Here is a 72,089-nt window from a genome sequence, read left to right as displayed (position 1 = left end):
TATATATATATACTTTTATATTATTAAAATGAATATACTTTTTCATTTGAAAAAAATATTTACAACTTTTAAATTTTTGCCAAGCAACTTTAAACTTAAAAGTAATTTTTATGTTAAAAAAACTTAAAACTTATAAATAACTTTTACTTTTTTTTTTTTAACTTTATATTTTCAACTTTAACACGAAAGTAACTTATAAATTAACAAATAGAGAGGAGAAGACACAATGTTAAATGTATTAGTTTATGGATATATATATATAATACATGTCAACATATATATCTTAATTAGAGGGTTAAAAATCTAATTTGGTCCCTTATAATATTTTTTTTGTTTTAATTTAGGGCATCTCTAATGGAAGCAACTCATTTGAGTTGCTTTATGCATTGAAAAATGAAAAAAGTGGTCCCGAGTGTGCCATGTCAGTATTAAGCAACTCAAACACAAATTTACACCAATGGTAAGAAAATTTAAGAAATTCAACTTTTAGAATTTTTTTTTCTAATCATTTATGAACCAATTTTAAATTTTTATTAAAAAGGGTAATTGCACTACAATGAAAGAAAATAAATTACGAGAAAAAATACACAATAAGTAGATATTAAAAATAAAATAAAATAATAATAAATACATAGACATTATACGAAATTAATTTTCATCATTATTATTTTCGAAACGGTCCCAAATATGTTCAATAAGATTTGCTTGAAATCTGGTAAGGAACGGTTGCTTGAGGAAACAACTCTCTCTTTTCTTCAAGCAACTCATGTTGTCACGTCAGAGTCCTCCAATGGTAAGAAACCGGGGCTTGAGTTGCTTCATGGGACAAGCAACTCCCATTGGAGTTGCTCTTAGTCCCACTTCAATTTTTAGTTTTAATTTGGTCTCTAATAATTTAAATTACTGCAATGTCAGACTTCCATCCAAATTATTTAAACGGAGTTAATTGTTGGCCACGTTGATACCACGTAGATGCATAGGTAGGTGCCAAATTTCTTTAATGCATCTGGAACTAGAACGACCCATTCTGCTTGCACTCTTGCTGTGTTAATTTTGCACCTAGAACGAGTCATTCCAGATGCAAAATTAACATACCAATAGTGCAAGCAGAACGGGCCATTCTGGTTCCAGAATGTCAAACACAAACGGTCGATGATTATAGTTCACGCCTGTGATTCTAAATCACGGTTGTGAATCGTGCAAGGAAAAAAGACCCAAGGTACAAAACATTTCAAACACTAGATTTGGTAATATTGTCAATGGGGATTGATAACTTCAATTGCGAAACATTTGAGCTATATAGTGTATCGCTAAGGACAATGCAGTGTATCACTAAGGACAATGCAGTGTATCACTAAGGACAATGGTGGCAGGTTTTATTTCATTGTCAATCAAATTGGAGTGAACCACTTATTACCAAATCAACACTATACAGTCAAGGATGAAACGACATGGTATTTTCCCTTGAAGTCATTGACCGATGTACCCCAACAACAACAACCTATTCTTGAGGAGGTACAACCTGAAGTAGGGGAAGAGGACACACAGGACCAATATTTCACCACACAACCACATGTAGTGGTAGATAATACTGATATCCTGTCAGCCATTCAATGTATGGATCGTCGATTGCAAGAGCTGGATGAACGCCAATAACACTATAATTCACTAGTGGAAAAAATACTTTTAAAATCGGTCATTTTTTACTTTTAAAATTGGTTCTCTGACCGATTTTAAAAAGTGGGACTTTTAACATCGGTCGGGACCGATGTTAAAAGTCTAACTTTTAAAATCGGCTCATGCGTGACCGATGTTAAAAGTGATTAATTTTTTTAAAATATTTGACTTGTTTTAGGAGGATCCCTGAACAAAACCTGCAAATTAATAAAATACCAGACAATTCATATGTTTTTAATAGACCAAATTATATACAAATAACAAGAGTTGGTAAATGTCAACCATATATATAATCAAAGTATATAACTTACAAATTATTATGCATCCTAAACTACAAAATTACTAGAATCCTATCAAACTGATAATTTTAAATCTTTAAATAAAAGGAAAGATAAAGAACCCTAACAAACTCATAAATAAATGGATTAATAACACAGGAAATAAATAAATATCAAAGATAAAAACTAATACTTGTTACTGCAACTTCCTACCTTTGCAACATAATCTGAATCCTCATTTCAAAGAGAAAGTAAATGTTTAAAACAGAAATTATGCATAAAAACAAATGGTCCGACAAGCTATAAAAAAATTTTAAAAAAAATCTCCAACAATACCCATTAATTGTGAAGTCTCTGCGCAAGGAGTTTTTGCAGCGAAACAAGTCTTTTTTATTACTGCACTTGGGCAACAGAGAGTATAACGATTGTTCCTTCCCTTTGGAAGTTCGTGCCACTGTCTCAAAACTGGTCACCTGATACAACATAAATAAATTAATAGATTGATTTATGTTAATCAAAGAAGAATTTCCAAATGAAGTGCACATTAAATCATACATGAAATTTATAGATTAAAAAAAGACAAAGATAATCTTGTATAATTACTCAATGGACAAACCTCAACAACATAACCTTTTATATGAACCAAGCATACTGGAAAACAATGTCCAACAACTTCGGCACGAGCTGAACGATGAAACTGCTTTCTCGCCAGTTAGATAAATTGGACAGAATAAGTGTCCTAAAACTCACTCCAAAATGTATGTTGTATTTCTAATAGTTGATAAATTGAGTAATTGTCATAAAACCTCCTTAAGCTCTGTTGTGGTGATAACATCAAAATCTTTTGGAGTTCTATTCAGCAGTAGATCTCTCACACACCCACCTACTAAGTAGGACTCAAACCCTGCGATTCATAAGAGATAAAAAGAATATAGTTATTGAAAAAGAAAACAGGGGTATATGGGTATAACAAAATACAGAAAAGTTTAAGTTAAATGAATGGGAAAGGCATTCAAACTTTTCGTGTAGAAGCATTAACAGAAGAAGAAGCAGAGGTGATGTTTAAGACCATGGCTGAAGTAGGCCCCAGAACGGCCCGTTCTGCAAGCAGAACGGGCTATTTTGTTTTCAGTGCAGCCCGTTCTGCAAGCAAAATGATCCGTTCTGTTTGCAGTACAGGCCGTTCTGCTTGCAAAACGGGTCGTACTGCAAGCAGAACTGACCGTTCTAGGGCCGATCCAGACTCAAAATTCGTCCAGTAACAACGAAATAAGAGACATGAGAAGAGAATGTTACCTTGATGTTGTATTCTTCCAAGAAAATGAGAAGTTGCATACTTCGGATGAGAGCTCGAGAGAGTAAAGAGAAGAATATATGAACTATTGAAGTCAAAGAGTAGAGAATGGAGCTAGGGGGAGAATGGGAGCGGAGATAGTAAATTAAGTCTTTGATACTACTTTTAAAATTGACTGTTCAATAACCGATTTTAAAAGTGATACTTTTAAAATCAGCTATTTGATAACCAATTTTAAAAGTCTACTTTTAAAATCGGCTCTTCAAGAGCTGATTTTAAAAGTAGCGTCACAGACTTTTAAAATCGGTCATAACGTAGCTGATTTTAAAAGTAATGCCATTATTTACAAAATTGCCACCGCGTCACTTTTAAAATCGGATACCTTATGACTGATTTTAAAACCTTGATTTTAAAAGTCATGTTTGTACTAGTGATTATATGGTGGATAAGATGTATTATTGGAACCTTCAGCGTTATCCAGATGATTTCCCTTCTCAGTAATTTATTTAAACTTTCTTAGTATATGTTATGTTATGAATTTTTGTTTTTAATTTTTGAACCACATTGCTGCATTTTGTTGAACGTATGTATGTGTTTGGTGTTCTGGAATGGCCCGTTTTGAATCTAGAACGACTCGTTCTAAAACCAGAACGACCCATTCTGGTTTCAGAACGGCCCGTTCTGCTTGCACTCGCTATCTGTTAAATAATGCATCTGGAACGGCTTGTTCCAGGTGCAAAATTAACACACCAACAGTGCAAGCAGAACGGGCCATTCTGGTTCTAGATACATTAAAGAAATTTTGCATCCACCTATGCATCTACATGACATCCACATGAGCAACAATTAACTCTGTTTAAATAATTTGGACGAAAGTACGACATTACAATAATTTAAATTATTAGGGACCAAATTGAAACCAAAAATTAAAGTGAGACTAAATTGAAACAAAAAAAATATTATAAGGGACCAAATTAGTATTTTAACCTAATTAGAAAGAGTAATATTATGTGGAAGAAAAAAAAGATAGTCATTAGAAGGGGGATTGAATAGTGAATATCAAAAACTTGTATTTTTTTGCAAGAGAGTGAAGTATTATCTACAACAAACGAAATACTAGAAGAGTAATCAAAAGAACAAATAAGATATCGAGTATTTTTTATGCCGATTTGTCTCAAACATAGAGGCTACATCTAATTCTCAATCCAACTAGATTAAGTTCCATTAACTTTCTCAAAGTTACAAATATTCTTTCCCAAGTCATTTTTGGCTCTAGAACAAATGTTATTTGACTAAGTATTCTTTTATAGTCAAACCTCTCCAGGCTCTACAACAAGTGTTCTTTGATTGACCTCTTCAAGTCACTATCAAAGCATTCTTTTACAATCAAGCCTCTTCAGCCTCTGCCCTATAACAATAATTATCCAGGTATTACAAGGTTATTATAATTATCTCTCCAAGACGTGAATACAATATTTTGGTGCAAAGATTTTTCTACAAGACAAAAGTTATATAGAAGAAATATGTCTATGAATGTTCTTGTATTTCGATCAAAAACCTCTCTTTGTCTTGATCTTCAAAAATTCTTATACAGTAGCTTTAGAGAAGATGCTTGTTGCAATACTTTGAGTCTAGCTCACAAGTTTGCTTTGTTTGTCTTCATCTTCTTCATTATGGTGACAGGTAATTGTTTGGTGCATTTAATGCAAGTATAAAATGCATTTTACCAAATAGTACCTCTTATATAATCAAGAAGGCTACTTATTAACTTTCCATAGTAAATGGAGCTTGTAGAAGCAATATTAGTGCAAAGTAGCTATTGTAGTGACTTCATCTATTTTTCTTTGTGAGTTTAGGGATTTGGTTTTGATGGAAATCATGATTTGTCTTTAACGATTTGTAAGTTATGAGACAATCTTTTAATTCGATTTATTAAGATATTTAAAGAATATGAGAAATACTGTATGCTTTAGCTGATTATCAATCGTCTTATAGTTGATCTACATCTTACACTTTATCTAATAAACCTTTCAAAGATACTTTTCAAAGATGTTTTCGTAGACATTTCTTCTATATAAAAGTATTTTATTTGTTAATATTAAAACTTTGAATTTAAGGGATCATCTTTTGATTTAACACTATTTTTAATCTCTTTTTTTCTTACGATATTTTTTACAACAAAAAGTTGGAAAAAGAAATGGAGAGATAAAAAAAAATCTCAAGTAAAAGATGGAGTTAAAAAGGTAGGAATATAACAAATAAGCTTGCAATGAAGATGGTGGCCAACTATGACCGTGATTCTAGAGAAAAGAGTATATAAGGGTTTCTCTGAGAAGGGAACTTCATAAGTTCATTCTCAAAGAAACTTAGAGAGGAGTTATAGATAGAAGGACTTTGGGTCCGTGAGCTCCTTTCTCTCCCAAATTTCTCTGTTTAATTCTTCTTCTTCTCAGTTCTTGGCTATCTTGAGCCAATTTTCAGGTGAGGGAAGCTAGAATGTAGAAATTTAGTTGCATGTGAGTTTAGAAACTCAATTGATGCATGAATTTTGAGAATCAATGGTTGGATTGAAGGAATTGCTCATTTTTCGGGGTTTTGGGAAAAATGGGGTTTTGGTCGATCTTGATGAATCAGATGAGTACATGTTGTTTCTAGGACTTGGATTGAATTGTTGTTGGTGCATGGATGCTATTTCTTCCATTGCATGTGGGTTTTCTCTGAGTTTCAAGTGTGGAAGTCCAAAAATGGCGAAGAACATGGTGCCTCTGTCATGAAACAACTGAGCCATTTTAAAGGGCTGAGGCCTTTAGGGACTGCATGACAGAGAAGGGTTTCTGGAACCAAAGGGATGAGCCATTTTAAAGGGCTGAGCGCTTTCAAAAAGGTTGAGCCATTTTGAAAGGCTGAGCCCTTTAGGGGCAGTGTGCCAGGGTCGAGTTCCTGAAGGTAAAGGGCTGAGGGATTGGGAAGCACTACGCGCGTTGGAGGCACTGATCGTTTTTGTGCTTTCAGAATTTGACTTTATGGTCTTCATGAAAGTTGTAGCCTAGGATCTTAGCTTTCCAATGGCGTTACAATCACCTAGAAATAAGGTCTAGAACTTAAGATATGGTTGTTTTAGTGAACAGTGGTCAAGTTGTCAGCATTAGTTAAGTTGTTATCATGTGGATTAAAAATTTGCTTGATACTATGTTGTATATTGGTTCATCTATGTATTATATATGATGTAAATTGGCGCTTGATTCATATGTATGCTTTGTAATGATATATATGAATGTTTAAGCATGATAGGACATATGTGTATGATCATATGAGAATTATATTGATCATGATGGTGGATTGACCATGTATGATGTATGATGCATTATTGCATGTGATGCCTTATGGCATGTGTCTAGCCTAGAACTTGAGGAGAGGGAAAATGTTTTCGAACTAGAAGAGCTCACATAGAGTCTCTTGAGAGTGGTGCTTGGATAGGCCACTGATATAAATGAGAGTGGTGCTTAGATAGACTGGTGCTTGGACAGGCCACTACTTTGGGTGAGTCTCATCTCAGTTCTTAGCTAGTGTTGGAGCAGGGTATGAGGTCGAAGGTTATTCCCTTAATCAAGTACTGGGGAAGGTTCGTGGTTCCTTGTGGATAGTTAGTGGGAGAACTCCACAAGTTACTTGGTAAGGCATGCCAAGGTCGTGGTACGCCTGTACCCAGCTGTGCTATACCTGACGGTGGAACCAGACTTCCAAGTGTGTAAATGACATCATCCAAGTAAACTTGAGTGAGGATTTATATCCTGTTAGCTTTGACTGAGCAGGCGCATGGGGAGTGAAAATGGTTGGGGTGGTTTCAGTAGGATTGAGATGTCACTTATACTACTTTGTTGTTAGGGAGATCTCCTAGGTGTATGCATGACAACACATTAGATGATTGATATGCATTGATATCTATCATGAGTTGCATTTTATTGCATGATTGCTATTATGATGAAGTATATGGTGTTTGACTTCATGATTGGATGATTGTATAGTATAGATTATTGTTTTATACTTGTATGGTTGTTTATTGAACTCTAGCTTACCCTTCTATTTCCATGTGGATGGATTGCGATGATCATACTGTGTATGGGAGCATATCAGGGCTAGCTTGGAGTTGAGGTGACCGCTACGGGACATGGAGTTTTATCCTCGTATTAGAGTTACCATTTTAGGTAACTGTTTTGTCTGTGCTTGATCGACACTAGAGTGATATTATTTTTGGGATGATTGTACATATATGGGGTTATGCTTTGTTCATAGAAACTTAGTTATTATTATTATTATTATTATATATATATATATATATATATATATATATATATATACTTGTATGTATGAATTATTCAATTTTAATATTTTTTCTTAGTTCAATAGTTTATTAGTGCGACTCTACTAAGTGTAGGGACCACGACGAGTCGTTACAGTTATGGTAGTTTAGTGGTTAATCTTTCTTTGTTCAACACCTACACAAAGCAAAATTTGTAAATATTTTAAAATATTATATATTTCTTCATCTAGTAATGTTTTGAAGTTCAAATACATATCGATCCAATATATTGAACAAGTTTTATAACATAAATTATGGTTATTTTTTATTTATTTAATAATATATTTCAAATCTACACATTAAAATTAGAATGGTAGTATGGTACATAAGATATTGTATATGAAATTATAATGTATAATATATATATATATATATATATATATATATGTATCCTACTATATTAATTAATATTTATCAATATATATTTCTATACATTTTATTAATTAAAATGCTACATTAATTATAATTTTTTTTATTATGTATAACATCTCGAAATTCTAGAATAAATAAATAAATCTTTCTAATAACTTAAGTTAACTCTATAAAAAAAAGATGGGAATTTTAAAATAATATAATGTGTTTATAATAATTGAATAAGAAATGTGTTAAGTAATTTGCTGGTAAACTGCTACCTAGGAATAAATTTAGGCTTAAAAAACATGACATATCATTTATTTTAGGTAAAAAAAAATCATGTCCCACATCTCTTGACGTTGGGTGTGAAGTACTACTGATAAATTTATTTTACAATTAATATGGAACCTTTTAATTTGAAAAGGTTGGAAAGTTTAAATATGTATATATAAATATATAGATATGTATGTATATTTATACATATAGAAACTAATAATTGTAGCAACAATATAGTTTTGACCTCGAAGAATTTTTTTTTCCTTATATTTAATAATAATTAATTATTCAATTTTGACCAAAAAATTACTATACAATTAACTATTGCATCCTTCTTATTTTGTTTATAAATTGGTGTTTATTTATTTTTCTTTAGAAATCATTGACCTACAAAGACATTAGAAAAAGTCATAGCAAAAAATGAGATAAGGATTATTGTTGTTGTCATTGTAAGCATAATTATGTTTAACCTTACACATGCTGAGAGTTCTCCATTCGTGCAAATTAAGTCAATCAACGCGCTTGATCCGAATTGTTTTCGGAATTGTATCAAAGTTAATTGCGACAAATTTATCGGTCTTCCGGAATATTCGTTATGTTTCGATGCATGTACATTTTCATGTGGTGGAAAACATACCAATGATCTCCACAATTTACTGAAAGGATATGTAAATTAGTTATCGAGTTTTATCTTCAAATAGAAAAATAAAACAAAATGTTGGAACCATATTTGTTTGTCTATATCCTTTTTAATGTGTCTTTTGATATTTCATGACAACTTACAAATGATAATTTTAATTTTATCATTTGATCAACAAAAGTAATAAAAAAATGAATTTATGAGTGTATTAAAATAATAAGGTTAAAATTTAAAGTCGTATATTGTCTTGTGTATTATTTTCATGAGATGGTGTCTTTTGTATGTGGCATACACGTGTTTTTCAATTTAATTAATAATTTTAATTATCACAACGCCTCACATAAAATTTTATATTAGTTTTTTTAATTTGTTTGTGTAATACTCCAAGTATTATTGTAATTACGTTTACATTACTTAGAATGTGAAAATCCCATCATTTTAAATATTTATACGAAAGCTATTTATTAATATAATCATAATTTTATACAATTACAAAATAGAAATTACCATACACTTAAGACCTATTTGGTGGTTAGGATAAGATATGATATGATTTGAGAGTAGATCAAGAAAAGAGTAGGATATGCTAAGATCATTTAAAAATTTAATCATGTATATTAATTGGGGCACACCATGACAACAAATCAAATATCTTTTTCTTAATAATACACCAAGGTACAATTAGGCATCTCTATAACGCAAAGACATACCAACTTGGGCGGAACCCAAAACCTGCATATTATCTACCAAGCACAAAAAAGAAAATTAAAATAGATAATATAATGTTCATAAATAAAAATCAAGAATAAATAAATAAATTAAAATACTATATTTATCAGATAATTTGTTATCATGCATAACATCTTGAAATTCCAGAATAAATAAATCTTTCTCATAGCTTAAGTTAATTCTATAAAAAAAAAATTGGAAATTTTAAAATAATATAATGTGCATTTTTAATAATTTATAAGAAATGGGTTAAGTGGTTTGCTAGTAAGGTGCTACCTAGGAATAAGTCTAGGCTCTAAAAACCTAACATATCACTTATTTTAAGAAAAGAAAAACATTATGTCCCACACCTCTTGACGTTGGGCGTGAAGTACTACTAATAATTTTTTTTACAATTAATATGGAATCTTTAATATTTAAAAGGTCGGAAAGTTCAAATATGTATATATAAATATATAGGTATGTATGTATATATGTACATATAACAACTAATAATTGTAGCAACATTATAGCTTTTGAAGTTAGAGGAAAAATATATAGAAGGGGAGTTGAATATGTGTGTGCGAAGGTTTAAGGAAATCTTTTTGCATAAAAGGATTTTTCATGTTTCATATTGACGTTTTCAAATTCAAGATGCATCTCTTGTTTACTTTTAAGATAACATTTAAAAGTGTTTTGCGTCTGCAAGTTTTATCGTCTGCACGAGAGTGTTTCTTGCAGTAATAAGTTAAACAAGAGATGTTTTCCGTCCAAAAGCTGTTGTAGTTTGAAATAAGCAGTGAGTAAGATTTTCAGGATAAAATATCAAGTAAATAAATTTGCGTCTGAGAAGAGCAATATAGTGCAAAGATTGTTATATTGGTTCGCTCAGACTGAGCTACATTCAGACTCCTTCAATTGAAGGGTTCCACTAGATTTTCAATCAAGTACAAGTATTATCACCAGTTCTGGTTTGTCGAGTATTGTCGACTACTTTTGGCCCGCCAACTTCACTCGTCGGCGCTAGTATTCTTTGTTCAGCCTCTTCAGGCTCTCAGTGAGTATTCTCAACCACTCTTAGTTCCCGAGTATTATCAACCACTCCTGGTTCGCTAATTTCACTTATTAGCGCTAATATTCTTTGTTTAGCCTCTTCAGGCTCTCAGTGAGGATTATCGACCACTCTTGGCCTGCTAACTTCACTCATTAGTGCTAGTATTCTTTGTTCAGCCTCTTCAGGCTCTCAGTGAAGATTATCGACAAGCCTCTCCAGTCTTATACAAGTATTCTTTCCCTATCCTCTTCAGGCTTTACAAATGATAGATAACTTATTTTGAGTGTGTGGTTTGCTCTCACAGAGAGGATACAAAGGTTTACTACACTCACTAAGGTTTAAGTTCCTAAGTTACACTTAGAACTCCTTAGTCTATAGAGATAAATAAAATATTATAGATTTGACTATGTATGCTCTGTCTCTGGTTTCTTTGCTTCTTGGGCTTGGAATCACTCTTCGCCAACCTTTCCAGGTTTAGAGTCATGACATATTTATAGTCTCTGTAAATTCTGCCCGTTGCAAGTGCCCGTTGAAGTAGAATGTACTCGTTCATGACTAGTTCAATTTCTCATTTAATGCACTAGATCTTGCATTAAATGTTGCTTCCTGTTTATAGACATTGCGTGAAGTCTTCTACGTTTTTGGTAGCTGCAGTGTTTGACTTTAACTGCGACCTAGGAATTTTTTGTCCTTTACCGGTCATTGTAACTGTAGAGACGTCATCTTTATCTGAAAAAGTAATATACTTTTTCTGAAATACGCATGCTTTAAATTTTTGACCTAGTAATTAAAGATCTGACTCAATACTTGATGAACCAGGCATGGATCTTTCTACTTCTGCTATCTACTAGGTGTAAACAAATGATTTAATAGTTTCTCTAAGGAATCAGCAATGTGTTTTATAGGTTGTAGGATGAGACTGCCCTGCCTGGTGGGATAAGACTTAGTCTACCATGCATTCTTTACCATAATTGCTTCATTTTTTACTATGCATATTTACATATATTTTCTTTTACTGTACAATTTTTATAGTTTGTTTAGATATCTTTGATTTATATATTCACCATCTTAATTCTGGATTTTTAATTTTTTCTTATGCATAGGCAGTTCAACGACCCTGGGAAGAAGATCCATTTACCATGAGTGAGGAAGTTATGAAGATGATAGCATTAAAAGTTGTGCGTGAAAGGTTATTGGACTATGTACATCAGGTAGTTGTTGAATCCATTCATTCTTCTAATACCTAGCTAGAATTTGTAAGAAATATGTTGTAGGATTTGGCTAATATTGTTTAAATATTATATATTGACTAGCAAGTTTATCAATTCATGAAATTCCATATGATGTTGAATAGCGATTGATTGACTGGAAAGAGTTACGAGATGGTTCTCTTAGGATTGAGCAACATTTCATCACTAACAAATTAAGCCAACGCAAGATTCTTGTGGGGAAGAATGGCTCAAAAATTGGGTAACTAGTATTTTCAGCCTATCCATTATGTGGCTTAACAGATTTTGCTATTATTATTTTAGCAGTTTCTCCTATTTTGAATATGATATGACAAGATTGGAATGTTGTAAGTTCAATCAAAGCATATGGGAAGAACTGGGGATACCTTCATCTTTTGTGCTATATATTTGAGATTTTCAAGTATAGTTGTGCCCACCTTCCATATGAAATTATGAGTATTTAGATAGGCTCGTGACGATGGTTCTCTGAACTCGAGAATATAATCATTAAGATTCTTGTGCATCAAAATTTCCATTTTCTGTAGAATATTGTCTTTTGATCTTAAGAGTTGGGACAACAGGTCTCCAATTTTATTTCTGTTTGTTGTTTGAATCTACCTTCCACCTGCATGCCTTTATCCATCTCCTGTGAGGTAGTGTGCATGCTTTGAATTCATTTTTTCTTGCTGGCTTCCTTCAGATGAACACTAATTTGGGTTTAATTATGTTAAGGTTGCGATCTTATGATTTTTGACATTTTCTTTAATACAGGAGAATAGGAATTGAAGAAAATGAAGATCTAAGGTCCATTTTCAAAAAACAAGTGCATCTAATTCTCCAAGTTAGGCATAAACAATGAATCAGGAAAATAGAATTGATGAAGTGTACCTTCTTTGCCGCACCATGTCAGTATGTGAAATGCCAAAGTTGTGGTGTGTCTTACCCTTGCATTTGAAGTTCGCAAAGGAACAAAACCGTGCTAGATGTCATGGTGATCATGGTGAGAATCATCGGTATGGTGACACAGGTTGAGTTCATTGGTGATCTTGCAAGCAAACTTTTGTGCCATTTACCGTTTAGTTGCCTGTGATTTAAGTTTATTGTGTAAGAAATATGAATTTCAAAATGAAATTTCCATATTTTATTGTTTACTCAAATATAGTTTGATTTATGCATGTTTTTTATTATTATATCAAAATAGACGAATACTGCATTTGGTCTATAACTACATAAAGGTAAAGAGATCACATTCATAAAACATAAATCATAGTCTAATGTGGAAATTACAAAAAGATAAAATTAAGGTCTTCTAGACTCTAACAATAGTAGCATTCTAAGTTAATCCTAACTACGTCTCGATGTCACATATCTTATTAGAGCACGACCAACTGAAGCCTAAGCTTCGTCACCAACATCCTCATGTTGATGGTCATCTGCAACACAGTAGAAGACACACATAGAACAAATAGGGCAGTGAGAAACATCTCGTTTAGGTTAAGGTGTAAAAATAACGGTCAGGCAACACACACACAAATCATACAAAGCACAGCACAAAATACACGTTAATCAAGCACAACTCAAGTCATACATACATTAGTAGCACATACACAATCAGTATCACATGCACACTCATTTATCATGCAATGATGTCATGAACTCGACTCATAAATGCATGCATGTGGCGCTAGTAACATATCACATATCACTGGTGTGCTGCCTAAACGAAACACCTAAGATAGTCTAGGAGTACATGTAGGGAGCTACCCATACACTCTCAGCTAGAAAGATGTACTATTAGGGTCTGGTCGAGATAGCGAAACTGCGCAAGTTACGTCTCGTGCTCACAAACGGGTGGAATTGAGACATTCAAACCGCACTATCCCCTAGGACTCCCCTAAGCTGTTACACAAGGAGGGCCTTCCCTAACGGTGTACTCCACATCGTACCCTTCACATAGATGCACATGATGCATGTCACACACATTCACACTTCATGGACTCATCACTTTACTTGTCTAGGACTTTCATGTCTTATATCATTTCATCATATTTCACATTCTCATAGTCATAGTGCTCACAATAGCACGTCATTCACATCATGTCTCATGTCATTTTTTCAAATTTCATATAGTCATACTCATAATATCATCATTTGATTCTTATCCTCATCATGCTCATATTCACTTTTCACATTGTCTCATCATATTCACATAATCTCCATAGAGCACTCTAATTCATAGAAAAACTTATCTATTTTTGAAATTAAACACATCTTTGCACTTAACATCATACAAGAAACATAACAGAACATTCAGAAAGTAAAACAGAAAGCATTAGAAATTTGCTTGTTTCTCATAGGGTTCCCACAGGAACCCATAGAACACTCTAATTCATATCAAAACTTATTTATTTTCAAAATTAAACACATATTCATGTATCACATCCAACCAGAAACCCAATAGAAAACTCAGATATTAAAACAGAAAACTTTCATAATCTGCCTGTTCCTAGAGCATGCATCAAGCAAGGGATTGGGGTCAATCCTGCTACCCAACAATTATTCCCACACTCTCGAGTGAGGTTTCTCACTCCCCCCTTACCTGAATAAGCAGAAGATGAAGCTAGAGAAGAATATGGTTGATCTCCTTCTCTTGGTTCTCCTTGGTCTTCAGAGAGTGTGTCCAAGAGCAGTGCTAGAGTATGCTATTTATAGATCAAAAGTGGCTAGAACGACCCGTTTAGGATCCAAAATGACCCATTCTGGATCCTTTCATCATGTGTTTAATTCACATTTGAAATAGTTCGTTCTTAAACCAGAACAACCCGTTCTGGAGTTGAGTTTAATTCATAACGGTCATGTTTGGAACGACCCGTTCTTAAACTAGAACAACTTGTTCCCAACTAGGGTTACATGCCTTTTTAGTAGTATGGAACGACTCATTCCAGTTTGGAAACGACTCGTTCTAGGCTACTAAAATTCAAAATATTGGGCTTTGAGCCGTCATATAATTTGTGAAAATCGGGGTGTTACATCATTGAAAGAACACATGGAGTTTGGAAGAAAAGGTGGCATATCTTGTGTGATATGAGACTACATCCATTGATTAAACAACAAAAGATTATAATTGCAACAATGACGTTACTTCATTCAGATGTTCGGCGTTGAAGATGAAGAATTTAACAAATGTGATAATATTCCAAAATATGACTAGGGGTAGAGAAGAAATGAATGAAGATGAAGAAATGATTTCATATGATCCTAGAAGAGTAGTAAATGTTGCTTGTATGGATAGATTTTGAAATCAAATGGCAATTGCATCGATGAGAAGTAGATATAATTGACTTGTTGAATCATGAATTAAGCATTTTATTAAATATCTTCTTGGTTACACATCTATTTTTTTTGTTCATCCCTGGAGTATCCACCACCAATAGCAGTGACTAATCTCCTCGCTACGTTGGAGGCACCTTAAAGGGTGGGATAGTTGGCCCCAAGATTTACACATCTATTTAAGTTGTGAATTACTTGTCAAGTATATATATATATATATATATATATATATATATATATATATATATATATATATATATAAAAGTTGGTATTAAATCATTTCTAAATAAATTGTTTTGTTTCCTTAAAAATATTATCGAACAAGAATATGTTATAACTTAAATATTTTATCATTTGTAATTATTATTAAATGTCTTCAATTAATATTATATGTGTCATATACAAATAATCATTAAATTAATTTTTTATATTAAATTTTTGTTTTTAAAAAATAATTTTTTTGAATATCTTTATTTTAAAAATTATTATTATTAAAATATTTTACATAGACTAAATTATTTGTATACAATAAGCTGTGAATATACTTTTTCATTGAAAAAAATATTTACAACTTTTAAATTTTTGCCAAACAACTTTAAACTTAAAATAACTTTTAAGTTAAAAAAGATTGAAAACTTACAAATAACTTTTACTTTTTTTTAAGTTCACATTTTCAACTTTAACATGAAAGTAACTTATAAATTAATAAATAGAGAGGAGAAGACACAATGTTAAATGTATTAATTTACCAATATTGAAATATATAATACATGTCAACAAGCATATTTTAATTAGAAAGAGTAATACTATTTGTGGAAGAAGAAAAAAAAGATAATCATTATAAGGGAGATTGAATAGTAAATATCAAAAAATTGTATTTTTTGCAAGAGTAGTATCTACAACAAACGAAGTATTAGAAGAGTTCTTAATCTAACCAGATTGAGTTCCATTAACTTTATCAAAATTACAAATATTCTTTCCTAAATCACTTCTGGCTCTACGACAAATGTTATTTGAATATCCCCCTTAAGTCACTATCCAAGTATTCTTTTATAGTCAAACCACTCTCGGTAAGGGATGATAAATATACCCGTACCCGCGGGTAATACTCGAATTCGTCTCGACTTTGACGGTGAATACCTGGTTTGACCGAGTACGGGTACGGGTACGGGTAAAATCCGATATATTAAATTGGGTACAGGTATGTACTTACCCGCCTCGTACCTGTACCCGTCCTCGTTCCCATTTTTAATTTAATACCCACTTTCAATTTAATTATATTAAATACTTTTAATATTTTTTTTATGTGTGATTATTTATTATAATATGAGATAGAGAAATAACCTAATTATAATTATAATATAATAAAAAATAATAATTTAAAAATATCATATATTTTTTTTCAAAAAATAAAAAATAAAAGAATTGACGGGTACGGGTATACCCGATACCCGACGGGGACATAGATGGGGATGAAAATCATATACCTGACAAGTACGGGTACGTGGATGGGTATCATGAAACCTGTACCAGACCCACCCTGTTTCCATCCCTGCTCTAGGCTCTACAACAAGTGTTCTTTAACTAACTTCTTCAAGCCATTATCAAAGCATTCTTTTATAGTCAAGTCTCTTCAACCTCTACCCTATAACAACAATTATCCGGTAATTACAAGGTTATTACAATCATCTCTCTAAGACGTGAATACAACAACATTTTGGTGCAAAGATTTTTCTACAAGACAAAAGCTATATAGAAAAAATGTGTCAATGAATGTTCTTGTATTTCGATCAAAAACCTCTCTTTGTCTTGATGTTCAAAAACTTCTTATATAGTAGCTTTGGAGAAGATGTTTGTTGTAATACTTTGGGTCTAGTTCACAAGTTTGCTTTGTTTGTCTTCGTTTTCTTCCTTGTGGTGGCAGGTAATTGTTTGGCACATTTAATGCGGGTATTAAATGCATTTTACTAAATAATATCTCTTATCTACTCAAGGAGGCTACTTATCAACTTCCATACTAAATGGAGCTTGTAAAAGCAATATTAGTGCAAAACAACTATTGTAGTGACTTTATCTGTTTTTCTTCATGATTTTAGGGATTCGGTTCTAACAGAAAACATGATTCTTTTCTTTAACGATTTGTAAGTTTTGAGACAATATTTTGATTTGATCTATTAAGATATTTAATGCACATGAGATAGACAGTGTGCTTTGTCTGATTATCAATCGTCTTATAGAAGATCTACATCTTACACTTTATCTACTAAGTCTTTCAAAGATGTTTTCGTAAACATTTCTTCTATATAAAAACGTTTTATTTGTTAGTATTAAAATTTTGAATTTAAGGGATCGTCTTTTGACTTAACACTATTTTTGCTCTCTTTTTTTCTTACGATATTTTCTACAACAAAAAGTTGTAAAAAGAAATGGAGATAAAAAAAATCTCAAGTAAAAGATGGAGTTAGAAAGGTAGGAATATAACAAATAAGCTTACAATGAAGATGGTGGCCAACCATGACCCTGATGCATCAAAAGAAATGGTAGAACTAAATGCAACCATCATGATTGACAAGGAACATATATAAACTTCTCAATCATGATCTTTTAAGGATATACTTTTGAACTTAATCAGATTAGTCAATCTCAAGATATTCCTTAATTACTTCATCGATTGTTTCTTCACCAAAATTCTAATCTTTGTCGTATCAGTCCTGCTAAGAACAGTTAACTCCATAGAAGTCAATATACCCACTAATCAAATTATAATAGAAACCTTTCTTAACTAGTAACCAAACCGGCTTATCAAAGTTTTATCCTTTATCTATGTGTTTTTTTTAACTCCTTCGGTGCAATATAAATAACTAGAGTTTCAAAACATGTTTTGGCCCACATTCAAATTTGACATTTCTTCGAATAGTGAGTTATGGATCTGGCTTAATCTTACAAAATTAATTTATAAAGTGAGCATTGTTTTCCATTTATATTCAGTAGTATAGTCATCTCATTAGGTGATATGAGATCTCCAACACATCTTGTTATGTCGAAGATTAGACATATTAAGCTAGACCGAATATCTGCAGGTGATTCGATAACTTGATAGCAAGTGATACAGTAGATTCAACAACACTCATTAGGATATGTTCTGACAAAACTAACATGTAAGATAATAATTATTTTTTACTTATATAATGAGACCTTCAACAACATTGTTTCAAGTTTCAACTACTCTTAGCATCAATTGAAAACTCTTATTCTTTGAATAAGTTGAAACTATATGTTCAGGCTTTAGATTTTTTGTCTCAGATACAAAGTATGCAAGTTATCTCAAATTCAATATAGGTTTATAATCTATTGAAAGAGGAATGTTCCAAAAATTAGATAGCAAATAGTCTAGACAAATGTCCTAACCCAGAGTCTGATGACTTTCCAAGAGATATGACATCTCAATTTCTGAACACATGATATTGAACTAATTATTCTACAAATGCAATCAACTTTAAAACTTGTTTAAAAAAAGTTACTTTCTGCTTGGACTTTCTTTGCAAACTTCCTTTCTAGACATTAGGTCATTGCAAGCATCAATACAATAAATATTCATATAATACTGAAAAGAAAGAATGAGATTCTTTTAATTTCAACTACATTTGATCTTTTATCTAGATACACTAAGAATGAATTCAACACCAACATTAGAGAACAGTGAGGATGAAGAAAAGTTACATGACAAAATACTGAAATAATATGAAATTCCTAAATCAAGAGACAAGAGACCAAGGCCTGTGTTACAATGCCAAAGTGAACTGAAGATGATATTTGGTGAGTCTACAAGCCAACAATTGGAGATAAGCTTCCTCCATGCAAGAAGAGTAAGTATAAATCAATTGGAGTCAATGTTCAAATCTGACACTTATCTTTACAATATCAGATTCTCCTAGGAATAGGACACGAGCGATTATTTGAGTTCTCCATCCACCCCCAATAGTCAGCAGCCATTCATTTTCCTCCTTAGTTCATAAACATGCAACTTCACATCATTCAGGGATTGTAGGAAAATTTTATGCAATTTAAGAGTTGCATGACCCAAATAAAATGTTCAAAACGCGAAACTGCCATATTGCATTTATCCTTTAAAAACTTCATGATTCAAATTAAAAGATTATAAAATTATTGTTCATTACCTATGCAGTGTAGGAAGGGAAATGTTGGTCCCAAAATGGGAAAGGTTTCCCACTCCACCACTATTGCCACCCTTTCCATATACCTCAATGCTAATGGCACTATATCCTGGCACCTTTTTGATTCCCAAATTTTTCATGTTACTTCTAACCTTTCTCACATATTCCCATCTGTCGACTGAAGCATAAATGCTAGCAAGAAGTGAATGAAGACTTGAATCGCTGGATTTTACTTTTGCTAGCATTGTAGCAAGCCTTTCACCCATATCAATATTTCCATAAATTCTGTAGGCACTTAGCAAAGCTCCATAGAGTGGAACTATTACTTCGTCCTTTTGATCTGGTAACTTCTTTACCAACTCCTCTCTTGTAACAGTCCAGCTCGACCAAGAAGGTCTATGAAACATCCATAGTGCTCTAAATTTGGCTCAATATGATATATACTTGACATGGAATGAAATAACTTGCGGCCTTCTTCAACCAATCCTGCTTGACAGGCACTCAAAATAGCAATGAAGGTAACATCACCAGGTTTTAACCCACATGTTTGCATTGCGTCAAAAAACTCAAGTGCTTCGCGTGTTCTACCATTCATGGCCACAAATAATTGAAGTCCGTGAGGCAGTATTCTTTTCCTTCAATCCATGAAAAATCTCCAAAGATATCTCTATGCAACCATACTTGGCATACATTTCAATAAGGGCAGTACCAACCACAGCATCCACTGCGATTCTGTTTTTGTCAATGTAATTATGAATCCACTTGCCTTGCTCTTGTGCTCCCGATTGAGCACAACCAGTAAGGAGAGTAACCACAATAAACTTATCTGGTTTCACACCTCTGATCTGCATCTCTCCAAATAACGCAATTGCCTCTTCAAAATGATTAAACTGTACATACCCATTAATCATAGCTGTTCAAAGAACAATGTCCTACTTGGACTCTTCTCAAACAAATCCAAAGCTTGATCCAACTGTCCACGAGCACATACCCAGTTACCATGTTGGACCAACAATTCACATTCTTCACAGTCATCGCATCAAAAATCTCCCTTGCCACACTCACACTTACAATACATGTCCAACAAAGCATTTCCCATTATAGTAGTAAAATCCAGTTCATTCACAATGTAACTATGAATTTCCTTCCCAAGCTCCACATTCCTCAACACTGAGCACGTCGACAGGGTGCTCACAACCGTTGCTTCATTGGGCTTCTTGTTGCTTTCCATTCACATTCGCCAGTAAACATCAATAGCCTCTTGGAACCTCCTGCATTTGACATAACCTGAAATCATGATGTTCCAAGAAACACTATCCCTCTCAGGCATTTCCTCGAACACCTGACAGAACCCCTCAACTATACCCAACTCAACATACATATCCATCAACGAGTTACACACAGAAGGGTCAAACTCAAGGCCAGTCTTAACCACAAAAGCATGAACCTTTTCCCCTTTCCTAACCTCCCCAATGCAACTAATACCCTTCAAAACATAAGGGTAGGTGTAGTTATCAGGCCACACCCCATGTTCCCTCAGTTGGTGAAACAGAGAAATGGCACTACAAAAACTACCCATTTTCACAAAGGCCTTGATCATGAGATTGTAGTTAAATAACGAGGGGTCATGAATGTGGTTGAAGATTCTGTTTGCATAGTTAAAATCCCCTAATGATAAGTGCATGGAAAAGGCCATGAGCTTGTTGAGGGTGTCTCTATCTTGTTGCAGGCCAATGCAGAATACATGGGTCTGAATTTGCTTCAATTGGGACATGGATTTGTAGCTTTTGAGAAGAGAAATGTATGTTCCCTTCATTAGCTTTAAAGAATGCATGGTGTTGTTGGTAATTTGAAGTTTAAATTTTACATCATTGAATTGATTCCATTCATCAACTAAATGTTGATATGGGTATCCATCATTAACCAAAGATTTGTTATGAACCAAGGTAGAAGGAAAAATTAAAGAATAATTTTTTTATGTTATAGATATAGACCGGAAGCCGAGTTCGAAGCGTAGTGTCTAGCTTTTTGGCGTATGTTGAGTTTCCTGCAAAAGGTATTAAACAATTAACACAACCCCATGTGAATCCGATAAAAAATGAGTAGTCAAGTTGGATTGAGATTTTTTTTTTCATTGACTCGAAAAATCTAATTTAATTTGGTATAGATTCAATCGTCAATTTATAAAACAAATATAAATCATTTTTATTTTATTTATCTTAATATTTTTTCAAATTCTATAATGAAATATAATTTAAAATAGAATAAATGTTATAGAATTAATACAAAGATATTATTAAAATAATCTTTAATTAGTGAAAATTACATCTTACAAATAATCTTTAAAATACTATATCATATCTATAAGTAAATAAAAAAAAATCATATTGCTCATTTTATATTGATTAGTTGTATAGATTAAATCACACAAATATAACTCAATGTGTCAATCTAACTCAACCATCTTCTATTATCTGAGTTGACGAGTTATGAAAATAATGTTATTTGGATGAGTTAAAAAATACAATATAATCCTATTCATTTTGATGAGTTAAAGGTGAATTCATTGAGTTAAACTCGTTGATCCCCTTCATATAAATGTACACACATATATGTTACTAATTAGTTCTTTGTTGCACTCATCACTAGCAACACCATTTACTACATAGATTCAAATACTGAGCCCGCAGACATTAGATCAAAAATACATCTTTGTTTCACTCTTTTGAACTCTTGTCTCAGTGCATTTACCACCCGGACTTACCAGTAACTATTCTAAGTGGGAAAATAGCATGTGAGGAATAAATAAAGTATTTATATGTTGCAATATGATTTGATATGATTGATAAATAATTACGTAGTTGAATATTGTTTTATTATATGAAAAATATTTATTAACTTCATTGATAATTAATTTTAATCAAAAAATCTATCTAACTGATTTAATAAAATTCTCGTTTTAATCAAGTTTTTTTTTAATCATCTACAAGATTCATGTAGATTCAAATTTGAAACTTTATGTTAGGCAATATTATCTTTAAAAGTTATTTAGAGGTTAGACCCCTAGTTCATGATTAAAAGGGACCCAAAATTTTAAAATAAAATTATGTATTTGTGATATAAATTTGTTATATTATTTTAAAATAAAAAGTTATCACTTATAATTTTTTTTATATCTGAAATTTAAAATTGTGATATGATTATAAATTCATGTTACTTTTATTGTGAATATTTTTTATGTTTTATATTCGTAGAAGAGTAAAATATATTCTTGATCTCTAGAAATTTTCAAGTTTGATTTTAATCTGTAAAATAAATTTGTCCTATTTTGATTTTTCTAATTTGGAGATGCACAATTTTTGATCCTTAATGTTGTTTATATTTATCTATCTCTCTCTCTCTCTCTCTCTCTCTCTCTATATATATATATATATATATATATATAGTGTTTTATAATAAATAATTATATAGAAGTAAATTTAATGTAATAAAATATGTCATTTCTAATTAAATAATGTATCTATTTTTATGATATAAATTTGTATATTTTAAAATAATTACATATAAGGATTCATACCAACAAGTCAGTAGTTTGAATGGAATAAAACTTGATCTTCTTAAACAAGATATCAAGATAACTCGTAAGACTCTCCGACAAAAATTAATGATTAATAAAATTGATAAATATTTTTTTAATAATTCAGGATTATCAATATATATATATATATATATATATATATATATATATATATAAATCCATATTTATTATTTCATGGCATATCCACAAAACTTGAGGACCAACCTAATTTTAGAATAACAAATCTAGACATGCTAGTATGTAATCAAAACCTTAATCTCGATCACATCTTATATATTGAAATTCTTTTTTATTTATAGAAATTAACGATGAATCTTTATCAAGAAATAAATATATTTCATGTAATTATTTATTAGTGTATGTGAAATATGGTGGGTGTTTTTGCGTGGAATAGTATTTCCTTTACTTAGTTTGTTATGTTGAGTTCTCTAGAGGTGGTTAATTATTATTTCCCCTTAGTAGGTCCTACTATCCATGGAAGCTATAGTATATATATTGCATCTTGATAATATGAATAGAGATCAATATTAAAAAAAAATTATTTTTTCCTCTGTACCCATGTTTTCACATTATGGTACCAAAGCTCTCTAAAATAGAGAGTTCTGTTGTGCGACTCTGAATCATTTTAGGAAATAATCTAAACAACAATCCACCAATGGATCTAGCTCAAAACTCCTCTAGTCCTTGTTAATTATATTCATCCTGGAAAAAATCTCGTTGCTGTTTTGGTTTCTCCACCACTTAATGGAGGAAACTATCATTCTTGGATAAGACTAATGAAAAGGGCAATTATATCGAAGAACAAATACAATTTTATTGATGGAAGCTTACCACCACCCAATCAATCTAATTCAAGTTTTGAGGTTTGGGAGCATTGTAAGAGTTATTTTTATAAGGTTATTTCACACACAACTCCATAATGATGAGATATTGTCCGTTTTGGGCCTAAGCCCTCACGAGTTTTTTTTTTGTCATCACCCAAAAGGCCTCTCAATCATTGGAGTATGTGTGTGTTTTATAAGTTGTTATTTCTTCTCTTAATTTTTCAATGTGGGACTTGTTTGTATCCCAACAATCTTCCCCTCAAACAAAGGACCTAACCTTTCATGTAGCGGAATCTATCTTTGTATATCATATTAGCAGTTATGAAGGATTATGAGGGTTACCACTGAATCCAACCTACAACTCTGATACCACTGATGGGGTTATTTTATGGTATTTGTTTGAAGGAATATTTTATAAAGAGTTATTTTTATAAGGTTATTTCACACACAACTCCACAATGATGAGATATTGTCCACTTTGGGCCTAAGCCCTCACGATTTTGCTTTTTGGTCATCACTCAAAAGGTCTCTTAATTATTGGAGTATGTTTGTGCTTTATAACTTGTTATTCTTCTCTTATTTTATCGATGTGAGACTTGTTTGTATCCCAACAAGTTACTTAGTTCAGTGTCTCATTGAATTGGACAAACCTTGGTTTACGTGGATCTTGCTTCTGATGTTTGAATGGACCTTAAGGAGCGTTTAGATGGAGACCTCGTGAGAGTGACAGAATTCCAAAGAGAAATTAATTCATTCAAGCAAGATAACTTGTCGGTAACTAATTTATTTACTAAGATGAAAATATTATGGAAGGAATTGGAAAACTTTAAACCTCTTCCTTAGTGTGTGTGTGTGTGTGTGTGTGTTGTTCGGTGCTCATGTGAGGCTATGAGAAATGATAAAAAAGAAAAAGTATAGTAACCATGATTATGTGATATGATTTTTGATGAATCTAAATGAGAATTTTGCAGTTGTGAACTCTCAAGTTCTCTTGATGGATCCACTACCACCATCAATCGTGTATGCCCTATGGTGTTGCAACATGAAAGACAATCTGGTTCAAGTTTTAAATCCCTTGAAGATACTCTAATTTTAGTTCCCAGGATAGATGGAAAAAAATTTAATGGAAAAGGATGATGAAATTTCACTAGCAAAGTATATACATATTGTGGTAGGTTGGGACACATTGTATATACATGGTACAAGAAGCATGGTTTTCCACCAGGGATAAAGTTCAAAGGTGGAAACTCTAATGTTAATTGTGTAAAGACCATTGAGGAGACAGATGATTGTAAACATGATGACACGATTGAAAAATCACAGGGAAGTAATAGTGTTCCTACTTTTTCACATGAAGAATATCAAGCCATAATTTCTCTATTGCATTTAAGGTAATTGAAAGCTAATTCATATGCAAGCTCCTCTCATAGTGTTAATCATGCAACAACTTCCATGAAAGCTGAAAAAGGAGAACATGGAACTGCCATGGTTGAAGGTACTTCTTGTTCTTCCTATTGTTTAAGTAATAATGGTTTGAAAAGTTGGATTGTGGACTTTAGAGCCATAAATCACATGGTTTTATCTTGATTCCTTTAAATCATACAAAGGGATCATGCCTACACCTGTTAAGCCAAATGAAAGTATAGCTATGACAAAAATTGCTAGAGTAATTCATGTGACGAACACTTTAACATTGATAAGTGTACTATACTTGCCAATATTTAATTTCAACCTTATATTCATTTCTAACCTCATTGATATGAAGCATTATTTTTTCCATTCCATTAATGAAACTTGTTTCATCCAAGATTTATCATGGAACCAGATTGGTTTGGCTAGCCTGAAGGATGGTTTATATCATTTGGAAGTGCATCATGGCTATACGAATTCAAAACTTAGTAGTGTTAGGGGTGTGTTATGTAACTCTATTTTGTTACCAAAGTCAGCCTTGTGACACTTTATATTTGGCCTTACTTTTTCTAGCAAATTGTCAAAATTATAGAAATTGTATCCCTCTGTTCAGTTAAATAAACAACTTATTTGTGATGTTTGCAAATTCGCAAAACACAAGAAAAAAAATCATTTTTTGTTAGATTTAGTAGAGTTGCTAAGGTTTCGTTGTTATCTTTTGTTCACTATTATAAATATTTTCTAACCATATTAGATGAATTTACCCGATTTATAAGGATCATTTTGTTAAAAGGAAAATATGAGGCTTAATCACAAATCCATAATCTTGTCAATATGGTGAGAAACCAATTTAATAAAACAAGGCTAAAAGCCTAATTTGGTCCCTCATAATAATTAAAAATTTCAATTTGGTTTCACTTTATTTTTTGTTTCACTTTAGTCCCCAATAATGTAAAAACACATCAATGTGGGACTTCCGTCCAAATTCCACAAACGGTGTTAAATGTGGACAACGTGGATGCCACGTAGATGCATAGGTGATAAGGTTTCCTCCTTCTTCTTTAATGCATCTGTAACAACCCGTTCTGAAACCAGAATGGTCCGTTCTAATTGCACTCGTCATGTGTTAATTTTGCATCTGGAACGGGCCATTCTTAAACCATCTGGAACAGCTCGTTCCATATGCACAATTTGCACACAATGAGTGCAAGCAAAACGAGCCATTCTGGTTTCAGAACAGGCCGTTCCAGATACAAAATTAACACATGACATATGTATGGGACCCTTGTCACATGGAAAATTATCACATTTTTATTTTTTTCCAAGTGGAAAATGCCCAAACAGCGTTAAAAAAATTTGGACGGAAGTCCGACATTGTAGTAATTCAAATTATTAGGGACCATATTGAAACCAAAAATTAAAGTGGGACTAAATTGAAACTTTAAAATATTATAAGAGACCAAATTAGGTTTTTAGCCATAAAACAATAAAAGTCATTAGGAGTGACAATGGTGTAGAGTTTAGCATGGCTTCTTTTTATGCATCCAATGGAATACACCACTAGACCCTTGGTGTGGAAAAACCATAACAAAATGGTCGAGTGGAAAGGAAACACTAACATATACTTGAAGTAGCAAGGGCACTTCTCACTCAATCTAGTTTTCCTTTCAAATTTTGGGGTCATGCAATTCTCATCATGTTGTTTTCTTAATTAATAGAGTGTCATCTTCATTCATAGCAAGAAAAATACCATATGAATTTATCTATGGCCATCTCCTAAACCTAAGTCAACTTAAGGCTTTTGGATATTTGTGTTATGCTTTAACTCTAGCATCATAAAGGTGTAAGTTTGATCCAAGGTCTAGGAAATGTGTATTTTTTTTTATACAAGGCTAGAACAAAAGGGTTTGTGGTTTATCATTTGCACACCAAGGAGTTGGTATTAAGGGATGTTGAATTTCATAAGTAGATTGGAATTCCATTAAGGTTCCTTCAACGACTATTTTAGTAGGTCACATTATTGATGATCCCTTACTCACTTCTCAACATGACATCAATGTAGATCTTGCAAAAACTATTTTCACATCCTTACAACCAATGCCTTAAACATGTTCAAACCAAAAAATCATAAAGATAAAGAAAAAACCTACTTACTTAGCAAATTATCATTCTTCCACAATTACTTCCATAACCCATCCAAATTTGTCTCCTACACACAAGACCTACGTACTTTTTTTATCATCTGAAAATGAACCTTCTTCTTTTAATAAAGCTAGCAAATATCCTTGTTGGGTTGAAGCTATGAAATCTGGACTACAAGCACTTGAAGCTAACAAGACATGCATTTTAGTAGACATGCCTGAGAACGTGAATCCTATAAGGTGCAAATGGGTCCATAAAATTTGGAGGAAGGCTTATTGTGCAATTGAAAGATATAAGCCAAGGTTGGTAGCTAAAGGATATAACCAAGTTGAGGGGATTGATTATTTTGATACCTTTTCTGTAGTAAAGCTAACAACAATAAGGGTTGTCTTAGCTCTTGCTTCTATTAGAGGGTGGCTTGTAACACCCTGAGATTTTTCTAATAATAATAACAATAAATTAGGGAGATGATTATAATTTTATTTTATTATGTAGATAATAGTTTTTATTTTATACATTTTAATGGATTTAATCAGTTAGGGGAGTATCAAAAGTAATTAAGATAAGAGGAGATATAGAGAAATAAAAGTTATATATTAGAAGGGAAGGGAGAAAAGAGGGATTTTATTATTCATTTTTCCTTCTCACGTTCTCTGACGTCGTGTGCTTTGAAAATGATGCATCTAGAGAACAAGGAAGCGTAGACCTAATACTTTGCATCACTTTAGGTAAGGGGGAGTGAGAACACTCATTTTTGGGGATTGAGTGTATGCATGAAGGGTAGAGGGATTGGCCCCCAATCCCATAAGTTTTTTGTTTGATGAAATGATGTGTGTGTTTGATGCAATTTGTCAAGTGGATTCCAAATATGTGACTGATTTGATGATCGAATGTTTTATAATAATTAATTGAGTTTTCTATAGAAAATGATTAAAACTCTAAAAAGAGAAATTTGATGAAATTAAGGAATAAAAGTTGTAGACACTAAATTGATGAATTTCCTGGATGCAAAACGAATTTCTGGTTGATATAAATTGGATGAATGATTTGGGTGATGTTTGTTTCAAGATCTTGTTTTGTATTGATGTGTTTGGGTGCTAGGACGCACACGGTGTTAGGCTTGGATGCTTAACGCCAGGCATGCCTTCATGTGTATGAAGGCACTGCCTAGACATGCTGGTTATGCACATGGAAATGTGGATGCCGAGCGCGAGAAAACTGTGGTGCTCTCTATTGTGGCTTAGCGCTAGACGTGAGGTGTGACGTTGGGCATGAGGAAATTGTGGTGCTCTTTATTGTGGCTTAGCGCCGGGCGTGAGGTATGACACTAGGCGCGGAGAGATTGTGGTGCTCTTTGTTATGGCTTAGCGTCGGGCGTGAGGTGTGACACCGAGCATGAGGAAATTGTGGTGCTCTTTGTTGTGGCTTAGCGCCGAGCGTGAGGTGTGACGTCAGGCACGAAGAGATTATGGTGCTCTATGTTGTAACTTAAAGTCGAGCGTGGGTTTTCAAGCCTAGCGTGGATTATCAGGAGGTTTATTATGATGTTTTAAATAACGTTTTTATGATGTTTTATGATTGTTTATTTGATGATGAATGTATATACATACCTTATGAATGATGATTATTACCATGATGGATGAACTTGATGTGGATGGATATAGATGTCGGCGAATGATGAACTAGATGATGATCATAATGTATTAATATAGAAGCATTGGCATGGTTGTGACATGCATTATACTTGTATGATTTTGTGGTTTCTATGGGAATTTATTTCTGTGGTTCTAGTGGGAACTTTTTGGTGTTCTGGTGGAGCACTTCTGTGTTGGTAGCCTAAGGCTAGCTCGGGACTCAGGTACCAACTGTATCTTCTTGATGATGATGGTCGGGTATCCCATGCATTTAGATGTAGGTGCACATCGCATTGCATTTCTGTATGTGTGCTTGTGAATGGAATGGTTGATGTTTGTAAGTGGAATTGAAGTACGAATTGTTGTTATTATAGTTGAAGTATGAATTTTTGTTAATATATTTCAAAGTAGTAATTGTTATTGATATGTTGTTTATCGTGAAGGGACGAGATGTCGAGGGTTGCAACCCATTCCTTATAGAGTGGGATTGTTCTCACTTCCTGTCTACTTTTGGTGTGTCTCTTATGTATTTTGTAGATGAGAATCCTTAGTCTTAGGAGGAATAGGGAGAGATCTAGGTGTAGTTGTGAAGACTCTAATTCCAATGTGACACCAGGGCTTGGAATTAGTTTAAGAATTGTGTTATCTCTTTGATTTTAATATAGTACATTTGAGTTGTAATTTGATTTATATTAATTTGTTGTTTATTCTTTCGATGAACTGGATTATTTAATTATAAGCTTAAATGAGGATGAGTTGAGACATTATTAACTATTTTTATGTAATTAATTGGTACTCATTCTTGTGGGTAGATGAGTGTCACATGGCTTATTCACCAACTTGATGTGAATAATGCTTTCGTTCATGGTGAACTTTAAGAGGATGTTTATATGGATGTTCCTAAAAGGACACAAGGTGTGCATTCAGCAAATGTTTGTAAGCTTTTCAAGTCCCTCTGTGGCTTAAAACAATCTAGGAGGAAATGGTATGAAAGACTAACTTCTCTCTTGCTTTAGTTTGGATATTCTTAGGAAACCTCAGATTACTCAATTTTCATCGAAAGTGATGCTCCATCTTTCACGGTTCTATTGGTTTATGTTGATGACATAATTCTAGCTAGGAACTCTTTAGAGGAACTTACTATTATTAAATCAATCTTAAATGATCACTTTGGAATTCAGAACTTGGGGACATTGAAGTTTTTTTTAGGATTAGAGGTTGCACATTCTCCTAGAGGCATTTCTCACTACTGAAGGCAATATTGCTTGGATTTGTTGAATGATATTGGGACCATTGGATGTAAACATGAAAATACACCTATTGACCCATCAATGAGACTTCATCATGATGGTGGTGTCTCAAATGAACATTCTAGGATATTGTAGGCTTATAGGAAGATCGTAATATCTCACCACTACTTGGCTAGATGTACCCTTTATAGTCCAACAACTTAGCCATTTCTTGGCTAATGTCACTGCTCAACATTATAAGGCAACTCATAGGGTCTTGCAATATCTAAAGGGAGCACCTGGCAAAGGGATTTTATTCCCTCAAACTTCAGCTCTCCAGTCGAAGGGATTTGTAGATGTCTACTGAAGAGATTGTCTGAATAGTAGAAGATCTATCATGAGGTATTGTTTCTTCTTAGGTGATTCTTTAGTGTGTTGGAAATCCAAGAAGTGACAAACTATTACTCGATCATCCTTTGAATTAGAATACAAAGCATTGGTAGCAACCAATTGTGAATTGCAATGGTTGTCCTACCTTATGCAAGATTTACAAGTGAGTTGTTCTAGGCAACCAATCTTATACTATGACGATCAAAATGCTTTACATATAGTTGACAATATGGTGTTCCATGAAAGAACAAAACACCTAAAAATTGATTGTCATGTAATTAGAGAGAAAGAGGAGTGTAATGTTGGTCTTATTAGATTGTTATCATTATTTAGTTCAACTTAAATTGTAAACCTCCTCACTAAAGCACTCTATATTATCTAATTCCAATAACTTTTTCACAAGATATATACCAACCTAAGTTTGACGGGGTCATCAAGAAATAAAATTTCATGTAATTAGTTATTAGTGTAATACATGTGTGAAGTATGGTGGTGTTTTATGCATGGAATGGTATTTTCTTTGCTTAGTTTGTTATGTTGAGTTATCTAGAAGTGGTTAGTATTTTCCTTTGGTATTTGTTATGGTGCTAGTTTGTTTGAGAGGGTTTGGGTGCCCCTTTGGTCATCAACAAATCACATATTGACACCTGTGTTGAACAAGGTTAGTCATGGTCAGCTCTTACAAAATTAGTCAAGGGATATTTTTGGAAATTCATTTTAGATTTAACATATTTTGTATTTGACTTAGCTAGTCCATCGACTTCACCATTGTCGACTTCAACTCCCTCCTCTACGCTTTCATCTGCGTCCTCGGCCTCGTCGCTGTTACGTGTTGTGGCTGTCTGTTAGAAAAGAATGGCTCAATCCAAGAGGGGGGTGAATTGGATTCTATGACACTTAAAAAAATTATCAAAGTTTTAAGGATCTTTATTTCAACTTAAACTTTTCTAATATGAATTCTCAAAGAAGTTTCTTGAAAGACTTGCCAATGGGAATGAGTCCTATATGCTTTCTTGATTAATCTTGATTAATCTTGATTAATCTTGATTAAGTTTAGTTTTAAGAACAACTAATATGCAATACTTTGATTCAGTTTAAAGCAATGTTAAGCATACAAGCATGTTAATCAAGACCAGCCATGTTATCACTCAATTAAGATTTTGCTCAATGTAAGAGATAAGGGTGAGAGAAGAATGCACAAGTATTTTATCCTGGTTCAGTCACTCCACATGTCAGCTACATCCAGTCCTCAATCATAACCTGATCAAGATTTGTTCCACTATCTTAATGAAGAAGTTTTACAAGCATACCACATATGCATATAGTCCTACATTCAAGATAACCACTTTCTTGCCCCCAAGAAAGCACTTCTTGTAAAAACTCACTACAAGAATTCCTTACCACTTGAGACACCTACTCAAAATTTCCCTTACACATTACACAGAGAATTAAAGGAACGAATTCACCTGGAAGCTGAACAAACCTGACTATGAATTCCAAACAAATCTTAATCTTTCTCTCCCAAAAATGTAGTGATGATGATGATCTCTTTCAAAGCTTTTCGCAAAATGTTTCTCTTCTTGGTTTCACAAAGAAAACACTCCAAGAAGGTCACAAAGACTTCACAATATTAGTTTTTCTCTCTTTTGTTTTTAGTTCATCTCACTTCTTAAGTTTCAAAGTGTGAAAGCTATTAATAAACTTTTCAGACACAGATAATCGATTATTTTGTTCTTTATGATTTCTGGAAACCACTCAAGAACAGAATAATCGATTATTTCACAAATAATCGATTATTACAGCAAGGCTCTTTTCACCTATTGTTGGAATAATCAATTACACTTAATGATAATCGATTATTTTGAGTTAGCTTTCAAAAACTCAATTTTATACTTCAAAAATCTTTCCAAGTATTTTAAATCATCATCACACTTACTCTCAGTCAATTTAGATTAAGATTAACTCATGCACAAAACATACACATGCAAAAACTAATCAAAACAATACAACACATAAGAACTCATAAGCTACTTCTATTACACATCATGATATTCATATCTTCCTTTCTTGACTAGTTTGTGTCCTTGGTCAACTTCAACCCTCAGAATCCATCCTTTGTTATCATCAAAACTCTCATACTCCAGGGCTGAGTTGATTCACTACTCCATGAATCTCAACACTGTCTTCGTCACCTCCACCTCTCTAGGATCGTCGTCCCTAGTCTCCTCCCGCCACTGCAACAAAGGCGTTAAGAAGGAGGTCATGTGCTCCTCCCCCAAGCTCACTTCCACGACCGAATCCATGGTCAAGTTCATCAACTATGCCATCTGCCTCACGGAATTTGTCATTAGAGACAAAATCCAAGTGCTGCCTCAGTGTGGACATGGATTCCATGTGGCCTACACATTGAAGCTTGGCTCAAATCGCATTCCTCTTATCCTTCCTACCGTTAGATTCTCATTGTTTCCCGCTACGACAAGTGCGGTGGGATCCCTGCTCCAGCAACCACCAGCTCCACCTCTACATCGGAATTCGAGGCCAGATGTGTACCTTAACACCCACTATTCCAAATCTCACGATCCATACCATAGCCAAACGAAGCTATAGTATGTTCATTTCATTTCATTCAAATTTTGGAATTGGAATCATCTTTGTTAGTTATTGCTCCCATTGCCATGGATCCCTACCCAGGAACCTTCCCCATCCTCTCTCCTACGTCATATCTTGTCTCCCATCCTTTGGCCCCTGAACCCCCCATCCGCCTCAACCTCCATCACTACCACCATCGTCACCGTCACCGTCATTGCCACCTTTTCCCATTCCCATTTTGACATCGAACAACCACAACTTCTCATCATTTCATCAAATAAAAAAATATGTTAAATCCAAAATAAAATTTCAAAAAATATCCCTTAACTATATCTATAAGAGCTGAATATGACTCATCTTATTCAAGACAAGTGTCAATATATAATTTGTTAATAATAAAGGAGCACCAAAACACTCCAAAACAAACAGACACCTGGCTTAAGTACGTACTACTATTCATAGAATATATTGCATCTTTCCTAACCTTTGTATATCTCTCTCTTCATAATACGAATAGAAACAGTATTCAGAAATACTTTTTCATATTTCCTCTGTACCATGTTTTCGTATGAATCTTACTACTTAGATCTCTAAATTAAAATCGAAAATAAATAAACAAAATAAGGTACAGTCTCTTTCCCGAGTCTTAATCCTTGGATCTATAATAACTCAAGTGCTGATGTTGCAGCCTGCATTCTGAGACTCGTAGCTGTTCCATGGTGCAACACAACATAGCACTACACGATTGTATCGAACAGGTTTCACTTGATTAATCCTAACCGTTAAATTATATCCAACGATTGTAAATCAATGGGACCATATGGTGGACCCAAGTTCATGCATGAGCATATTATCAATTACCAACGCTTTTAATAATAAGCCTACAATTGTGTTCAAAGAGAGTTGCAGTGCAACTTTTGTCCACAACTCAATCCAATAATTGCCCTCCAAAATATCCATCTCTAGTCACAATATCTTGCTTTTCTTCATACAAAGAGTAAATATTCATTTTATTCATAAAGGGTCACCTTCTATAATATATACTACTATAAATTACCTTAATTAAAGGATTAAATTAATATAAATAGTGTTTTCAATAAGCTAAATTAGAAAACTTTAATATATATTTCATTTAATTAAACTTGAAATGCTTTTAGTTTTGTCATATATTTTAAATTAATCCTTTCCAAAGAAAAATATGTTAAGAGTCAAAAACGTTATAATTTTCAAAATAGAGGAAGTTCTTGCCCTCCCTTCCACAAGTTTCCCCCACTCAATATCGACGATCGACATCTTTTGTCACCTTTGATATATATATGAAGAGAAATAATGCCCTAACCTATAGTATGTTTTTTACTGTGAAAACTAAATTTTGTACTTTATATAAAGACATGATATCAAAACGACAAAACCCAAAAGTTGCTTATTGTGCAAGAATTTGTATGATTGTGACACTCGTGTCTATCTTTTTATTGTGGAGACCAAATTTACACTCCAAAAATACGCACCACATCAACACTTAAATATTCTATTAATTGGTCTTCCAAAATATACATTAAATTGACAAAATATTAAGTTGATTTAATTTTTAAACTGATGCTTATTAATTTTATGTTATGAAGGGGAAGGACAATGTGGATGTATTAAAGTCGTAAAGAACTTTTTTTTTATTTTTTTAAGAACCAAATTAATTTCCTGAATATTTTTAGAAGACAAATTCAATTTTTTTGAAAAAAATTTAATAGAAGTACCAGAAAAAAAATTTAAAAAGGAAATAAAGAACATGGCGAATTTGGGAAAAGGGTAAGAGTTATGGGGACCATATAATAAATCTGAGTACGAAAATGGAACCTGGAATAATGATAGTAGGGGTGTCTAAGTCTAACTTGTTGCTAGTCTCCCCATAACTTCGAGGTGGAGTGGATTTTTCAATCTGATTTTGAGTTGAGTAGAGTTGATTGATTAGTCAATTTTATTAATTAAATATTATTTATCTATTTATTTTATAATTTATGGTGTATGTAATTTTATATTGTGATATAATTTTTTTTATTACAAGACTATTACTATTTGTATTGTAATTTTTAAAAATTATTATAATTTTATATTATTAAAGGATTATTTGTTGTGATATTGATTGAATTTTTTTATGATTTATAATTTATTATTTTTATGTTGTAATTTTAAAATTAAAAGATAAATATATGTTATAAGTGCTCAATTAAATTCGTTAATTGTTATAAAATAAATTAAATTTATCGATTTGAATTAATAGTATATATATTAATCTTAACATAGCATAGTGAGGCGAACTAAAATTTTTAACTCCCTATCACAAGCAAGTCACCTAATTTTACTCCATTTTTTTACTGTCTGGCCGTTTTGTCACTTCTAATTAGGCCTGGGCAAAAACTTCCGGCCGATCCAAAACCGGCCAAACCGACGATCAGATCGGGTGAAGCGGATTAATTCTCAGGTATTTCGGATTTTTTCTGAAGCAAATTTCGGGTTCAAACGGGTTTTAAACGGTCGGATTCGGTGTTAGAATTTTCTCATCCGATGCACCCGAATCCGACCGTTCGTCTTCACCGTTTATTTTCTCCGTCTCTTTTACTTCGTCTTCTTTCTTCTTCTTCTTCACTCCGTCTTCTTTCCTCTTCTTCTTCACTTCGTCTTCTTTTTCTGCTTCTTTCTTCTTCTTCACAGTGTCTTCTTTCTTCTTCTTCTTCACTCCGTAAACATCCTCTTTTCTTCAACTTATTCCTGCCATGGCTACCGTCACTGAGAAGCTCCCTGTTCTGGTTGATGAAGGTGGTGATGTGGAGATCTGAAACTCCGTGATTTCCCCCAAATGAAGCAGTAACAGAGACCGGCAAAGAGTGACGAAGGATGGCGGCACGAGACGCTAGAGGAAGCTTCTCAAACCGATGAATCCATCCGATGAACCCGTAACCCGCACGGATTGAACCCGCTAAAACCCGAGTTCTTCGTCGGTCGGAAATGACTCCTGATTTTTCTTAATCGGTTTCGGATGATTTTAAGAATTTTGGTCCGAAACCGACCGTGGCCGACCGACGCTCAGGCCTACTTCTAATAATGATAACATCTAAAAAAAAATGTCTCATCCCAATCATAAATAGTAGAAAATTTATTATAACTAATCTTAATTTTATGTTAACTATCCTTGAATTATCTGATATATAATTAATGATTGAAATAAAGTGTGAATTTTTAAAAAGATCGGGTATTTAGGTGCACCAAAGTTGTTAGATGAAATGGAGCACCACATTGAAATTTAAATAATAAATAGATTTAGTTTAAGAATCATTTTAAACGATTTATTCATTTATTTTTCAAATTTGATAAAATTGATTTGTTTTTAAACTTTTTACACAGACCTATGTGAAATTCTATATTAAAAAAATTGAGACAAAGAATCGTCAGAATTTATGTTAAAATCACTCAGAGGCTATGTATATGAAATAACCTATTTTTAGAAAATAATGATTATTTAATTCAGTTTGATAATTGTTTAACCTCATTTATTTCTCTTTATTCTATTTCTTCCTTATTTATTTCCATACAGTCAAATAGAGTGTATATGTTCTGTACACAGTAGGAAAAACATGTGACGAGGAATAAATAAACATAATCTAAAGATACACAAATACTATAAAATATGGTCCCTTTCCCTTTTTCGTAAATTGGTCCCTTTCCTCTTTATCGTTGTATCTGCAACACAAGTTAACGTTGCATTTTAAAAGCCTCGTACTAGCTACTGTTCCGTGGTCCAACATGCAGGGTTAAAATCGCAGTTAGTCCACAGCAAAAAATTTAAAGAGTACAAGTAGACATCTCGATCTTTCATAAAAGAATATAAATATTCTTAAATTACACTAATTTACTTAATTAGAGACTAAAAATCATTAAAAAAAATTGTCATATAATAATACATATTCTATAGTTACTCACAATATGTATTATTAAAAATTAATTTTATTCATACAATAAATATAATATATATTAATTTATTTATTGTTAAAAAATATGAGTATAAATCATAGTGATATACAAAATATATTGTTAAATTTCATTCATAAAATTTATGGTACAAAAATTTGTGTCACTTCTATCCACCAGAACCCTCTTGTCTAGATATCTTTTATTGTGCAAACCAAATTGTTGCTCCAAAAATACGCATCACGTGATGCCTTTGTCTTGATATACATACGTATATGACAATTTTATTTTTAAATTCGTGCTTATTATATATTATGAAGTGGTCATATGGACATATATACTAAATTCTTAAAGAACCAAAGTGATGTCCTAAATATTTTCGAAAGATCAATTTAAAATTATTTCAATTAAAATTGAAAAAATAATAAAGGATGTATTTACCAATAAAGGAGCGAGGAAAAATATGTTTACGTGCCTATTTAATGTTGTCTTAGCTTAGATTAGAAGTGATTACGACTCGAATTGAATCGAATTTAAGCCATATTTTTATTAGTCAACTTTTGAATCTGGTTGATTCAGTTTTTTTTTTTTAGTTTTTAATTTGAACGGATCTAATTAAATTATACCTATATTAGCTGTTTCAATCAAATAATTGGATTTATTTTTAAAATAATGAAAAAATACACATTTTTTTGGTAGAATAATATTTTTTTTGGGTAGAAATGAAAAAAATACACATATATGACTTTACAAAGTGCAAATTCATAATACATATTCACTTTTATCCTTAAATTTAAAATATACTAACATAATAGTATCGGAAACTAAGAAAATAAAATATCAAATAAATTTTTAAAATGTCAAATAAGTCAATAATTTTAACAATCTATTATTTTTATTTTTCAATATATATTAAATTATCATTTTAGTCACTTTTTTTTATAAAAAAAAATTGAACTAATGTGATAATAAATTTTCACTTTAAAAAAATTCATTAGTTAGAGATTAATATGATGATATCTTTCAATTTCAATGATAAAAGTAGATATATTTACTAGCAAATTTAAAATATTCAATATTACAAATTTATTTGTCAACATTATAAAATACCTTATTTCTTTTTTATCTATTGAAATTATAATGACAACACTATAATTTAAATTTGGGGTCTTATATATACTATCCCAACCCTCTTACCCTCTTACCACTAGGTCGAGACGAATCTTAATAGTTCAAAAATACCCTAATTAAAACATTCAATATTAAAAATTTAAATAAAATCAACCAACATATCATTAAATAAAAACTTAAATATGTCATACACAAAATAAAAAATTATCAAGTGTCTAACCAACATAATACCCTAATAATAAAAATAATAAAATAATAAAATACTTATTTAATTAGATGAATCGATTACTGGATTTTAAACCCAACATTCAACTAAGCTAATTGAATTTACATTATGAATGTGTATATAATATTTTGAATTGATATCCAAATTTTTTCTTCAATTTGATTTAGATTTGTATTAATTAAAAACTATCCAAAATTTAAATAATACTCGTGTCAAAAGTTGAAGTTGGGTCACATACACATATATAAATTAATTTGAACTTATGTAACAAAGTATTGAATAATTTTTAAAATTTGTAAATATTTGTACACTTGATCTATACAATAAAAAATTTTAATTTAATGGACAAATTGTTAAAATTTAATGTATAATATAGTAAAGTAAATTCAATGTATATATATTAACCATGGTATTAGCAAGAGCCTCCTATTATTATAAGTAATGACTAATTTCTGTCAAATATCATAACTTTACACAAGATAATAATTTTTTTTCCTTAACATAATATTTTCCATAACCAAGATTTTAGGATTCAAAACCTAGATAATTTGATTAATTTTTTAATATATATATATATATATATATATATATCACAATATTTTTAATGTCTTTAAAAACACCCGCTATATTGTTTAAGTAGTTATTGTGTTTAATTGGGCATTGCACTTGTATGTTTAAGAGGTATCATGATAGATTGATAGGGGAACAAACAAAAATTGTTGGCTGATCACGAAGATGTACCTAGCCTCTTCGCACAATTGTTGTGTTTCGAAGAACTAAAAAAAAGATACTAGCTTATAACTTATTGGTGCAAAATCAATTTTAAAAGAAAATAGAGAACTTGGCAAATCAGAAAAAGGGTAGGAGGAGTTATGGGGGTCCATATAATATAAGAGTTGGACAAAGTGAGCTAGGTTAATCATAGCATGGAGAAAGATCTTCAATTATAAATAATAATAATAATAATAATAATAATAATAATAATAATAATAATAGAAAAGTTATTATGATTGTATCACCTAAAGGTTAGGTTATTATTGAATATAATGGACCGTTCCTTTATCTTAGTGGAAGCCGAAGAAACACTATATGATATGGCCATGTCTTGTGTTGGTTGGTTGGTTGTGTGGGTCTTCACACAAAGCACCCCATTAATTTCCTTGTCTTTCTGTTTGTCCATATTTTTGCACTCACTGACACTCACTGATTATCAATTAAGAGTTGAAAGCACAGGAAAATGGAACTACATATAGAAACTTCAAAATTGGACAAAAGAAGTGGTTCTTTGTGTTTGTAATTGTACATGTTATCTGACTTCTCTGACTTCCCTTTATCATTCTCATTTCTCTTTCCTATGCTTTCCCATTATTTTTCATCTCTCTCTCTGTAATCTTATCTCCTTTTAAGTTTGTCTCTCATCACATCACCACTTCATAGTGGTGAATTCCTAAAAAGTACTATTAACAGTATAATACCCCCTTAGCTTCTCAATGCAGATTCTTTCCTTTATTTTATTTTATTTTATAGTACAGTACTATGTAAGTGCCTCTTTTCACCTAAAAGACTTGCATTTCCTTTCACCCTTTCTTCTAAATCGTACATGCATTTTGCTGCTTTAATCTTTATTTTCTCTCCTTTATTTGGGTCTGCTGTTGCTTCTCTTGTGTTGTGGAGTTTAGTGGAGGCTCACTCTACCTTGAAAGTAAAAAATATTGTTTTGATTTGAGGAATTTGTGTTTACTGCTGTTTTATTTTTAATTTTGGAAGCGGTTCTTCATTCTTGTAATGGCAAGATGCATTATGCCTGCAGCCTGCTATTTTAGTGTAAATTTTAGATCTAAGGGGAAAGATTAATGGGTGTTCTCTAATTTAAAGTTTCTAGCATGTGTTTCCTTTTTATATGTTTTACTAATTTTAGATGCTTTTGGTTCTTGCTGCTTGTTTTGTCTTCCTTTTGAGTTTGTGCAAATTTTCAATTACCTGTTTGATTTCAGTGTTTTGAAGAAGCCTGGGTGGTTGCTCTGGTCCGTTTTAAGAGATGTTTTTTATGAGAAAATATGTCAAATAAACTGATGAGTAATGTAGGAATCTTTTGTTTAGCTTCTTCAGAAAACTTGGGTATAAGTTTTCGCTTTTTTCTTTTAATCACAATTCATTTTTAGTAATTTTATTGTTTTCAACAGTGTTCTATATAAACTTAAAAAACGTAAACAGAATGAAAACAAGAATTAAAAGGGAAACTGAAAATTAAAACATAAAACATTTTCTCTAGCCAAGGAGGTCCTAACTTTCTCCAACTTGTGATTATGACTCTTGAGTGTTATGTTAAAACCTAATTGATTTTAAAATAATTAACTGAAAATTTTTGTAATTTTTTCCTAAAAGATTACGAAAATTCAAGGAATTATTTTGCCACTAAATAAAGGTTGTAAGACTGTAACAACTGGGAGAACAATCTTCCTTAAAATTCTAGGTTTGTGAAGAACAACCCCCTAATTTGTGATTGATGAAGGACAGAATACTTGTAGGATCTAACAACAAATTAATGTAATGCTAATTTTTATATTCGAGTTATTTAGTATGTCAGAGAGGCTCCTTATGTGGTTCTTTTTTGGTACTATGGAAATAAGAAGAGTAATTTCTTTGTTGTTTGTTTGACGCAATGAATGTAATAGACTATTTGTTATTAAGCCTATGGAATTTTCATATCACATTCTCAAAGTGTAATCAACACTGATAGTTGATGGGCCATGTTCATGATGTTGAACAGTGATGAAATTGAGACATGATGCTAATTTAGTTCTTATTTTGTTATAAGCTACATATTCTCTAGTACTTTTGGCAAATTTGACTACATATTATTGTTGAAAAGTGAATCCAACTTTGTTAAATGAACTTGTGCGGCAATAACTTAACTTTGTAACTTGGATGCCTTGGAATAGTGTTGGAAAGTACCTGGTTTTTAGTTTTCTTTCTTTCCCTCTTGGAGTTCACATGCAATATTGTCTTTGCCTCATGTGGGTATTTCTGTTTAAATAATTTCACACACAAGCTCTGAGAGGGAACATGATGCAAAGTTTGTCTATGATTTTGGTATATCATGTTTGTTGCTGCTTCATCTGGGTGATTCTTATTTTCATTGTGTTGTTTCTATTCAATTCAATTCTTCATTTTACCAGGCTCTCACATGTTGAAGTTTTGAGAAATCTGTCACGGAGTTCTGAATTCTTTTAGTGAAACTGATCAGTTTTATTCTAAAGGGAAAACATTTGATGTTCTTTTTTAATATATGAAATATCAAAATCAACAGTTAGTTGTGTTAATCATCTACACCTTTTTGCTTATTCTGTTTTTAATGTCATTTTTTGCATTTATTTATTGTCACCTAGGTTCATGTAGAAACCGAAGTTTGTTCTGGTTGAGATAGTATGCTTAACTAAGGAAATTATGCTTTCATGGTAAAACCAAAATTACACACATTTTATGTTTCAAATGGAAGTGTTGATATTTTCATTCCTAGGTAAGTCATAAATGAAAAAAATGTTGACAGATTGTTTTATCATCTCTGTTATTTTTGTTTCTTACCTATGTGATCAGTAGCATAGTAATTTATAAATACAGTTTAGCAATATTGGGTATTGTGTAATTTCCCCTGTATGAAGATGCGAAATGAACTTAAATAGAGAATTGCAATGGATGTATTACCCATAGGTGTTTACAGTTCATATATTTGTCAGATTAAATGCACAAATATTTTCTTTTGATCTTTTTCCTTTTATCCCAAAAAACGTTTAACTTTTTTCTTTTTGGTTGTACTGATGCCTGAGGCTGGTGGGTGTATTTCATAGATGAGTCCAATAATGTGTTTGGTGAAAGTTAATATATGACAAATTGTACATGCGTGCATGATTTATAGATAGTTGGTCAAAGAGATTCATGAAATGAACTGCTATCTGCATTTGAAGTTGTCACTAAGATTTGTCTTATGATTTTTCACTTTTTGTGGGAGGAAGTGGAGTTGTATTGTCCATGTTTAGTCAAGTACTTATATATTGCTCATTTAACATTATATTATAGAAGGAGCTTTCCACAAAATCTTTATGCTTTTCTACAAAGTTAATTTCTAATTTACTTACTAAAACATGTCGTATTTTTTTTAAAAAATTATATATGCATGATTTGCTTAGCCATGATTTGCATGACTTTGATTGACCACTTGATATTAACACCAGAATTTCCATATGTTCCATGCCTTTACTTTGTCACAACAATTAATTTTCTTCATCATCAACGTAGGTGATGCATAAATGCTAAGCTGACCAAATCAACAATTTGTTCGATTCTTTCCAATTGCATGCTTGGAAAGAAGTTGGCTCTTAGCAGATACAAATAAACATGATGACTCCAAACTTGAACTTGGAACCTGAAGAAGATTCAAAAGTCTGCAACATAGTAGCTTCGGAAAAACTGTTACAAGAAACATCACATGATCTTACCACCACTTCCTCATGCCTTATTATATTTATGTTGTAATTTTAAAATTAAAAGATAAATATATGTCATAGGTGCTCAATTAAATTCCTTAATTGTTATAAAATAAATTAAATTTATCGATTTGAATTAATAGTATATATATTATGTTAATGAGGGAATCAATTACGATTACTGTTTCCTATTATATATTATGTATTTTAGGAATAGCAATCAATTTATTTATTACATATAATTAGACTTCCTACAAATTAGGAATTAGATTTATTCTATCATAAATAATTGAAAACATCTTTGTACTATTTATTGAGAAGAAGGGAATGAGATAGGCATCAAAGGCCAACTTTTCTGACATGGTATCACGAGTCCGGTTTTCTAGCCTGTAATTATCTCTCAGTCCGTTTAGGGCTCGTGCCTCTGGTTTGTGTCTCAGTCCGTGCTTCTCTCAGCCGTTTAGGGCTCGTGCTTCTCGTTCGTGTTTCACTTCTTGTTCGTGCTTCTGGTTCGAGGTTCACTTTTGTTTTCTCCCGTTCTTGTTCGTGTCTTCATGGCTATGGAGAATTTCTGTATCCGTTTCAGCGGCAAAAATTATGCTGCCTGGGAGTTTCAGTTCAAGATGTTCGTGAAAGGGAAGGGGATGTGGGGTCACATTGACGGGTCCTCTACTGTCCCCACAGACAACGCTGCTTTGACAGCTTGGGAGACCAAGGATGCACAAGTTATTTCTTGGATTCTTGGTTCCATTGAGCCTCAATTGGTTAATAATCTGCGTTCGTTTTCGACTGCCAAAGCCATGTGGGATTACTTGAAGCAACTTTACAATCAAGATAATGCTGCAAAACGCTTTCAGCTAGAGCTTGACATTGCAAATTATAAACAGGGTCAGGACTATTACTCTGGTTTTCTTAATTTATGGGCAGAGCATTCAGCCATCTTACATTCTAAGGTTCCTACCGAATCACTACCTGCCATTCAAGCTGTTTACGAGGTTAGTAAACGTGACCAATTTCTCATGAAACTTCGCCCAGAATATGAAGCTGCTCGTGCTGCACTGTTGAACCGCCATCCGGTTCCTTCTCTAGAAGTTTGCGTTGGTGAATTACTTAGGGAGGAACAACGCCTACTTACCCAAGGCTCCATGTCTGATATTTCTGATAATACGATCGCCTATTCTGCTCAAGGTCAAAGCAAAAGTCGTGACATGCGGCAGATCCAATGTTTCTCCTGCAAACAGTTCGGTCATATTGCTCGAAATTGCACTAAAAAACTACTGCAAACAGCGTGGTCATATTATCACCGAGTGCCCCACAAGACCAGCAAAACGTCCCTTGAAAGCCTTTACTGCCACGGCTGGTTCAGCATGTCCCTCTTCTGTTCCTACACCCTCCGACAATAGTGTTTTGACTACGGATATGGTGCAACAAGTGGTACTATCTGCTCTTTCTGCATTAGGCATCACGGGTAAGTCTACTGCCACTTCTTCCCCTTGGTTTGTTGATTCTGGGGCTTCTAATCATATGACTGGATCTCCTAAACATTTGCACAATGTTCACTCTTACAATGGCACCGAAAAAATTCAAATTGCGGACGGTAATACTCTTTCTATAGCTGCTGTTGGAGACATTAATTCTTTCTTTCGAAATGTACTTGTGTCTCCTGGTTTATCGTCCAATTTAATCTCAGTTGGTCAATTGGTGGATACTAATTGTGATGTTCATTTTTCTCGGGCTGGTTGCTTGGTGCAGGATCAGGTGTCGAAGACAGTGATCGCGAAGGGGCCTAAGGTGGGGAGATTGTTTCCGCTTCAATTTACTTCTCCTAGTTTTTCATCCTTTGTTTGTAATAATGTTCCAAACACATTTGTGACTTGGCATAAAAAATTGGGACACCCAAACTCTATTGTTTTGTCGCATTTAATAAAATCTGGTTTGATAGGCAATAAAAATATTATTTCTTCTTCGTCACTTCCTTGTTCTGTGTGTAAACTTGCCAAAAGCAAAACTCTACCTTTTCCCTCTTCTGCTCATCGTGCTGATAAATGCTTTGATATTATTCATAGTGATGTTTGGGGTGTGTCTCCTGTTTTATCTCATGCTCAATACAAATATTTTGTGACATTTATTGATGACTATAGTCGATATACTTGGGTTTACTTTCTTAGATCCAAAGCTGAGGTTTTCACCATGTTTAAGACCTTTTTAGCTTATGTTGAGACCTAATTTCACACCAAGATTAAGACCTTGCGTAGTGACTCTGGCGGGGAGTATCTTTCTCATCAATTTCAAAAGTACCTTCAACAACATGGGATTATCTCTCAACGCTCTTGTCCCTATACACCTCAACAAAATGGCATTGCAGAACGTAAGAATCGCCATTTGCTTGATGTCACTCGGTCCCTACTTCTTGATGACTCTGTTCCACCTAAATTTTGGGTTGAAGCCTTATCCACGGCTGTTTTTTTGATCAACCGTCTTCCCTCTCAAGTTCTTGGGCTTGATTCCCCTTACTTTCGTCTATTTAAGGTTCATCCTGATTACCATAATCTCCATCCTTTTGGCTGTGTTTGTTTTGTCCACTTATCACCTCTTGATCGTCATAAACTTGGGGCTCAATCTGTCCAATGCGCTTTCTTGGTTATAGTTCTACTCACAAAGGATTTGTGTGTTATGATGCCACTGCTTCTTGCTTACGCATATCTCGGAATGTGGTTTTCTTTGATCATCAATATTTTTTTCAGTCTCCTATTACTTCTAATGGCTTTGTTTCCCTTCCAAATTTTTCTAGTGGTTCTCGTCCTATAGAACGCTTTAAACCAGGTTATGTTTATGTTCGGCGACAGCCTACCCCGCCCCTTCGTGATGCTGATTCGCCACCTGAACCTGCTTCGTTAGCAGAACGTAGATCCCGACGCATTATTCGTCCCCCAGATAGGTATGGCTTTGGGGCTATTTCTCTTACTGCTACTTTATCTGGTATATCTATTCCTACATGTTATTCACAAGCAGTTAAGGATGCTCGTTGGGTGAAAGCAATGCAAGAGGAGCTTCAAGCCTTACAGGAGAATTTCACATGGGACATTATTCCTTGCCCACCTGGTGTTAAGCCTATCGGCTGCAAATGGGTGTATTCTGTGAAGTTGAATTCTGATGGCACTCTTAATCGTTATAAGGCTCGATTGGTCGCCTTGGGTAACAAACAACAATATGGGGTGGATTATGACGAGACATTTGCCCCAGTGGCAAAAATGACTTCCATCCGCACAATTCTATGTCTTGCTGCCTCTCAAAGATGGCCACTTCATCAAATGGATGTGAAGAATGCCTTCCTTCATGGTGACCTCATAGAGGATATTTACATGACTCCACCTCAGGGCTTGTTTTCTCCTTCCCCTAACGTGTGCAAGCTAAAACGCTCTTTATACGGCCTACGACAAGCACCTAGGGCATGGTTTGAGAAGTTTCGATCCACTCTTCTTGAATTCTCCTTTGTTCAAAGTCAATATGATTCTTCTTTATTCATTCACCATACGACAACTGGTATTGTTCTTCTTCTCATTTATGTTGATGATATGGTAATTACGGGTTCTGATCATACATCCATCCAGCATCTTAAAGAGCAGCTCAAGGCTTCTTTTCATATGAAAGACCTCGGTCCTCTTCGTTATTTCTTAGGTCTCGAGGTTTCCATGGACTCTACAAGTCTCTTTCTCCATCAACATAAATATGTTGAAGACTTGATTTCTTTCGCCGGTCTCCACTCTACTACACCGGTGGATACTCCTCTTGAGATTAATGTTAAATATCATCGTGATGAGGGTGATCTTCTATCGGATGCTTTACTATATCGACAGTTGGTAGGTAGTCTTAATTATTTGACGATTACCCGCCCTGACATTGCTTTTGCAGTCCAACAGGTGAGTCAATTTATGCACACCCCACGTCATCATCATTTAGCTGCTGTTCGTCGCATTATACGCTATCTGAAAGGTACCTCTATGCGTGGTCTTTTCTTTCCCAACGATTGCCCAACTACCTTGGTGGGATATAGTGATGCTGATTGGGCTGGTTGTCCTGATACTCGGAGATCCGTCACTGGTTATTGTATGTTCCTTGGGCCTGCATTGATTTCTTGGAAAAGTAAAAAGCAGTCTCGTGTCTCTAAGTCCTCCACCGAATCTGAGTATCGGGCTATGTCAACAGCTTGTTCTGAGATTATTTGGCTTCGTGGTCTTTTGGCTGAGCTTGGATTCCCTCAAACAGATGCAACACCTCTCCATGCTGACAACACTAGTGCCATTCAAATTGCTACCAATTCAGTCTTTCATGAGCGCACTAAGCACATTGAAGTGGATTGCCATTCTATTCGAGAAGCTTTGGACAATCATGTTATCTCCCTTCCTCATGTCACCTCTCAACTTCAGCTTGCAGACATATTTACCAAGGCTGTTCCTCGTCCACGACATCAATTTCTAGTTCACAAATTGATGCTTCTTGATCAGCCGCATCAATTTGAGGGGGGATGTTAATGAGGGAATCAATTACGATTACTGTTTCCTATTATATATTATGTATTTTAGGAATAACAATCAATTTATTTATTACATATAATTAGACTTCCTACAAATTAGGAATTAGATTTATTCTATCATAAATAATTGAAAACATCTTTGTACTATTTATTGAGAAGAAGGGAATGAGATAGGCATCAAAGGCCAACTTTTCTGACATATTAATCTTAACATAGATTGAAGAGCAACGTGCTATAGATGCAAAAATTAGGATGCGGCAGCAGGAGCTTCAGGATGAAGAGGAAAGAATGCACAAAAGACTAGAAATGAGCTCTTCAAATGCGAATGTGGCAGTTGCAGATGTTGAATACAGTTCAAAAGCGGTGTCTGCATCTTCAATCTCTGTTGTTGAACATGATGAAATTGTTTCTTCTCAAGACTCATGTGCCACATCAGCGGTTAGACCAAATGCAACCACTCGGACCAATAGAGATGATGAATTTGATGTTGACCTTGAGGACATTATGGTCATGGAAGCTATTTGGCTTTCCATTCAGGAGAATGGCAGGCAGAGAAATTTATCTTCTGCTGATGCTACTTCTGGACACTACGTAGCTGATGGTGGCGAACTAAAATTTTTAACTCCCTATCACAAGCAAATCACCTAATTTTACTCCATTTTTTTGCAGTCTGGCCGTTTTATCACTTCTAATAATGATAGCATCCAAAAAAAAAATGTCTCATCCCAATCATAAATAGTAGAAAACTTATTATAACTAATCTTAATTTTATGTTAACTATCATTGAATTATCTGATATATAATTAAGGATTGAAATAAAGTGTGAATTTTTATGTTTTGACTAAGATAAAAAACGATATCAAATACATACACAAGACTAAAAAGTTATATATTTTTTAAAATGATATTTAAAGAGTAAATTAAAGTAATATTTTTATACCAATTTTTATTATTTAAATTTTAAAAAGATTGGTTATTTAGGTGTACCAAACTTGTTAGATGAAATAGAGCACCACATTGAAATTTAAATAATAAATAGATTTAGTTTAAGAATCATTTTAAACGATTTATTCATTTATTTCTCGAATAGGAACTCTCAAAGCAGGAAAACAACATAACATCAGAGGGCTGAAAGCCCAAAACAACTGGTTTTAGTGGCCCGGAACGGGCTATTCCAAAACGGGAACGGGTCGATCCCGAATCTGGAACGGGCCGTTCCGAGCCACCTAAAAGGCTTAAAACTCTTGGTTGGAACGGGTCATTCCAAACCAATTAAAAGGCCTAAAAAATTTGGTATGGAACGGGCCGTTTCTAGACCAGAACGGGTCGTTCCAAACTGTTAAAAAGGCCTAAATACCTAGTTTGGAACGGGTCGTTCTAAGCAAGGGAATATAGTGTTTCTCTCAAGTCCGGAACGGCCGTTCTCAGTTCAGAACGGGCCGTTCCCAACTACGTGATTAACACACAACGTTCGAATCCAGAACGGGCCATTCCGAATCCGGAACGGGCCGTTCTGGCCCCAATCAGATGTCTATAAATAGCCGTCTCGGGCACCAAGGCTCCAAAATTTCGTTCAGACTCCCTAGAGCTCGAAATTTCTCTCTTTTCTCTTTCTCTCTTTTATATTTCTTGAGATTTAGTGAGATATATTGTAGTGTGAAAGGTCGCCACAAAGCACCTAAAATCTTCCTATTTTGAAGACTCAATAGAGCTCATTCAAGAGGTATTTCAGTTAATCTTTTTCTCTTCTTTTTATTTACTTATCTCTAATAAATATTGTTATAATAATAGCAATCATGTAAATATTTTAGAGCTAATTGTGTAATTTAAATTTCAAGCATGTAAATAATTATTAATAAAGGGGATTAAATATATAATTTATTATTTCTTCTTATTCTAGCTTCATCATAACGTACCGATTAAAGACGTTGTAGGGGTGCTTAATACCTTCCCTACACGTAACCGACCCCCGAACCCAATTCTGGTTATCAAGGCCATTATTGGGCTTTTTTTAAAAAAATCTTTTCTTTTTCCAATGTTTTGAGTAAAACATTGGTGGCGATTCCTAAGAACCTATTTTCAAAATCGTTAATTAGGGATTAGTGTAACGGCCCAGCAACCCGCATGTGGATATTGTCCGCTTTGGCCGCAGCCCTCACGGTTTTGCTTCTGGCAATGGCACGCATGCGGGTTGCTGGGCCGTTACATTTGGTATCAGAGCCGGGACCCGAGCCGGTATGCCAGCGAGGGCGCTGGACTCCCTTGAGGGGGGTGGATTGTGAAGTCCCACATCGGTTAGGAAGGAGAACGAAGCATGCCATATATATGGGTGTGGATACCTTCCTTGTGTGGACGCGTTTTGGGGTGGCATGCGTGCCATTGCCAGAAGCAAAACCGTGAGGGCTGCGACCAAAGCGGACAATATCCACATGCGGGTTGCTGGGCCGTTACATTTGGTATCAGAGCCGGGACCCGAGCCGGTGTGCCAGCGAGGGCGCTGGACTCCCTTGAGGAGGGTGGATTGTGAAGTCCCACATCGGTTAGGAAGGAGAACGAAGCATGCCATATATATGGGTGTGGATACCTTCCTTGTGTGGACGCGTTTTGGGGTGGCATGCGTGCCATTGCCAGAAGCAAAACCGTGAGGGCTGCGGCCAAAGCGGACAATATCCACATGCGGGTTGCTGGGCCGTTACATTTGGTATCAGAGCCGGGACCCGAGCCGGTGTGCCAGCGAGGGCGCTGGACTCCCTTGAGGGGGGTGGATTGTGAAGTCCCACATCGGTTAGGAAGGAGAACGAAGCATGCCATATATATGGGTGTGGATACCTTCCTTGTGTGGACGCATTTTGGGATGGCATGCGTGCCATTGCCAGAAGCAAAACCGTGAGGGCTGCGGCCAAAGCGGACAATATCCACATGCGGGTTGCTGGGCTGTTACATTTGGTATCAGAGCCGGGACCCGGGCCGGTGTGCCAGCGAGGGCGCTGGACTCCCTTGAGGGGGGTGGATTGTGAAGTCCCACATCGGTTAGGAAGGAGAACGAAGCATGCCATATATATGGGTGTGGATACCTTCCTTGTGTGGACGCGTTTTGGGGTGGCATGCGTGCCATTGTCAGAAGCAAAACCGTGAGGGCTGCGGCCAAAACGGACAATATCCACATGCGGGTTGCTGGGCCGTTACATTTTGGTATCAGAGCCGGGACCCAAGCCGGTGTGCCAGCGAGGGCGCTGGACTCCCTTGAGGGGGGTGGATTGTGAAGTCCCACATCGGTTAGGAAGGAGAACGAAGCATGCCATATATATGGGTGTGGATACCTTCCTTGTGTGGACGCGTTTTGGGGTGGCATGCGTGCCATTGCTAGAAGCAAAACCGTGAGGGCTGCGGCCAAAGCGGACAATATCCACATGCGGGTTGCTGGGCCGTTACATTTGGTATCAGAGCCGGAACCCGAGCCGGTGTGCCAGCGAGGGCGCTGGACTCCCTTGAGGGGGGTGGATTGTGAAGTCCCACATCGGTTAGGAAGGAGAACAAAACATGCCATATATATGGGTGTGGATACCTTCTTTGTGTGGACGCGTTTTGGGGTGGCATGCGTGCCATTGTCAGAAGCAAAACCGTGAGGGCTGCAGCCAATACGGACAATATCCACATGCGGGTTGCTGGGCCGTTATATTTTGGTATCAGAGCCGGGACCCGAGCCGGTGTGCCAGCGAGGGCGCTGGACTCCCTTGAGGGGGGTGGATTGTGAAGTCCCACATCGGTTAGGAAGGAGAACGAAGCATGCCATATATATGGGTGTGGATACCTTCCTTGTGTGGACGCGTTTTGGGTGGCATGCGTGCCATTGCCAGAAGCAAAACCGTGAGGGCTACGGCCAAAGCGGACAATATCCACATGCAGGTTGCTGGGCCGTTACATTTGGTATCAGAGCCGGAACCCGAGCCGGTGTGCCAGCGAGGGCGCTGGACTCCCTTGAGGGGGGTGGATTGTGAAGTCCCACATCGGTTAGGAAGGAGAACGAAACATGCCATATATATGGGTGTGGATACCTTCCTTGTGTGGACGCGTTTTGGGGTGGCATGCGTGCCATTGCCAGAAGCAAAACCGTGAGGGCTGCGGCCAAAGCGGACAATATCCACATGCGGGTTGCGGCCAAAGCGGACAATATCCACATGCGGGTTGCTGGGCCGTTACATTTGGTATCAGAGCCGGGACCCGAGCCGGTGTGCCGGCGACGGCGCTGGACTCCCTTGAGGGGGGTGGATTGTGAAGTCCCACATCGGTTAGGAAGGAGAACGAAGCATGCCATATATATGGGTGTGGATACCTTCCTTGTGTGGACGCATTTTGGGGTGGCATGCGTGCCATTGCCAGAAGCAAAACCGTGAGGGCTGGGGCCAAAGCGGACAATATTCACATGCGGGTTGCTGGGCCGTTACATTTGGTATCAGAGCCGGGACCCGAGCCGGTGTGCCAGCGAGGGCGCTGGACTCCCTTGAGGGTGTGGATTGTGAAGTCCCACATCGGTTAGGAATGAGAACGAAGCATGCCATATATATGGGTGTGGATACCTTCCTTGTGTGGACGCATTTTGGGGTGGCATGCGTGCCATTGCCAGAAGCAAAACCGTGAGGGCTACGGCCAAAGCGGACAATATCCACATGCGGGTTGCTGGGCCGTTACATTTGGTATCAGAGCCGGGACTCGAGCTGGTGTGCCAGCGAGGGCGCTGGACTCCCTTGAGGGGGGTGGATTGTGAAGTCCCACATCGGTTAGGAAGGAGAACGAAGCATGCCATATATATGGGTGTGGATTCCTTCCTTGTGTGGACGCGTTTTGGGATGGCATGCGTGTCATTGCCAGAAGCAAAACCGTGAGGGCTGCGGCCAAAGCGGACAATATCCACATGCGGGTTGCTGGGCTGTTACATTTGGTATCAGAGCCGGGACCCGGGCCGGTGTGCCAGCGATGGCGCTGGACTCCCTTGAGGGGGGTGGATTGTGAAGTCCCACATCGGTTAGGAAGGAGAACGAAGCATGCCATATATATGGGTGTGGATACCTTCCTTGTGTGGACGCGTTTTGGGGTGGCATGCGTGCCATTGCCAGAAGCAAAACCGTGAGGGCTGCGGCCAAAGCGGACAATATCCACATGCGGGTTGCTGGGCCGTTACATTTGGTATCAGAGCCGGGACCCGAGCCGGTGTGCCAGCGAGGGCGCTGGACTCCCTTGAGGGGGGTGGATTGTGAAGTCCCACATCGGTTAGGAAGGAGAACGAAGCATGCCATATATATGGGTGTGGATACCTTCCTTGTGTGGACGCGTTTTGGGGTGGCATGCGTGCCATTGCCAGAAGCAAAACCGTGAGGGTTGCGGCCAAAGCGGACAATATCCACATGCGGGTTGCTGGGCTGTTACAATTAGTCTCGTGTCCGGGTATTCCCTAATTGATGAGATCTTTCAAAAGGATGTCTAAACCATAGATCGCGAGATCAGAAAATTTCGGGTTGCGACAAACACTATATATATATATATCTTTAGATAGATACATAAATATAAACAATATTAAGGATCACAAATTTTGCATCTCCAAATTAGAAAAATCAAAATACGACAAATTTTTTTTATAGATTAAAATCAAACTTGAAAATTTCTAGAGACCAAGAATATATTTTACTCTTCTACGAATATAAAACATAAAAAAAAATTCACAATAAAAGTAACATGAATTTATAATCATATAACAATTTTATATTTCAGATATAAAAAATTTATAAGAGATAACTTTTTCTTTTAAAATAATATAACAAATTTATATCACAATTACATAATTTTATTTTAAAATTTTGGGTCCCTTTTAATCATGAACTAGGGGTCTAACCTCTAAATAACTTTTAAAGATAATATTGCCTAACATAAAGTTTCAAATTTGAATCTACATGAATCTTGTAGATGATAAAAAAGAAACTTAATTAAAACGAGAATTTTATTAAATCAGTTAGATAGATTTTTTGATTAAAATTAATTATCAATAAAGTTAATAAATATTTCTCATATAATAAAACAATATTCAACTACATAATTATTTATCAATCATATCAAATCATATTGCAACATATAAATACTTTATTTATTCCTCACATGCTATTTTACCACTTAGAATAGTTACTGGTAAGTCCGGGTGGTAAATGCACTGAGACAAGAGTTCAAAAGAGTGAAACAAAGATGTATTTTGGATCTAATGTCTGCGGGCTCAGTATTTGAATCTATGTAGTGAATGGTGTTGCTAGTGATGAGGGCAACAAAGAACTAATTAGTACCATTTTGTGTGTACATTTATATGAAGGGGATCAACGACTTTAACTCAATGAATTCACCTTTAACTCATCAAAATGAATAGGATTGTATTGTATTTTTTAACTCATCCAGATAACATTATTTTCATAACTCGTCAACTCAGAGAATAGAAAATGGTTGAGTTAGATTGACACATTGAGTTATATTTGTGTGATTTAATCTATACAACTAATCAATATAAAATGAGCAATTTGATTTTTTTTTATAGATATGATATAGTATTTTAAAGATTATTTGTAAGATGTAATTTTCACTAATTAAAGATTATTTTAATAATATCTTTGTATTAATTCTATAACATTTATTCTATTTTAAATTATATTTCATTATAGAATTTGAAAAAATACTAAGATAAATAAAATAAAAATGATTTATATTTGTTTTATAAATTGACGGTTGAATCTATTCCAAATTAAATTAGATTTTCGAGTCAATGAAAAAAAAATCTCAATCCAACTTGACTACTCATTTTTCATCAGATTCACATGGGGTTGTGTTAATCGTTTAATACTCTTTACAGGCAACTCAACATACGCCAAAAAGCTAGACACTACGCTTCGAACTCGGCTTCCAGTCTATATCTATAACTTAGAAGAAATTATTGTTTAATTTTTCCTTCTACCTTGGTTCAGAACAAATCTTTGGTTAATGATGGATACCCATATCAACATTTATTTGATGAATGGAATCAATTCAATGATGTAATATTTAAACATCAAATTACCAACAACACCATGCATTCTTTAAAGTTAATGAAGGGAACATACATTTCTCTTCTCAAAAGCTGCAAATCCATGTCCCAATTGAAGCAAATTCAGGCCCATGTATTCTGCATTGGCCTGCAACAAGATAGAGACACCCTCAACAAGCTCATGGCCATTTCCATGGACTCATCATTAGGGGATTTTAACTATGCAAACAGAATCTTCAACCACATTCATGACCCCTCGTTATTTATCTACAATCTCATGATCAAGGCCTTTGTGAAAAGGGGTAGTTTTTGTAGTGCCATTTCTCTATTTCACCAACTGAGGGAACATGGGGTGTGGCCTGATAACTACACCTACCCTTATGTTTTGAAGGGTATTGTTTGCACTAGGGAGGTTAGGAAAGGGGAAAATATTCATGCTTTTGTGGTTAAGACTGGCCTTGAGTTTGACCCTTATGTGTGTAACTCATCGATGGATATGTATGCTAAGTTGGGTCTAGTTGAGGAGTTCTGTCAGGTGTTCGAGGAAATTCCTGAGAGGGATAGTGTTTCTTGGAACATCATGATTTCAGGTTATGTCAAATGCAGGAGGTTCCAAGAGGCTATTGATGTTCACCGGCGAATGCGAATGGAGAGCAACAAGAAGCCCAATTTGTGAGCACCCTGTCGACATGCTTAGGGTTGAGGAATTTGGAGCTTGGGAAGGAAATTCACTATTACATTGTGAATGAACTGAATTTTACTACTATAATGGGAAATGCTTTGTTGGACACGTATTGTAAGTGTGGACACATGAGTGTGGCAAGGGAGATTTTCGATGCGATGACTATGAAGAATGTGAATTGTTGGACCAACATGGTAACTGGGTCAGTGATTTATGGTCAGTTGGATAAAGCTTTGGATTTGTTTGAGAAGAGTCCAAGTAGGGACATTGTTCTTTAGACAGCTATGATTAATGGGTATGTACAGTTTAATCATTTTGCAGAGGCAATTGCGTTATTTGGAGAGATGCAGATCAGAGGTGTGAAACTAGATAAGTTTATTGTGGTTACTCTCCTTACTAGTTGTGCTCAATCGGGAGCACCGGAGCAAGGCAAGTGGATTCATAATTACATTGACGAAAATAGAATCACAATGGATGTTGTGGTGGGTACTGCCCTTATTGAAATGTATGCCAAGTGTGGTTGCATAGAGATATCTTTGGAGATTTTTCATGGATTGAAGGAAAAGGATACTGCCTCATGGACTTCAATTATTTGTGGGCTGGCCATGAATGGTAGAACAAGCGAAGCACTTGAGTTGTTTGAAGCAATGCAAACATGTGGGTTAAAACCTGATGACGTTACCTTCATTGCTGTTTTGAGTGCTTGTAGTCATGCAGGATTGGTTGAAGAAGGCCGCAAGTTATTTCATTCTATGTCAAGTATATATCATATTGAGCCAAATTTAGAGCACTATGGATGTTTCATCGACCTTCTTAATCAAGCTGGACTGTTACAAGAGGCAAAGGAGTTGGTAAAGAAGTTACTAGATCAAAAGGACGAAGTAATAGTTCCACTCAATGGAGCTTTGCTAAGTGCCTGCAGAATTTATGGCAATATTGATATGGGTGAAAGGCTTGCTACAATGCTAGCAAAAGTAAAATCCAGCGATTCAAGTCTTCATTCACTTCTTGCTAGCATTTATGCTTCAGCTGATAGATGGAAAGATGTGAGAAAGGTTAGAAGTAACATGAAAAATTTGGGAATCAAAAAGGTGCCAGGATATAGTGCCATTGGCATTGAGGTATATGGAAAGGGTGGCAACAGTGGTGGAGTGGGAAACCTTTCCCATTTTGGGACCAAAATTGCCCTTCCTACACCGCATAGGTAATGAACAATAATTTTATAATCTTTTAATTTAAATCATGAAGTTTTTAAAGGATAAATGCAATATGGCAGTTTCGCGTTGAACATTTTATTTGGGTCATGCAACTCTTCAATTGCATAAAATTTGCCTACAATCCCTGAATGATGTGAAGTTGCATGTTTATGAACTAAGGAGGAAAATGAATGACTGCTGACTGTTGGCGGTGGATGAAGAACTCAAATAATCGCTCCTGTCCTATTCCTAGGGGAATCTGATATTGTAAAGATAAGTGTCAGATTTGAACATTGACTCCAATTGATTTATACTTACTCTTCTTGCATGGAGGAAGCTTATCTCCAATTGTTAGCTTGTAGACTCACCAAATATCATCTTCAGTTCACTTTGGCATTGTAACAGAGGCCCTGGTCTCTTGTCTCTTGATTTAGGAATTTCATATTATTTCAGTATCTTGTCATGTAACTTTTCTTCATCGTCTCTGTTCTCTAATGTTGGTGCTGAATTCATTCTTAGTGTATCTAAATAAAAGATCAAATGTAGTTGAAATTAAAAGAATCTCATTTTTTCTTTTCAGTATTATATGAATATTTAATGTATTGATGCTTGTAATGACCTAATGTCTAGAAAGGAAGTTTGCAAAGAAAGTCCAAGCAGAAAGTAACTTTCTTTTTTAAACAAGTTTTAAAGTTGATTGCATTTGTAGAATAATTAGTTCAATATCATGTGTTCAGAAATTGAAATGTCATATCTCTTGGAAAGTCATCGAACTCTGGGTTAGGACATTTGTCTAGACTATTTGCTATCTTATTTTCAGAATATTATTCCTCTTTCAATAGATTATAAATCTATATTTAATTTGAGATAACTCGCATACTTTGTATCTAAGACAAAAAATCTAAAGCTTGAACATATAGTTTCAACTTATTCAAAGAATAAGATTTTTCAATTGATGCTAAGAGTCGTTGAAACTTGAAACAATGTTGTTGAAGGTCTCATTTTATAAGTAAAAAATAATTCTTATCTTACAAGTTAGTTTTGTCAGAACATATCCTAATGAGTGTTGTTGAATCTATTGTATCACTTGCTATCAAGTTATCGAATCACCTGCAGATATTCGGTCTAGCTTAAGATGTCTAATCTTCGGCATAACAAGATGTGTTGGAGATCTCATATCACCTAATGAGATGACTATACTACTGAATATAAATGGAAAACAATGTTCGCCTTATAAATTAATTTTGTAAGATTAAGCCCGATCCATAACTCACTATTTGAAGAAATGTCAAATTTGAATGTGGGCCAAAACATGTTTTGAAACTCTAGTTATTTATATTACACAGAAGCAGTTAGAAAAAAAACCACACAGATAAAGGATAAAACTTTGATAAGCCGATTTGGTTACTCGTCAAGAAAGGTTTCTATTATAATTTGATTAATGGGTATATTAACTTCTATGGAGTTAACTGTTCTTAGCTGGACTGATACGACAAAGATTAGAATTTTGGTCAAGAAACAATCGATGAAGTACTTAAGGAATATCTTGAGATTGACTAATTTGATTAGGTTCAAAAGTATATCCTTAAAAGATCCTGATTGAGAAGTTTATATATGTTCCTTGTCAATCATGATGGTTGCATTTAGTTCTACCATTTCTTTTGATGCATCAGGGTCATGGTTGGCCACCATCTTCATTGCAAGCTTATTTGTTATATTCCTACCTTTTTAACTCCATCTTTTACTTGAGATTTTTTTTATCTCTCCATTTCTTTTTCCAACTTTTTGATGTAGAAAATATCGTAAGAAAAAAAAGAGTAAAAATAGTGTTAAGTCAAAAGACGATCCCTTAAATTCAAAATTTTAATACTAACAAATAAAACATTTTTATATAGAAGAAATGTCTACAAAAACATCTTTGAAAGACTTATTAGATAAAGTGTAAGATGTAGATCGTCTATAAGACGATTGATAAGCAGAAAAACCACTCAGTTTATCTCATAGGCATTAAATATCTTAATAGATCAAATCAAAAGATTGTCTCAAAACTTACAAATCGTTAAAGAAAAGAATCATGTTTTCTGTTAGAACCAAATCCCTAAAATCATGAAGAAAAATAGATAAAGTCTCTACAATAGTTGTTTTGCACTAATATTGCTTCTATAAGCTCCATTTAGTATAGAATGTTGATTAGTGGCCTCCTTGAGTAGATAAGAGGTATTATTTGGTAAAATGAATTTAATATTCGCATTAAATGTGCCAAACAATTACCTGCGACCGTAAGGAAGAAAATAAAGACAAACAAAAGCAAACTTGTGAGCTAGACTACTGGTGGTAGGTAATTGTTTGGCACATTTAATGCGAGTATTAAATGCATTTTACCAAATAATACCTCTTATCTACTCAAGGAGACTACTTATCAACTTTCTATACTAAATGGAGCTTATAGAAGCAATATTAGTGCAAAACAGTTATTGTAGTGACTTTATCTATTTTTCTTCATGATTTTAAGGATTCGATTCTGACCAAAAACATGATTCTTTTCTTTAACGATTTGTAAGTTTTGAGACAATCTTTTGATTTGATCTATTAAGATATTTAATGCATATGAGATAGACCGAGTGCTTTGTCTGCTTATCAATCGTCATATAGACGATCTACATTTTACATTTTATCTAATAAGTCTTTCAAAGATGTTTTCGTAGACATTTCTTCTATATAAAAATTTTTATTTGTTAGTATTAAAATTTTGAATTTAAGGGATCGTCTTTTAACTTAACACTATTTTCACTCTTTTTCTTTCTTACGATATTTTCTACAACAAAAAGTTGGAAAAAGAAATGGAGAGATAAGAAAAATCTCAAGTAAAAGATGGAGTTATAAAGGTAGGAATATAACAAATAAGCTTGCAATGAAGATGGTGGCCAACCATGACCCTGATGCATCAAAAGAAATAGTAGAACTAAATGCAACCATCATGATTGACAAGGAACATATATAAACTTCTCAATCATGACCTTTTAAGGATATACTTTTGAACTTAATCAAATTAGTCAATCTCAAGATATTCCTTAAGTACTTCATTGATTGTTTCTTCACCAAAATTCTAATCTTTGTCGTATCAGTCCAACTAAGAACAATTAACTCCATAGAAGTCAATATTACCCACTAATCAAATTATAATATAAACCTTTCTTGATGAGTAACCAAACCGACTTATCAAAGTTTTATCCTTTATCTGTGTGTTTTTTTAACTCCTTCAATACAATATAAATAACTAGAGTTTCAAAACATGTTTTGGCCCACATTCAAATTTGACATTTCTTCGAATAGTGAGTTATGGATCTGGCTTAATCTTACAAAATTAATTTATAAGGTGAGCATTGTTTTCCATTTATATTCAGAAGTATAGTCATCTCATTAGGTGATATGAGATCTCCAACACATCTTGTTATGCCGAAGATTAGACATCTTAAGCTAGACCGAATATTTGCAGGTGATTCGATAACTTGATAGTAAGTGATACAACAGATTCAACAACACTCATTAGGATATGTTCTGACAAAACTAACTTGTAAGATAAGAATTATTTTTTACTTATAAAATGAGACCTTCAACAACATTGTTTCAAGTTTCAACGACTCTTAGCATCAATTGAAAACTCTTATTCTTTGAATAAGTTGAAACTATATGTTCAGGCTTTAGATATTTTGTCTCAGATACAAAGTATGCAAGTTATCTCAAATTAAATATAGATTTATAATCTATTGAAAGAGGAATAATATTTCGAAAATAAGATAGCAAATAGACTAGACAAATGTCCTAACCCAGAGTTCGATGACTTTCCAAGAAATATGACATTCCAATTTCTGAACACGTGATATTGAACTAATTATTCTACAAATGCAATCAACTTTAAAACTTGTTTCAAAAAGAAAGTTACTTTCTGCTTGGACTTTCTTTGCAAACTTCCTTTTTAGACATTAGGCTAATGCAAGCATCAATACAATAAATATTCATATAATACTGAAAAGAAAAAATGAGATTCTTTTAATTTCAACTACATTTGATCTTTTATTTAGATACATTAAGAATGAATTCAGCACCAACATTAGAGAATAGAGAGGATGAAGAAAAGTTACATGACAAGATACTGAAATAATATGAAATTCCTAAATCAAGAGACAAGAGACCAGGGCCTATGTTACAATGCCAAAGTGAACTGAAGATGATATTTGGTGAGTCTACAAGCTAACAATTGGAGATAAGCTTCCTCCATGCAAGAAGAGTAAGTATAAATCAATTGGAGTCAATGTTCAAATCTGACACTTATCTTTACAATATCAGACTCTCCTAGGAATAGGACAGGAGCGATTATTTGAGTTCTCCATCCACCCCCAATAGTCAGCAGCCATTCATTTTGCTCCTTAGTTCATAAACATGCAACTTCACATCATTCAGGGATTGTAGGCAAATTTTATGCAATTGAAGAGTTGCATGACCCAAATAAAATGTTCAACGCGAAACTGCCATATTGCATTTATCCTTTAAAAACTTCATGATTCAAATTAAAAGATTATAAAATTATTGTTCATTACCTATGCGGTGTAGGAAGGGCATTTTGGTCCCAAAATGGGAAAGGTTTCCCATTCCGCCACTGTTGCCACCCTTTCCATATACCTCCATGCCAATGGCACTATATCCTGGCACCTTTTTGATTCCCAAATTTTTCATGTTACTTCTAACCTTTCTCACATCTTCCCATATTTCAGATGAAGCATAAATGCTAGCATGAAGTGAATGAAGACTTGAATCGCTGGATTTTACTTTTGCTATAGCATTGTAGCAAGCCTTTTGCCCATATTAATATTGCCATAAATTCTACAGGCACTTAGCAAAGCTCCATAGAGTGGAACGATTACTTCATCCTTTTGATCTAGTAACTTCTTTACCAACTCCTTTGCTTCTTGTAACAGTCCAGCTTGACTAAGAAGGTCGATGAAACATCCATAGTGCTCTAAATTTGGCTCAATATGATATATACTTGACATGGAATGAAATAACTTGCGGCCTTCTTCAACCAATCCTGCATGACTACAAGCACTCAAAACAAAAATGAAGGTAACATCATCAGGTTTTAACCCATATGTTTGCATTGCTTCAAACAACTCAAGTGCTTCGCTTGTTCTACCATTCATGGCCAGCCCACAAATAATTTAAGTCCATGAGGCAGTATCCTTTTCCTTCAATCCATGAAAAATCTCCAAAGATATCTCTATGCAACCACACTTGGCATACATTTCAATAAGGGCAGTACCAACCACAACATCCACTGTGATTCTATTTTTGTCAATGTAATTATGAATTCACTTGCCTTGCTCTGGTGCTCCAAATTGAGCACAACCAGTATGGAGAGTAACCACAATAAACTTATCTGGTTTCACACCTTTGATCTGCATCTCTCCAAATAATGCAATTGCCTCTTCAAAATGATTAAACTGTACATACCCATTAATCATAGCTGTCCAAAGAACAATGTCCCTACTTGGACTCTTCTCAAACAAATCCAAAGCTTTATCCAACTGACCACATATCACATACCCAGTTACCATGTTGGTCCAACAATTCACATTCTTCACAGTCATCGCATCGAAAATCTCCCTTGCCACACTCACGTGTCCACACTTACAATACATGTCCAACAAAGCATTTCCCATTATAGTAGTGAAATCCAGTTCATTCACAATGTAACTGTGAATTTCCTTCGCTAGCTCCAAATTCCTCAACACTGAGCACGCCGACAGAGTGCTCACAACCGTTGCTTCATTGGGCTTCTTGTTGCTCTCCATTCGCATTTGCTGGTAAACATCAACAACCTCTTGGAACCTCCTGCATTTAACATAGCCTGAAATCATGATGTTCCAAGAAACACTATCCCTCACAGGCATTTCCTCGAACACCTGACAAAACTCCTCAACTAGACCCAACTCAACATACATATCCATCAATGAGTTACACACATAAGGGTCAAACTCAAGGTCAGTCTTAACCACAAAAGCATGAATCTTTTCCCCTTTCCTAACCTCCCCAGTGCGACCAATACCCTTCAAAACATAAGGGTAGGTGTAGTTATCAGGCCACACCCCATGTTCCCTCAGTTGGTGAAACAGATAAATGGCACTACAAAAACTACCCTTTTTCACAAAGGCCTTGATCATGAGATTGTAGATAAATAACGAGGGGTCATGAATGTGGTTGAAGATTCTGTTTGCATAGCTAAAATCCCCTAATGATGAGTCCATGGAAAAGGCCATGAGCTTGTTGAGGGTGTCTCTATCTTGTTGCAAGCCAATGCAGAATACACGGGCCTGAATTTGCTTCTATTGGGACATGGATTTGCAGCTTTTGAGGAGAGAAATGTATGTTCCTTTCATTAGTTTTAAAGAATGAATGGTGTTGATGGTAATTTGAAGTTTAAATCTTACATCATTGAATTGATTCCATTCATCAACTAAATGTTGATATGGGTATCCATCATTAACCAAAGATTTGTTATATGAACCAAGGTAGAAGGAAAAATTAAACAATAATCTCTTTTATGTTATAGATATAGACCGGAAGCCGAGTTCGAAGCGTAGTGTCTAGCTTTTTGGCGTATGTTGAGTTGCCTGCAAAGGCTATTAAATGATTGACACAACCCCATGTGAATCCGATGAAAAATGAGTAGTCAAGTTGGATTGACATTTTTTTTTCATTGACTCGAAAAATCTAATTTAATTTGGTATAGATGCAACCGTCAATTTATAAAACAAATATAAATCATTTTTATTTTATTTATCTTAATCTTTTTTCAAATTCTATAATGAAATATAATTTAAAATAGAATAAATGTTATAGAATTAATACAAAGATATTATTAAAATAATCTTTAATTAGTGAAAATTACATCTTACAAATAATCTTTAAAATACTATATCATATCTATAAAAAAAAACAATCAAATTGCTCATTTTATATTGATTAGTTGTATAGATTAAATCACACAAATATAACTCAATGTGTCAATCTAACTCAACCATCTTCTATTCTCTGACTTGACGAGTTATGAAAATAATGTTATCTGGATGAGTTAAAAAATACAATACAATCTTATTCATTTTGACGAATTAAAGGTGAATTCATTGAGTTAAACTCGTTGATCCCCTTCATATAAATGTACACACAAATATGTTACTAATTAGTTCTTTGTTGCCCTCATCGCTAGCAACACCATTCACTACATAGATTCAAATACTGAGCCCGCAGACATTAGATCCAAAATACATCTTTGTTTCACTCTTTTGAACTCTTGTCTCAGTGCATTTACCACCTGGACTTACCCGTAACTGTCGCCACCGGCCCGAAACGGGCTTTCGGCATTCGCGAAGGATGGTTGGACTCTTTTATTTTGGTTTTGAAAATGTATTGGATTATTAGAATGACTTGTTCTCAAACTGAGACCTTGTCGATCTTATCCAATTTATTTATTAAAAGTCTCACTAATCCATATTAATCCCAAGCGGGACCCTCCATGGTTTAGTGGTTTTCGCAAAAGGAGGGTTCGTGGAGTCGCCACCAATGTTTTACTCAAAACATTGGAAAAAGGGATAAGGCAATTGATTTAAAAATCAACTTTGGCCGCTACAACCAGAGTTGGGTAAGGGAGTCGGTTACGCGTGGGGAAGGTGTTTGCACCCCACGGCGCCCCTTTCGGGTTCCCTATGACAGATTATTTTTAAAAGAACAGTATAAAATTACTAAATTACCCCTATTTATTCTAAGCAATTATAAATTGACTATCTACATGATGACAGTTTAAATATGCACACAGAAAGCAGTAAAAGGAAGGATTGAAGGGAAACCTCTTGAAGCGTGCTTTTATATATTGAAAGAACTGGGAAGCGTTTTGGCGTTCCCTCGCTCTACAAGCCCGCTCCTCGCTCTCCTAGAAAAAAATTTTTACTAAGGGAATCAAAAAGATTTCCCCTCGACTAGGTTCGATCCTCAAGCAAAATGGCTCGGGGCTCAAGAACTTCGTCGGATCGACTCCCAGAGAGATTTCTAGGGCAGAACACTGCTCAAAAACCCCAGAATACTCAAGGAGGGAGTCAAAACTGTGTGAAAAAGTGTGGAATGACGTCCAATTGACGTCATATTTATAGGGAATAGGCGCAGTACGGCCTACAGGGCCAATACGGCCGTATTGAAATTTTTGAACTTCAATACGGTCGTATTGGAGTTCAATACGGTCGTATTGAAAGTCAGAAATTTCAATACGCCCGTATTGAGTTCGCAGTGATCGTATTGAAGTGTCAATACGGTTGTACTGACTTCAGTACGGCCGTATTGAAGCTTCAATACGGCCGTATTAAGTTCAGTACGGCCGTATTGGGCTTTTTCCCTCCACTTCCTTATTTTTAGCTATTCTAAGACCTCTAGACCTACAGAGAACCCTCCTAGGGCCTTCGAGGAGTCCTTCTGGCTGATTATCCTTCAGTCTTCGAGAGTCTTCAAGCTTTATTTCCGACCCGGACAATTTTAGGGGTCTACAGCTGCCCCCCCTTTACTTAGTCGGACGGCCTTTTGGTGTATCGGCTGACAAGTAAAGGAGTTGACCCAATTGTCCGGGTATTGCGCCGACCTTCTGACTTGTAGCGTCTTCCGGTGGAAAAATGTTGAGTAGCCTCTCCAGGTGGGTGCATACCTCGGCGCTTTTGACATCCTCGGTAGCTGAGTTTACCTTCTCCAAGGTCAACTTCACTCGACGCTCGAGCCGGAAGTTGGACATCAACGCGCCTCTGATGACGCTGATGGTTGAGTACCGCCTCTCCAGGCTTAGTCTCGCTCTTTGTTCGAGCCGGAAACCAAGCACCTTTGCGACGACGGTGAGCAGTGTGAGTTTTGCCTCTCCAGGCCTTGCTTTGCTTGTTGCCCAAGCTGGAAGCTGTGAGTACCGTCTCTCCAGGCTTAACTTCACTCTTTGTTCGAGCCGGAAGCTAAGTACCCTTGTGACAACGGTAAGCAGTGTGAGTTTTGCCTCTCCAGGCCTTGCTTTGCTTGTTGCCCAAGCTGGAAGCTGTAAGTACCGTCCTTCCAGGCTTAGCTTCACTCTTTGTTTGAGCCGGAAACTAAGTACCTTTGTGACAACGGTAAGCGGTGAGTACCCCTTTTCCAGAGATAGCTTCGCTCATTGCCCGAGCCGGAAGCTACATACCTCCGTGTTTGTGACGACGGGGTAGCGTGAATATCTCCTTTCCAGGGATTTGGTGATGATTTTGTCTCCACAGTCCACGATGCTGCTTCGACGGTTGTTTTTTGATTTTTGTGCCGCTGAGGGCTGGATAACGCAGGGATCCGTCTAGGGGATGTGCAGTCATTCACAGGTTCCTGTGCCCCAACTTGCATTGCATTGTTGGTACCCTTGGGGAATTTCTGACTCCTTGGGGTATAGACACAAAGATGCTCTTTCTGATGTGAGTGGTGCCTTATGATTGGCTGACGTCCTTTCGACGTTGGTGGAGTATCCCGGTTATCCTTGTTCGGGTAACTCTTTTTGATTTTCTGATTTTTCGCTGCCTCTGTGTAGGCTGTTATCCGCTGGGGATTCTGGATGTTGATTTTGATTTTGGTGCCACTGAGGGCTGGATAATGCAGGGATCCGTCTACGGGATGTGCAGTCATTCACAGGTTCCTGTGCCCCAACTTGCGTTGCATTGTTGGTACCCATGGGGAATTTCTGACTCCTTGGGGTGTAGACACAGATGCTCTTTCTCTCTGAGTTGAGCGATGCCTTATGTTTGGCTGACGTCCTTTTGACGTAGGTGGAGTATCCCGGTTATCCTTATTCGGGTAACTCTTTTTAATTTTTGGATTTTGTTGCCTCTGTGTAGGCTGTTATCCGCTAGGGATGTTGACATGTTGATTTTTTGACTGGCCTCTTCTGTTAGGCAGATAGTCTTGATGTTCGATGTTTTGGCGGGATGCCAAATTCCGCTTGGGGAATTTTATTAATCTTTTTGATTTTCTTCCCCTTTTGTGGGGATGCCTCTTGGATAGGCGATCATCCACTGAGGATTGATGTTGATTGGCCTCTTTTGTTAGGCAGATCATCTTGACGTTCATTTGTTAGGCTGAGAGCCAAATTCCACTTGGGGAATAGTTTATTGGTCTTCCTTTTGTAGAAATGCCTCTTTAGTAGGCGATTGGGGATTTGAAGTTTTTATTCATCCCAGAGTATTATTTAGAAAGCCTCTTCAGGCTTAGCTTCACCCATCGCTTTTGAGTTGGAAAGCTATCCTCCATTGGGGAAGTTTAAAGTCCTTAGACATTTTTCTTGGATGATCAGGCCTCCTTTGGGGATTTCGCTGATCGCATTCTGATAGCTTTCACTGGGGAATTTGGCCCGTGAGTGTAAGCTTGAGATATCTCTGGGGAATCGAGCCTTTCTAGGCCCAACTATTCTGAAGGAAGAGTATTGTTTCTGCGAGCCTCTCCAGGCTCAATTATTCTGAGGGAGTATTCTTTCTGCGAGCCTCTCCAGGCTCAATTATTCTTTGGTGTGGAGGATGAGGAGTATTTTGGTAAGCCTCTCCAGGCTCAGTTATTCTGTGCAAACTGATTGTTGGATTTTCTGTACCTTTGCCTTTTTTATTTTTTTGGCTTTTTCTGTATTTTGCCCTTTTTTATGTTTTTTGGCTTTTGCTGTACAGAATTTAAATTGCTAGAGAATTTTGAATTCAAAAGTGGCAAATTTCATTAAAAATGAATTTGTACAAGAAAAATTTGGGAAATGGGGCTAAGCCCAACCAAATTAGTACATGAAAAAGCACTAAAACAGAAGCCAGTCTTCACTCCTCTGCTGGCGGGTCCTGTGGCGAGTCCGGGAAGCGGCGATGCATCCAGACGGAGAGGTTGTCGAACCCCTGCACCAAGGTATCTAGTCGAGCATCGGTACTCTGCTGCCATGTACCGACACTATGCTGAAAAGCATCGAATCGCGTGTCGATGCTCTGCTGAAAAGCATCGAATCGCGCGTCAATGCTCTGCTGCAGCGTGTCGAAGCGGGCGTCAAAGTATCCCCTGTCCGACCGTGACGTGCTAGCCTCTGGCTGCGGGGTGTCGCCTCCCTCAAAGTCGAGATTGTTGAGGAGGTCGTCGAAGGTCTCGAGGCCATCTACTCGCACAAACCCCCCTCCTGGCGATCTAGCGATGATCTTCATGTTAATCAGGGTGGAGGCACCAATCAACTTTGGCGCCAACGCCCCTGGCTCCGCACCATCGGGACATCCCCATGTCTCCGCCAGCTGTGAGAGGAGTGGGGCAACCAAGATGTACCCCTGTCTGGACTCTCCCCCCTCTCGTATCCCAAACTTCTTCACGTGCTCAAGGAAGAAATATCCAGGGTTGGCCTTCCGGCCGGTGGCCATGCAATATAAGGCCAGCAGATCCGGTCGTGTAATCGACTCCTGACTCTTGGACCTGCCATGAATGGTGCTGGTGAGGATCTTGTGACAGATCCTAAGAGCAGTCGGGAGCCGGGAGCCCTTTACCCCTGAATGATAATCCCGTCGGCCAGTGAGCAAACTCCACATCTCAACCGGAGTCCACTGATCAGGCCACTCGCATATGGCATCTCGGAAGGCCAGCTGATCAGTGCGGCTGAAAAACCCTGCCTGGACGTTGAACTCGTCCAACGTCAGCGTGCGGTATCCTTCATTCATCCAGAAATCCACCGCGCAAACGTCCTCCCCATAGCTGTTAGTCGACTCCGTGACGCCGACTGTGGCCAAGAACTCCTTCGTGGCCGTCAAATATAGCTGGGATGGTGGATTAAGGATAAATCCCCATCCTATGGCGTCGAAGTAGTTCCTGACATCGTTTTCCAAGCCCACTGCTTGGAGAAGCTCAAAGTCGAGCACTCTTGACGGCTCGATGGTGAATGTCTCTATGAGCTGCAGCCGGTCTCGGTGTCGGTCTGTCATCACACGTCTGGCCGGGGCTCTCTGTCTTTTGCGAGAGGATTCCGCCATTTCCGATAATCTCTCTAGGAATGCACTCACAAGCAAGGAATGTGGAGAATGAAGAAAGGTATGCAAAATGAGGGAGGGGAAGCCTTTATTTATAGGCAAAATTCCGCCAATACGGCCCGTATTGGATCCAATACGGCCGTATTGGCCTTTCCGTTGATGTACAAAATTTACAACCAATACGGACCGTATTGGGTTCAATACGATCGTATTGGGATTCAATACGATCGTACTGGATTTTAATACGCCCGTATTGGAGTTGAAACGTTGTGCTTAACGTTAACTCCAATACGACCGTATTAATACCAATACGGGCGTATTGGATTTTTCTGATTTTATGATTTTTTTTTTTTTTTTTTTTTTTTTTTTTTTTTTTTTTTTTTTTTTTAGATGAACAGAGAATAAGTGATCTTCTAGTACACCTATCATCTGTATGCATGTATGCAAATGAGATGCACCTAATTCTATTTGATTCAGTTTTTTCAAAAGAATTAATCGATGCGTTCTTTGTTTGGATCTTGCCATTCCTCCATACAGACTGTGCTTTGCCGATTTCTGTAACCGAGGAACGATGCGTATTTGATTTTTGGTGTTATCAACCAAATGATTCTCCCTTCCTTTAGAAGATGTGTCAACCCTCTTATTGACCACTATATCTCCATGTTTCCACTAGATTATTCAAAAATCGTTAGGGACAAGAGAGAAAAGAAGGAAAAGGTATATTTTTCAAAAGTTTGTGTTTTAGAGGGGATTGTTTTATTTTTGAAAAATGGATTTTGTAAGAATGGCTGGCCATGGTAGGCTTATGTGTTTAGGTTTGTTTGTTTAAACACTTATGAGGTTAGGCACATCTTCGTTATTAATGATTGTGTTTTGACAACTTGGATAGCTTTTCTTGAGCCCCTTGTTGAATTCGATTGATGGTACCATCATGGATTTATTTTGTTTTTCCTTTTTTGACGGCCCTAACTTTTGCCTAAAACACCCATTTGTGATGTCTTAGCGGGCTTTTGTTTTTGTTCATTATTTTGTAACCCTAATTTTTGCCTAGGTCACCCTTTTGTGGGATTCCTAGCGGGTCTTTTGCTCTTATTTTTGCAGTCCCCTTTTGGGTTTCCTGCCGAGCTTATTATCTTTAGGATTTCTTTATCCATGATGGCATTTATTGATGCCAAGAAAAGGTGCTCCAAGCTGTCATGCACATTTCCACATAAAAATGATGCGGGTTTATTGATTATTAAGATGATTTTAACCTCACTTATGTTTATCCAAACAGGGTTAAATGACGTGGTTTAGAATTTTATGGTAAGCAAGAAAAGAATCAATAAGAAATTAATGAAGAATGATTTTATTATAATCGTGATGGAAACATGTGCCCTATCGAGGCTCGGGGGTCGGGCTGTCCCCGAGGAGTGATCTCTAATAGTCACTGAATTTACACATCCCTATTAGAAGGAAAAGGACACTTGATGACGACGACCGGCCTTGACGTTTGTGAATCCGCCTTCTTAAAGATCTGGCTTAAAGAACGTTGAGAAGGATCTTGATTCCTCTTCGTTCTTTGACCTTTAACAGGGTTGTATCCTAACCCTTGTTTCCCCGGATTGTCCTTGATAATAGGTAGCTCCGGGATTCCTTGGGAGTACTTGCCCAATCCTTGTCCTGGCAAGTATCCGTTCTTTGTGAGCATATGGGCTACCTTCTTCATTTCTCGGGGAAACGTTTCAACATTGGCAATTTCCAATGCTTGGAAGGCGGTTTCCAAAGCTTCCTCTGCTGCATCCACATAAGGTATGTTGGATGGCTTGCTGATGAGTATGTCATCTTCAGCTTGTACAGTCACCAGTTTGTCACCCACAATGAATTTGACTTTTTGGTGGAGCGTAGAGGGCACAGCTTTCGCATCATGAATCCAAGGTCGGCCTAGGAGACAGCTGTATGCAGGAGTAATATCCATCATTTGGAATTCGACGTTGAAGATGGTAGGTCCAATTTGGATCGGAAGATTGACTTCTCCCACCACTTCTCTCTTAGAACCATCGAAAGCTCGAACGATCATGTTGCTCGGGCGCATTTGGACTCCCTTGATCGCCACTTGATCAAAAGTTCTTTTGGGCATCACATTCAAGGAAGACCCGTTATCCACCAAGACTTTTGCGATGTGGTACTCCTTGCACTTTACAGAGATGTGCAAGGGTTTGTTGTGATTAGGTCCCTCGGCGGGGATTTCTTCATCGGTGAAAGTGAGGTGATCATTAGCCGTGATGTGGTTAACAATTCCCTCAAACTTGTCTTGGGAGATGGTATGCGACACATATGCCTCGTTCAAGACCTTCAACAGAGCTTGCCGATGCGGTTCGGAGCTTAGGATCAATGACAACAAAGTGATCTTTGCTGGTGTCTTGTGAAGTTGATCCACAATGGAGTACTCGCTTTGTTTGATGAATTTTAACAGCTCATCAGTCTCCTCCTCGGATTCTCTATCTTCCTCGGTTTTCTCCTTTTCTTTTCCTTTATTCTTGGGAGCTTTATCGTGCAGATCTTCGGGAATGTAGATCCTGCCACTCCTAGTCATGCCCCCAAGTCCAGCGATGTTGGAGATATCACTGCCGGTAAAAGTATGGATGTCGTATATCCATGGCACAGCCTTATTTGATTCGTAAGGGAAAGGTCTTGGAGCGACAATCCTTAACGGCGTGGGGCCTTCCCCTTTTTCTATCTTGACTACCAACAACGGCGTCGTCGTGTGTTCGCTTTGCGTAGTTGTTGGTTTGCATTTTATCACAAATGGCGTGCGATCCATTCTGAACATACACATCGATTAATTCTTTCTTTTTATTAATCTTTATTATTAATTACTAGGAGAGATAAATGCAAAATGAATGACTAATGAGATGCAAAGGCGATAAATCTCAAGAATTCGATTTTATTCATTGAAGAAAGTGCACAACTTTTTATACAATGCTTTGAAGCAATTTTTTACAAAAAGAGAAAAGCCGGTAGAAACCCACAGGCGGGTTCATACGTCGTTGCCATTCTTCTTCAGCTTCCTCAACATGGCGTGCCATTGCTTCAACTTGCAATTGGACGGCTTGGCTCATATCATCACAAGTCTTCTGAGCCTCCTTCGCTTTCTGAATGTGATAGTTGATCATGGCCTGCAGCTCGTTCAGCTCGTCTTCGGCTCGATCTTTCTCCTCTTGGAGTTTAGCCATTCGTGCCAATCCTTCCCTTTCCTTTTTGCGGAAGTCGGAAAGGTTTGCGGCTTGTCGTTGAGCGACTTCCCGCCATTTCTGTGCGTCGGATCGAGTCGATAGCAAGTCCTTTTGCATGTCCCTGATCAACTGTGCCTGCTTTGCACGTTCGGCTTCCAGGCGCGCTATCTTTGCGTTGACTTCTTGGAGTTGACTACTCGGTTCAATTTTTTGCATTTTGGATGCCCGAGTAGTCTCCTCATTGAGGTTAGCACACTCATCCTTGAGCCGCTCTATCTCGTGGTCTTTCTTCTTGCATTGCCTTTGAAGACCGTCAATAGTAAAACTGGATTCTTCATTTTTCTCTTCAAG

At 35.6% G+C, this 72,089-nt stretch overlaps 1 protein-coding gene, 1 long non-coding RNA gene and 4 pseudogenes across 2 annotated transcripts; 4 read left to right on the top strand and 2 right to left on the bottom strand.

The window, feature by feature from the left end:
• Window positions 1-11,896: 11,896 nt before the first annotated feature.
• On the top strand, window positions 11,897-13,027 carry LOC145949469 (uncharacterized). Its single transcript, XR_014427674.1, has 2 exons — window positions 11,897-12,523; window positions 12,642-13,027. It is a non-coding gene; the product is annotated as an uncharacterized LOC145949469 (long non-coding RNA).
• A 5,742-nt stretch (window positions 13,028-18,769) lies between these two features.
• On the bottom strand, window positions 18,770-21,767 carry LOC109792264 (pentatricopeptide repeat-containing protein At1g31430 pseudogene; annotated as a pseudogene).
• Window positions 21,768-32,768: 11,001 nt separating this feature from the next.
• Window positions 32,769-33,209, top strand: LOC109792263 (RING-H2 finger protein ATL73-like). Its single transcript, XM_020351664.1, has one exon. It carries the CDS (start codon window positions 32,769-32,771, stop codon window positions 33,207-33,209), a length of 441 nt encoding a protein of 146 aa, XP_020207253.1.
• A 14,513-nt stretch (window positions 33,210-47,722) lies between these two features.
• Window positions 47,723-48,189, top strand: LOC145949468 (E3 ubiquitin-protein ligase DA2 pseudogene; annotated as a pseudogene).
• A 5,306-nt stretch (window positions 48,190-53,495) lies between these two features.
• Window positions 53,496-56,890, top strand: LOC145949716 (pentatricopeptide repeat-containing protein At1g31430 pseudogene; annotated as a pseudogene).
• A 3,859-nt stretch (window positions 56,891-60,749) lies between these two features.
• On the bottom strand, window positions 60,750-62,892 carry LOC109795220 (pentatricopeptide repeat-containing protein At1g31430 pseudogene; annotated as a pseudogene).
• Between the last annotated feature and the right edge of the window lie 9,197 nt (window positions 62,893-72,089).

Source organism: Cajanus cajan, chromosome 7 (genome assembly GCF_000230855.2).
Source record: "Cajanus cajan strain Asha chromosome 7, NIPB_CcT2T_4, whole genome shotgun sequence".
Classification (NCBI taxonomy): domain Eukaryota; kingdom Viridiplantae; phylum Streptophyta; class Magnoliopsida; order Fabales; family Fabaceae; genus Cajanus; species Cajanus cajan.
Note: the sequence above shows the minus strand (reverse complement) of the source record. Positions and strands in the feature narration are given on the sequence as shown.

Excerpts from the sequence above, each read along its gene's own strand:
- LOC109792263 (XM_020351664.1), top strand. The coding sequence starts at position 32,769 with ATGAATCTCAACACTGTCTTCGTCACCTCCACCTCTCTAGGATCGTCG.